Genomic DNA, 72,089 nt, shown 5'->3' on the forward strand with positions numbered 1-72,089 from the left:
AATGCATATAAGGGCTGGCACCTCCTAGTGGCAGATGTTCTGTGCAGCTTCTCCATAAAAGAAGGCACACAGTAACGGATGAATGTCTGTAGGGAGAACTCAATGGAGAGGTGCTCAGTAACTGAACAATCTGGGGATAGTTATGGACTCATGACTGGTATGTCATGGAGCCAGTCCTCCATCATTACAGTCCACTTTATCCCTCCTGCAGAGGGGTGGTTGATAAGGTCCCAGAAATGGAGTTGCTGGAGGGGCCAGGTAGTTGGTAAAGTCCCAGCAATGAAGTTACTGGAGGGGCCTGGGTAGGAGATGGGGGAGCTGATAAAGACACTCTCCCACCACAATTAACAGGAGAAAGCAAGGGAGGATTACCTTTACTGTACATGTTGTCTTCCAGGTAGTACCAGCCATCTAATAATAAAGCTCTGATTTGATTAAACCCATATGAATGCCTCCTCTCCTTTTGGCTTAATCGGACAATCACCACCCTGCATGTTAAGATGGGGAGTTGTTCCTCTGGCTGTCCAGAAGAGAGTGATTCTTGATGATTTGGGAGAAGGTGGACAGGCATAAAACTGCTGGGGCTCACCTACGCTAGCTCCCTCCTCTGAAGGGGGCATGTAAACGAGCCAGATCAGTGAATAGCAATGAGGTGCTGAGCAGCTTATGCAGCACCTTAGCAGCATAATTCTCACTGTGCAAACTTCAAAGTTGCTAATTTTGAAGTGTCAGCAAGCTGTGTAGCTATGGGCATGTCGAAGTACCTGCACTACTTCTAAGTTTCCTTATACACCCCCCCACTGCCATTGTGTCTGGGCAAGGAAAAAAGCCTCACCCCCCAAATGTGAGCTCACTGTAGCACCCTTCACCCCCTGGCCTGCCCTGACTGCTCCAAGCTCTCTGATCCCACTTCTGCACCACCCACCCTAACCCTCAGCACTCCCACACCCAAACTGCCCCCTATGTCTTCTAGCAACAGACAGAAAGACTTCACATGTTGTCTACCAACAAGCTCTATGCAATCTATGAATTGCTGTCAGATTTTATTAATACAAACAATCAAATTCTTGTGCATCCATTTGTTCAGGATCTTGATTCTTTTGCTGGTATTGCTATATATGAATTCTAAATTTTCTTTTTATAATGGATTCTAATACTTTCCCACCATTATAACATCAGTTATGAAGTGCTGCTAGCACCTGTGTTAGCAACCTACATTTTTAGTTTCACAAAATTCGTTTGGTTGTGGTATCTGAAAATAGCCAACTTCACCTTCAAGCCAACATAAAAAAAAAACAAATTTCACTGTATTTTAAGATCTCTGGATAAATGTGAGAGTGACTGGTTATGGTAGGTTGGCAAACTGTATCAGGTCATTTTAGGATTTAGTAATCAATGCAAAATTATTAATGTCAAAGTTCTTGCCATCATTTAGTTCTCTAGTTCTTTGTCCCAATATTTTGGTAGGAAATGTGTTGAAAGTGTCAAATTCTGTCTTTCAGCACATACCTGAAAAGGACATTCATTTTATTTTTATGGTATGTAGTGTCTCAAATCCAGATGTCTCTGAGAACAATGAAGTGTATGATTATAAAGAGTCTCATCAAGATTTTCTAACCAAGTCTTCTTTCCTTTCTATTTGTTCATTTTAAGAGAAAAAAGGAAAAAGGAGGCTTCATTTATGTGTACTCCTAGCTAATATCACCAGGGGTCAACTGCAGAAATGTTAGGTGTCAAGACATACTTACTCATACCTTTTGTGCATTTCTAAACTGAAGTAAAAAATATCTGTTTAACTGTAATTTCCTTAGTCTACGAAGTGAGAGTAGCAACATTTCTATGCATTTTACATTAAAATCAAGTCATAATTGTATATCTACAAAACATGTGTTTAATCACATGAGCAAGACTTGCAACAGAGTTCAAAGCTTTGGAACAGATGGATATATATTTTAATTCTTTATCTGACCTGCTGTTCAGGGTAAATCTCTTGATTTCATTTGCTTTATTCTGAGCCTTTGGGTATTCAGGACACATTTTATTAGAACACTTCTCCAGGAGCATTTTACCAATTTTACATACATATGCTACGTCAGTAGTACCCCCACACAAAGATATACATGCAATGACAGGTCACTGTGCCTTCCTGGGAACACCAAATTAGGTAACACTGCTGCAAAATACCATAAATATATATCTAAATGTTGATATTTATTCTCCCATAAGATATACCAAACCAATCACAAAAGTAAACTTCTATCTCACCACACTAGCTAACAAGAAGACATAAAAGCAGTTTCCTGAGGCTTTCCCTTTTTGGTATCACTGTGGATGTGATGATTAGTGGCTCTTTAAAATGGGTCCCATAAAATAACAGGTTCTTCTGACCCAAAAGGACCAGCCACACACCCAAGTCAATAATCAATTCCGATTTTATTGAAAATCTTGCTGTTGCCAGCTCTTTACAACTAAAATGGAAAGAAAGGTCAAACTGATTGAAGGAATTATATACAGACAATAATTCCAAAGTTAAGAACATAAGAATGGTCATACTGGATCAAACCAAAGATCCATCTAGCCCAGTATTCTGTCTTTTTATAGTGGCCAATGCCAGATGTCCCAGAGGAAATGAATGGAGCAGGTAATTATCAAGTGATCTCACCCTGTCACCCGTTTCCAGCCTCTGACAAACAGAGACTAGGGACACCATTCCTTAGTTATTCTGGCTAATGGTCGTTGAAGGACCTAACCTCCATGACTTTATCTAGTTCTTTTATGAACCCTGCTAAAGTCCTGGTCTTCACAACATCCTCTGGCAAGGAGTTCCACAGGCCTATGGACACGGTGTGAAGAAAAACTTCCTCTTGTTAGTTTTAACCCTGCTACTTATTAATTTCATTTGTGACCCCCTAGTTCTAATTTAATGCGAACAAGTAAAAAAACTTTTCCTTATTCACTTTTCCCACATCAGTTATGATCTTATAGACCCCTATCATATCCACCCGTAGAATTCCCTTTTTTTACCTGAACAGTCCCAATCTTTTAAAATCTTTCTTTATGTGGCACCTGTGCCAAACCCCTAATCATTTTTGTTTTCTTTTTCTGAATGTTTTCTAATACCAATATACCTTTTTTGAGATGAGGCAACCTCATCTGTGTACAGTATTTAAGATGTCAGCGTGGGATATATTTATATAGATGAAATAAGATATGCTCTATCTTATTCTCCATCCCTTTTTTAATGATTCCTAACATTCTGTTAGCTTTTTTGACTGCTGCAGCACTCAGAGTACATGTTTTCAGAGAACTATCCAAAGTGACTCCAAGATCTCTCCCTTGAGTTGTTATAGCTAAATTAGTCCCCTAATTTGGTGTGTAAAGTTGGGATGATTCTTCCATTGTGCATTACTTTACACTAATCAACATTAAGTTTCAATTGCCATTTTGTTGCCCAATCACTTAGTTTTGTGACATCTTTTTGAAGCACTTCACAGATTGCTTTGTTCTTAACTATCATGAGTAGTTTAGCAGCATCTGCAAATTTTGCCACCTCACTGTTTACTCCTTTTCCAGGTCATTTATAAATAGGTTGAATAGGATTGAGCCCAGAACAGACCCTGGGGGGACACCACTAGTTACCACTCTCCATTCTGAAAACTTATTTATTCCTACCCTTTCTTCCCTGTCTTTTAAGCAGCTCTCAATCCACAAGTGGACCTTCCTTTTTATTCCAATGACAACTCACTTTACTTAATATGCTCTCTGGGGAATCTGGCTTTGATCACTGTTGGAAAACAGGACACTAGACCTTTGGTCTGATCTAGTATGGCCACTCTTATGTTCTTATGTAACTTCTCGCTCAAATCAGGACTAACCTCAAGTAAATCATTCCAGCCTGGGCTTTGTCATTGCTGGCCTTAAAAACTGATAAGGATGGATATTCTGCCACCATTCCCAGTGTTTCACCATCCTCCTAGTGAAATAGTTGTACCTGTTGTCTAATCTAGATGTCCCCCAACTGAACTTGAGGCCATTGCTTCTTATTCTGTCACTGCCACCAATGAGAATAGCTACCTTCATCCCCTTTGGAACCACCCACCTTTGAGGAAGTGGAAGGCTTCTGTCTAGTTTCTCAACATTCTTCTCTTTTGCAAACTAAAGAATATGAATTCCCTCAGCTGCTCCTCATAAGTCATGTGTGCCAGCCTCCTAATAATTTTGTTGCACTCTACTGGACTCTCCCCATTTGTCCACATCCCTACTATAGTGGTGGCACAAAACTGGATAGAATACTCCAGATGCAACCTCACCAGTGCTGAATAGAGGGGAATAATCACTTCCCTCGATCTGCTGGCAATGCTCCTACTAATACAGCCCCATATAATGTTGGTGTTCTTGGCAACAAAATTGTGCTCTTGACTTCTATCCAGCTTCTCATTTACTGTAATTACCAGGTCCTTGTCTGAATAACTATTGCTTAGCCATTCGGTCCCCAACCTGTAATAGTACATGGATTCATTTTCTGTTATAAGTGCAGGATTCTGAACTCATCCTTGTACCTCAACAGAGTCCTTTCTTGCCAATCTTCCAATGTACGTAGGTCACTCTGGACACTATGCCTACCCTCCATCATATCTGCCTCTCACCCATCTTAGTGTCATCTTTAAACTTGCACCAGGTGCAATCCGTCTGATGCTCCAGATCATTAGTAAAGATGTTGAACAAAACCAGCCCCAGGACTGATCCCTGTTGTGCTTTGCTTGATACTGGCTGCCAACTGACTTCAACTAGATATTGATCACTACCCCTTAACCTTGATGATCTAGACAGCTTTCTGTCCACCTTATAGTCCATTCATACTTCTTTAACTTTCAATACTACCCAGCCAAAACTCTCTAAATGTTAAGTACAAAAGTAAGGAGTACAGAATTTGGCCATAAATATATTGGTGATGATACCAATCAATAGATGTTACAATCTGAAATTCAATATATTTGGAAACTGTATTTTGCCATGGAACAAGTTGTGATTTGGTCCTTATCAATCTTTGATATAATGTCTCTGGAGAGTGCTGACTGTTAACCATTTAACAATTCCTTGAATTTTTTTAGATAGTCTGTGTGCTGTGACCAACCTTGAGCCTAAATGAGATGAACTGAAGTAGAAATATGCAGACACAAAGCCAAGAATACACCAATGATCTGTTGATCTTTACAATTCTTCTGTCTCTAGATAACTTTGACTATTTCATACATGTCACAATACATGGGACTGCACCTGGGCTAAACTAAACAGAATTAGGAATTTTATTTCTCTGTTTGTTTTAGGCCAAGCAAGTGCTTAAGCTATATTGTCTTACATTCTTCTTCAACACTTTCACAGGACATTGACAGTTTGAAAGTATTGCCAGCATCAGCTATGAAAGGTATTGGTCTCAAATTCTTCATAGTCTTTTGCAGACACAGACTAATAATGCAATATACAGTGGGGGATATTTACTGTGTGTAGAATGTTCCTCAACATAAGGCTTGAAAACACAGCTGTACAGAAAGATTGGGACTTGATCATGGGACTACTGTCACTGCTGGGGATTTTGACTTTAATGGAATCAGGCTTATGTTCTACAACAAAATGCAAAATAACCCTTGGTGAACACATGAGAAATGAGCACAAGCAAAAATTGTGACATACAGTGTGTAACTGTGACTTAATATTGAATACGCTACCTTCGGCCCCTCCCCCCCGATTTAAAAGTAAGGGGTCATTTAATCCTTACACTATACATGGTAATCCCAGAAGAGCCTCATGGTAATTTGGTGTGATGAACATACATATGCAGGAACTTGGAGATATGCCATGATCTAAAAGTATGGTAGACAGCTTCTACAGCAGAAGAGAATGGGTCATACTCTCCCATCTAGGTTTTCTCACTGAAAGAGGATCACTCATACTGGTCCATCCCAGTCTAATGACAGGGGAGAGGAAAGTTAAATTATTTTAGGCTAAAACTGATGCTAACCTTTGGGATTAAGTAAAGACGGGATGTGTCACCATGAGCTGTGGCAAATATTTTATATCTAATAACTTTCAGGTCTAAGGCATGCTCTTTGCTGTGAGCTGTCATTTCTGACAAAAAGTATTCTGAAAATTCAGTCATGCCCTCTTGAAGCCCCAGTAGTGTCCAGAAAACCTGAAGCCACCCCAAAGAGACTACCATGCTCCCCGACTGGAAACCTTATTGACTGAAAAATGGCCCAAGTGTAGCTTTTCAGGTGACCCCATTTCACAGGCGTGCTGACAGTTGATGTAAGACGATGGTTATGGAGCAGTGCACCCATCTGTTTACTATATCGCTGCACCGTGTTTACTGAGGTCCTCTGCTGGACCACGGAGAGCTCCCAGCTCCTGGACTGAAGGGACAGCTCCTGAGGCTGGTAGGTCCCCGGGAAGAGACCCAGTACGGCAGCTCCCCTCTCCTGCCTCACAGCGCAGCTGCGCTTTGTTCCTAAGCTAACCCTCTTCATTCATAAAATCTAAAGCTGAGTCTCAGTCAGTTCTGGGAGGAGGGGGTTGTATGTATCAACTCACGTACGTCTCAGGCGCGCGATATTGTCTGGGACATCATTGTGCCTTATTGGTCGCCTGATCCTGCTGTTCTTTTGCTGGGCTGTGACAGACGCATCCTAAGACAATGGCATTGAGAATAATGGGGGTCGGTCTAGGGAAGGCGGAGATACTGGGTCTAATTGAACTGAGCTAAGCTCATCTCCTCACTGTTTACCCACAACAGTTAAACCGCACAGAACGGGATCCGGGTCCAAATCTGTCTCCCACCCACGGCTACCTCCACCCCTAGAAGCAGCCCTTCAATAAACTGTTCCCTCCCTGTCCTCAGCAGCAAAGACCGCTCTAGGCAAACATGTCACCCGCCACTAACTATGCGTAAAGGTGTGGGAACCCACCGAGGCTTTAAACTGGTTTCCTCCGGGCTTCATCTCTTACGCCCAGGACTGGTGTAATTGACAATGCAACGCATCTTTTTGCACGTCTCTGCACTTCCCCATGCCTATGTACAATTATGCTGCTTCCTCGCTGTTTCTTAGCTCGCCTTTATTCCTATTCCTGCAGCCATTAAATCTGTGAGCAAAGCTGGGCTGCTAACGCAGATCGGTTCTATTCTAATGCCAGCGCCTTACAATCGGGTGGTTTGTAATATCCAAGTGTCAGAAGATTCCCAGGGTAATCTGCCAGCCCTCTCCCCCTCCCGAAAATCATACTAATGCGCAGATTGTAGAAGGATTTGAGTCTGCAGCCGGGGAGAAAGGGATTAGGGCGAGAGCCCTGGAAGTTAAATTGTGCTGCATATAAAAAAATGGGCGGATTGGTCTGGAGCTGAGAGCTTGGTACCACCTTCCTTTCTAAAATAAAATCTCCCTGGCATGAAGTCACAGCCTATTTCACATCCGGTTTACCCTGGGACGTATTACTACTGTCTTGCTCCAGAGAAAGCTTTTGTTGTGTAGCCGCGGTCTGAATACTGGGACCAGAAATTTGGGTGGTAAATCTCCAGCACCGGAGCACCGGCAGGATCCATGATGGCTGAGAGCGAATGAATGAGAAGCGGAGCCGGGGGGAGCATCGCAGCTCCAGCCACCGAAAGCTCCTTACCTCCAGCTGCCTCGGTTTCCTGAGCGATTCTTTCGAGAAGACTTTGCCAGCGATTCTGCAAACCTGCGCCCAGAGGGGCTTCAGGTAAGAGCCGCTTTTTTATTGCGAACGGACCTTGGATGGCTCGGGGCTTTCGGAAATCACATCTCTGGCTAGAGATGCTCAATTTCCCCACAGCAGGTGCGTTTCAATCTCCACCCCCCCCCCGCCCCCCGCCGCCACATCCCCTGTTGAGGATCCGCAGCGATCGGGGGGCATTTTTACACAAATGCATCTGAAAATAGTCCCTTAGAAAAACATTTTCAAGGGCTGGGGGGATGGGGATTGCTTTACTCTGGGAGAGGTGGGGAAACAAAAGTTGAAATGCAGGAGGGAAAACATGTCTAAATCTGAGCCTCAGATCAAGGCAAATCTCTCATCGTGGGTCCAGAAAGACACTGAAATGCATCTTTTCCGATGGACGCTCCTAAAAGAACCAGATATATGTGGGTCTTTTCTCCCATTTTGAATAGGAAAACTGAAGAATCTTGAAAGTAATGTCTGGGGTGGGGGTGGGCTGGTTATGCTGGGGTGACTGGAATCACCTTTTGTTCCTTTTAACTGTAACATTTGCTTTTTAATCATCTAGAAGCTACTTCTCCAGAAATTACAACATCTCTCTGATTTTATTGAAGGGGTGGGGGTTCCCATCAGATCCAGGAAGATAGTTGAGGTTGATTCATTTTTTTGCTACACTGTGGACCTTTTGCAAAACCAAAACTTAACAGTAAGAAGTGCTTAGGACATTACAGATGTTACATTTATCATTATAGGGTACAGGATAACCATATAATTTAAAATAAAGATCTTTAGCGTTGTGTTCCTGTTATACCCAACTCATCTGTGTCACATCCCCGGGATTAGCTCAAACCCACTGAATATTTACCTCCAGATCATTTCACTATAAATATCCTTCCTAATTGTATTTCATTTCTCATCTGTCACTCTGTGATGGTATTTTATTGCTGGGAGTGGGCAATGGATTGGGGTAGGTATATTTAAAGGTATGACATGACGAGGTAGCATGCCTCATTTTCTCAGACATTTCAGATATTCCAGTTCATTCCTCATTTTGACTCTTCACGGGAAATGGAGGTTATAGATTTTTTTTTTTAATTCACAAATGCTGGCAAGTTAGTGGATTCCAGTACACAAATATATACATAGGGACTTGCAGTAGCAGCTAGGCAGCCATTTGAATGTTGAATAAATATCACAATTACCAGCAAAGTTTGTTTCCAGAGTTACTGGGAAAAATATGTATGCTTGGCTCACTTTTTACTTTAATTGGAGTCTGTTTGGAATAATAATTAAATAACTCAGGAGCTATTTGATAGGCAAGAAAAAATGCTCTTTATGTGGAAACATTTCCTACCTTCAGCCACTGAGAATGGCTAGAGATTTAGAAGACGGTATGTAGGCATTCAGCACATGGTTTGATTAATAAAGTGGGTCCTTTAGCCAGATGGAAATACTAGTGTGCATACTTAGCGGTAGGTCACAGACTGAGGCTCCAAACATTACATTTGTTACACAGTGATGCTTCAACAGACTAAAAACAGGAATATCTCTGAAGAAAGTTGTTTCCATAATACCAAGGTAAAGCGCTTATAGCCAAGGAAACAGCTCCCCTCAGTCATGAGCAGACATCCAGAATGGCACGTCTGCACTCAAGTAAGTAAAAGAGATTGAGAAATATGCAATTGTATTTGGCTATTCATAGATATTGTTGTCAATACAGAAGGATCCTGAGTAATGGCTTCAAACTTACTCCTATGCTAGGCATATTAATTCAGTAATGAGTATGTTTTACAAAAAGTTGAATTGTAATATAAACAAGAATCAAAACTGATTGCCACGTGTGTGTCCAGTAAAAGAAGGTAAAGAGGGGAATGGATGGGCTACCATTTCTTTGGTTTTACACTGAATGACGTGCCATAGCACTGTGAGGTCATCGACTGACATCAAATCATTTAGCTCAAGTTGCTTGAAACCTGTTGTGTTTTTCCAAATGACTGTAGTAATGCAAGGGTTGTTGATTATTATTTATTTTCCTTTCCAGCCTTCAGTTCACATCATGAAGAGCATCCCGGCACTTTGTGACTGTCTTTGGGCCTGGACCCTACTTTTGAATGCACTCTCTGGAACAAGGTGGGGAAGATATTTTAAAGGCTTTTTTTTTTTTTTTGTAAGAGAAATTTAGCCCCTTCACATTATTATAAAGACATAAGAAACTGTCACACAGACTGGGCTTTACTTAGAGTATTGAGGGAAGTTAATCTCTGTTCAAATCCCAGCTAAATATAAACAATGAACAGTGAATTAAAATCACAATTTGCGTAACATCTTTATGCTAAAACTGCGAAACTCTTCAGCAGAAACCATTTAATGTTATAGCTAAATTATCAATTAAATACACGTAAAATTATGTATTTTACTTTCTACTCACAGATAAAGTGTATGAGAGTTTATTTTATATTCCAGTTGTGACCGTGAATCTAATAGAAAGAAAAGTGTGCTTAAGACTGTGCTTTAGTTCAGCATTCTTGGCCTAATCCCACTTCCTCTCATATCAGTAGCAAAACTCCCATTGTATTCTGGATTGGATCCTAAATTGTTTAATTAAAAAATGTTCGTACTTGTTCCTGCAAACTCTTACTCATGAAAGTAGTTCTTACCAATGAAACTCACCATTGGTAAGTGGTGAAGAAGCCTTAAATGCCTAACAATTTACAGAATCAGGCCCCCAACAATGTTAAAAACTGTGTATAGAGTTAGCTTTAATCCTAGTACCATTCATGATCATCCTTTTATTTGAATGTTTAAACCTATGAGCTAAACTTTGTATACTCGAATAGAAATATGCAATCCAAAGTTCACGGTTAGGGAAAGCTTAAATATATATTTTATTGTATTTTGAAATATTAAAATCCTACCTAATTAATAAGTGTCATTAAAGGTATAGTCTTACCACTGTCAATGATCAGCCTTAAAATATCCTGTACATAGTTTTCTATAATTTCTTCTTTTTTGTCTTTTATTTAGCAACTCTAGAGAAATTTATCTCATGACTAATCAGGAAAGCTTAGATAGGTACAAGAAGATAAAAAGGTCTACTTTATATGATTATTTTTTCTAAACAATGGAGATGTAAACAGTGTCTGTATATAATTTGATATGTGTTGAATAGACAAAAAAGATTTTAAAAATACCGCTGTTAAAATCTGTCTAAAAGGTGAGACTTTAACATATTCATTAGGTATTAATTTTTATCTTTCATTTGCTAGGTTATTTTGTGAAATTACATCTCACTGGAACCATATTAATTGTGAGAGAACTATAGTCTTAAGGGAGAACTAAAATTCATTTGACTAGTTTTGAAAAATTATGTGAAGTGTCACTATTATAATGACCTGTAGATGGTGATAGTGTACAGTGTTTTATTGTACAGTGATTTAGGAAACCACAATCACATACAGTAACTTTGATATTTTTCTTCAAAAACGTACACACTCCCACATCAAATATATCTGTTTAGGAAGTCATTTTCTCCAAAGCAACTTCAATTGCCTTTATTTCTAGATTTGTGTCAATTCCTTGGCAAATATAGTATCCTCACTAAATAAATTTTTTCTTAAGTAACAAAGTCACATTTTTTTCAATCAGATGGGTCTGTTCACAGAAAATAAAAATCAGTGTTCATGCTATTTGACCAAAAAATTATTTCCTGAGTTTGGACAATCTAGAGTGGAAAAAAATCACCCTTACTTGGAATTTATAACATATTATCTGTTTCACTTGTGCCAACAGCTCATGTTATACTGAAACATCAAATAATTAAAAGCAAAACATCACCTACCACACTACCTTTTTTGAGAAAATAATAGGAATAATAACTAAATGTACTTAAAATTTCACACTCAGAAATAGAATTAATGGAATAATTATGTTTTGCCACAGCTTCTCAGACTACATTGCCATTTGTCCATCCCTCTTTTCTCCTACTTTACCCCAGGGAAACACATTCCTTTTTTCTTATCAGCCTTAGGAAAGTGTACTTTCTTTTACCTTAATCTTGATCACCTTCTGTTGTCCTTGAGATATGTATGCACAGCAGTTTGTTTACGACAATGAGTATTTAGGTAGAATTTAATCCAGAGAAGATTACACAGCTATCCATGTTGCATCTTGGGACAGATCCTCTAAAATATAATGCACTTTGTGGAAAAGTGTAATATATCAGTTTAATTTGTTAATTAACATGTAAGTAACATCTGAAAAAGGATATATGTAAATATTTTGGCACATACTTTAAATGATCAATTTTTAAAAGGAAACCTATTATACTAGAAATATTTGTTTATGGTAATTGAAAGAAAACATGAAAGAATTTATTAACTTTTCATTGAGAATATTTGTCATTTTATTCTGTTTATTAAAAACAGAACTACAGATACCTTTATTTTATAGATTCCCAGTTACAAAAGGAATTACATAGCCCTCTCAACAACACATGAAATAAAACAGTGATTAAAAGTTTGTAAATCTAGTTTCTGTTAGTTTTTTTTTCATTCTGTAGTTTGCTTTGTTCAAAACCTCTTTGGAAATGAGCATAACCATGTTTTTTTTTTTTTTTTGGTCCCATGGTCTCATGCAAACAGATTCCTCCTGCCTCCCATTTTTATGCACTCAGAATCTAAAAACAAGATTAAATTGATGAGGTTAAAGGAATATATATATATATATATATATATAGTAACTTGCTCCCACATTTCTTTCTTCTAATATAATCCCGGCCACTTAAGACAACTAGGTCTGGCAGAATGCTGAATCCCTTTTATTAATGTCTACATAGAAAACACGCTGGCTACAAGTGTACAGGTTGCACATCTCAAATCTGGTACTTTCTCATCTGACAACATCTGTGGTATAGCAAGACCATAGCAGGACCATAGACATTGACAGGTGAGAGATTAATTGGCTGGTGCAGGATCCCCAGCGGGGCTGGGAGGTGGAGCACCTTTTTACCCTATGGCAGCACAGGACTGGGAGCCAGAGCCCCCACTGGCCTCACAGAATAACGGTGCTGGGAGCTAGAGCCCCTGCTGGCCCTGCAGCAGCAGGGGCTGAGAGGCTGATGTGGTGCTGGGAGCCGGAGCTGGGGGCCAGAGCTTGGGGACAGGGACTGCCTGGAGCCCCATGGCAGCCTTGGGGAGCCTGGCCTGGGACCACAGTCCCAGAGAAGGTGGCAGCAGCCCCAGAGCACAGAGCTGTCTGCGTGCAGAAGCCCTACACCACTCCTTGTCCAGCAAATTCTCTTGTTCAGGACCCATCAGGTCCCAAGCAAGTTGAATAAGGGAGGCGTAACCTGTAATAGTTTTCAACAACATGATATCATCTAGCAAAAACTGTTCTGTATCTGACCCATATTGGTTACCTGATTCAGTAATATTTTCAACACTATGTACTGGAAAACAATTTGGGTTCAAGTCCAAATTTCACTGCCTGTTCAGGTGTTTAATGGGAGTTTCCCATGGTAATGAATGGAGTAAATTACATTCCATTATAGAAAGCATGTGGACAAATTGGAGAGAATCGTGCAGAGGACAACAATAATTATTAGGGGATTGGAAAACATGACTCATGAGGAAGACTGAAGAAACTTGGCTTCTTTAGTCTTCATAAGAGAAAATAAGGGGGGGAATTTGATAGTAGCCTTCAACCACCGGATAGGGAATTCCAAAGAGCCAGACTATTCTCAGTGGTTGCAGATGACAAAACAAAGAAAGCTTTGCCCATGGGCAAAGATAACTTATGCGCCACAATATCGGTTAGTCTATAAGGTGCCACAGGACTTCTTGTTGTTTTTGAAGATACAGACTAACATGGCTACCTCTCTGATACTAGTAATGCCATTGATTAAAATAGACTTCACCCTGATATACACCGGTGTTAGCGAGATTACAATAATCAAAGACTTTGATTCTGCCAACCTCCTTCAGACAAAACTTACCACTGACTTCAATAGAACTTCTGTCTGAACTAGTACTGCAGCATTAGGAACATAGGAGAGAAACTTATGGAGAATGAAGGTTCCTAGGTCAACACGTAGCTTGATTAAGCAATTATATGGAATAATTGTAGCTGTTCTTTTCATGATAATCTGTTCATGGAAAACAAAAGCAAAAACATACCAGCATGCTCTAGCTCTGATTCTCTAGTAAGCGCTGCACAGATGTCAGTTAAGCTGTACACATTTATGAAAGATATTTCTCTGTATTATACATTTTCTCTTTATTTTAGCAAATATGAATATTGAAATTCTGAACCCTTGATAATTATAAATCAAGCACATTAACATTTTCTTATAAGTACAAATGTCATTCTGGAATATAAACTGCAAAATTATCTATTAATGAGTAATAAGGTAGGCAATAAAGAACCCAAGCTCCACTTGCTTTCTATTTGTAGAAATGAACTGGTGTTAACCAAAGCTTTTATTGCAGATGTGTTCTTTAAAAATAAAATATTTAAGAGAAAGGTCCATGAAATGCACTATAATCTGGTATTATGGAAGAGATTTCATCTCCACAAATCAGTACAAGTAAGGTTAAGAAGATTTTGGAATTATTGTTTTGTAGAGTTGAAGATTTATAATGTCAACTGTTCTTTGATTTCAGCTATGGACAAACTTCATTACAAGATGAAATTAAAGACAACACTACAGTTTTTACTAGAATACTGGATCGCCTGCTGGATGGTTATGATAACCGCCTGAGACCAGGATTGGGAGGTGTGTGATATTGTCATTTTGAAGCAAATTAAGTTTAAATCGATTGTTTTTATATTCACATTTGTTTTGTAGATTCATACAAAAGTTTTAATGTAAAAGACACTTCAGTAAAACAGTCACCTGTATACACTCACACACCTGCACACATTTAAATTACGACAAAATATTTGGTTCTCAGCTCAACAAAACATTCCCTGAGTTTTGGATAAATGAAGAACAGAAAATTTGGCCCAGCATTTGGCTAACTTGGTTGACAGTAAACTCTTTCATACCTGGCTGCTCTGGGACCAGGAGGTTGCCAGATATTCAAATATTCTGGGTGAGAGAAAGGTATATCTAGCAATGCATAACACTAAAGGAGAACAAGATTAGACGATAAGAAACAAACAAAAATATATGCAGAGTATTTTGTCTACCAACAACAGTAGCAACGTCTGCTGTACACTTACACTCTATTTACTTTCACTACACTGTACTTATGGAAAACATAAATAAAATGTACTTATGGGTAAAATAATGGTTATCTGAGAGTTCTGGAAGATAGAATACCGGATATGAAAGAGTTTACTTTATTTTAAACCAAACAAAATGCCATTCTTACTCATATAAATATCTCAGCAAATTTTATAGGGTTTGGACTAGGTAAGGGTATTTACATTTGGCCAGCTAGGCTTTGTCTCTGGAGTTACAAAATGCCTATTATTTTTTCAGTTTAATGATCCAAATCTATAGAAAGGGAAAATAGTTAAACTGCCCTCATTTCCTGTACCACAGTGTTGTTAAGACTCTACGTGCTTCTTTATCAGGAAAAACACTGTATTTATAATTCACAAGCAGAATAGGAAAGCTGCATCCAAACTGATACTTGCTCATGTTCTACAATAGCACACTGATCCATCATTTGGTCTTATATGATGACTTTGCACAGAAAATGTTCCAAATAGAGACATAATTTATTCTCTGCAATGATTTTGAAAAGATGACTTTTGAGATTGTTTTCTTTTCCAGTCTCCAGAAAAAATACTAAATATGTCATATAGCTTGTCTTCCCTCATTTATTAGTTTTCAGTAGATTTCCAAAAAGAAGCTTTTAATATACAGAATATTTTTCTTTAAAAGACTTAATACATTATTCCCTAACCCTGAAGAAAGAATCAGACATTTAAATGTGTATTTAGTTTGTGTCTGTTAATTGTTACATTTTGCCACAGTCTTTGAAGATGAGGTCAAATTCATCCCCGGTCTGACTTCATTGACTTTTGCAGATGATAATTTTTTCTTTTACAAATTAATTTTTCTTCAAGAACTATACAGAGGAATGTATGGTTCTATATTATGGATCTCAAATGTAATTTTGAGGCTAATATCCAACAAAACAAATAATCGCTTTGTACTAATATTTTTCCTGGAGTCAACAGTTGACCCTTACACTCTCCAATATTGTAAGGAGTATGGGAGGTTGATGGGAGAAACTCTCTCGTCGTCCTTCCTCTGTGAGGATCATGAGGTAAGTCAATCATAAATAAGTTGACTCTAGCTACACAATTGCAATTGACTTTAATGTCTAGTGTAAAGCTGGCCTGAGAGACCAGCTTGGAAAGGATCTGGCCTAAAACCAGAATAGCGCAAAGATATCATAAAGCCTCCTACAAACTTTCATGCCCTCTCCTGAATGGGGTTGTGTGTTCCTTAGCTGTAGCCAAGGATTTAGACCATAGTATTTACTTACTCTGTTGATGTAATGCTCTTTAGTTGAGTGACTAGCTTAACTTGTCAATTCAGTTGTGTTTCTGAGAATGACCAAAGAACCCTGAAGACTATGACTCAGGAATACGTTTAAATACGTCCAAAATGTGCCGAAATTGTGAGCAATACATTGCATAATTCGAACACAAAGCAGTACAGTAATAGCTTCCACTGCATTGTATACTTACTGGAGAGCCAGATAAATTCTGGAGCACAGGCATCATGTGAGCTGTAGGGCTGCTATATTTTATATCAGAGTGTTTTTCAGTATGTTTTGCTTTATTCCTAAGTCCCATCATGTATTAGGAACTTTCCTTTATTAGATCATTTCTGGGAACTCCCTTAAATGGAAAATCTAGACAGCATATAAATTGATTTAACATAAGATATGGTTATTATGATCACAACCTTGGTAAGGCCAACACAGAGGTCACAGCAATGAGTGTAGATACCTTAGAAGAATTAAAAATATTGGAGCAGATGACCAATGACATTAGATCAGGGTAACCGAATATGCACATAATAGAAAGAAAGATGGCAGCTTGGATATGATTTTGAAAAAGATTTATATTTTGTACCAGCAACTTCCAGGTTGTAAGTAATGGTGGTACAAAATAAAGAAACAGAAGGTGGGACAGTTAATATTTATATTGGACTTACTTCTGCTGCTGAGAGAGACAAGTTTTTGAGCCAAACAGTCAGTGCTTTTCTAATAGAAAAAAAAAAGGTGCTGGAACTCAAGTCTGATTCCTCGCATAGGTTAGAGTGTTCAATTGTACTGCTGCAGTCCAGCGCTGCTGCAGGGTGGCAGGGGCTCTTGCTGCAATCCCCATGTTGCTGCGGGACAGTGGGGGCTCCAGCCCAGTCCCTGCACTGCTGCAGAGCTGGTGTTGACAATTTTTCTTGTATTCTAATTGAAAAAGGGGGCCAGAACTCTGTTCCGGTGTTTTTTACCTGAAGAAAAAAAAAAACTGCACATAGTCATTTAGATGTCTGGGTGTCTGACATCTGCACATAAATAGCATTTGTTGTTTTCATCCATAAGCATGGGCATAAAACTACATTTCCAGTTATTTGTGGCTCTAAAAAAACTTCACTCACAAGAGGAAAGTTGGAGGGAGAGGCATTGTTCAAAATAAGCCTCATGAATATTTCTGAATGTAAGAGGGTGATAATTTAGTGGAGAGATTGGGTAAGGAAGTGCATGAAAGAGTAACAGACTGCAAAAACGGAAAATCAGATTAGACATTAGGGAAATAATAAAAGGAAAATCAGTTAGATAATAGAATCATTTACTAGCGGAAACAGCTGAGGCCCTTTACTACAGGAGTTCAGAAGTACACTAAATGCAACAATTAGATTCCTCTGATTGTTTCAGCTGTGTTGTGTGAAACAAATCAAAGGTGCAAATATAACAGTGGAAAGGAGGGAGCATGTGGAACGGAAGGGAGCCTTTAGTGGCCAGCAATACATCTGCCTGACCAGCAAAATTTTGAGGTTCTGTGGTAATTTGATTGGAGTGAATGGAGTCTGTGGGGATAAAAACAGGGAGTAGCTGCTGTAAATGCCACTAGGGAAACGTCAGATTATCCATGAGGAATGACTGCCCCATTAACTTTTGATTTGGGGCTACTGAACACGGGGGGGTTAAGAGTTTTAGACTTGACAGCAGCAATGGAAAAGGGAAAATGATGTGCAGAGGGCCAGACACTCATACCAGGTTTTCCTATAAGGTATTACAGTGCTCCTTCAATACCCTCCTACATTCCTTCCCTACCACTTGGGGCATTCATTGAGATCTGTTGCATTTCAACCTGGCACAAGTGTGGAAGTAACATGTCATCCTTCATAATGTCTTCCATGGAATAATACAATGTAGGTGGATCGTACAAAACAATCCTGCAGGAGAAGGGAAGGAAGAAATATGGGCTTGACTGATATCCCTTAATGGATTCTGATCTTTGTAGTTATTCCTCAAACACACATTAAAGATCCCATGTGGATCACTGTTATATGCATGCTGCTCTATCGTTACTTTAATCTACACCTCATAATGCAGACAAATTAGTTTGTGCATGCTTCATAAAATCGGTAAAATTATTTTGTGACTACTGTTTTAAGGATCTAATAAGGGCTATTGGGTAAGGTAGATAAGGTGCTTCAGGTTCCTGAAGACTAGCTGGATTTAATTACAATAAATCCATATATGTGGACATGAATGATGAAAAGCCATGTGTGTCTGAGAACTCACCTATCCTGGAACAAGTTATTTTCACAATGTACATGATGTTTACAGTTTAATCGTGACAGTAAACTTTCCATATATGGTTGGATAACAGTGTTATCCAAATATACATATTAGAGATTAGGGCACTTATAGTAAGTGCATTTGGAATGAGATTTGAATTCACCCACAGTTTTGGTATAGGCCATATCTGTGTCTGAGACCCTGAGGTCTTTACTGTGAGCTTTGTCCACAGATATAACGGCCAGTGCAATCTTCTAGTCTGAACTCATTGCAACAGAACTTCATGCATCCACTCCTGCAATTGATCTGTAATGTCTGGGTGAGATTCTAAAGTCCTCAGATCATGATTTGAAGACTTTATGTTTTAGGAAAGTCCATCATTTATTCCAGTTTAGAGCAGCATGTGACTGTTACAGCAGAGTTAAGGGGGAAAACAAAACAAAATTAAAAAACAAAACAAAACCCCAGGATCTCTGCCAGTCTGATTTGATGGACAATTCCTTCCCAAATCCAAATACGGCAATCAGTTAGACCCCAAACATGTTGGCTAGATTCACCAGTCTGACACCTGGGAAAGAATTCATTATAGTAACTCAGAACTTCTCCATCTATCTCAACTCTGGCCACTGGAGATAATTTACTATCCTGACATTCTTCTTAACTTTGAGGAGTCCAGTTAAACTTATTTGATGAAACTAAACTGGACCCTCTGATCCTACTTACTTCTTTCTCAGATAATCTCATACAGTCTGTATCTTTCAACAAAAGACATGGTCAGAAATAGTCTGTTCTTTGATCCTCCTAATGTTCTAAAATATCTCAGAGGGTCTGATCTATCAATGCTTTTATATTTTAGTTTCAGTCACAACTTTCATTTTGAAGGGCATGCAGTGTGCCAACGATTTGTTTGGATGCTGCAGAATGTATGTTAATTAATCTTCCACTTCCTAAGAATTATCTTGCAATTATGCATTCTGTGGAGAATTGCAAAAGTTATATTACTGTTAGAAATATCCAAGTTATGTAATTCTCAAAGTAAGTGCCATTGCCACTGCCGTTGCCATTGTGTGAGCGGGAGAGAGAGAGTGAGACAGGAAGAAAATTTTTCCTCCTGTTATTTGCATACACATTCTTTTTTCATTTACTTATTGGTTTATTCCCAGAAAGTAATAAGATACCTGATAAGTTAAAACACAGTATTTTACTTCCATATTTACTTATGTTTGAGCCAGAAACTTAGTTTACTTCATTATTTTTAGGATTCAGATTAGTTTAACTTCAATATCATTAATAAAACAACTGCTCCCTCTGCGGTTATATTATACTGGATGATATTTGTTTATATTTTGGGGGCCAAACCATCAGCTAGTATACACTGGTTTACACATGATGTGGTTCTGGTCCAACGCATATTTATATGCATTATGCCATCAGATAGAGAGGCCCTTTTGAGTGTTCTGATATCTAAGACTAACACTGGAATGTATAGAAAATAATGAATGAGAGTTGATTTTAATAGTTTGCTGAGCAATAGCCATCTGATCCCTGATTCTCTGGTGTGTTAAATTTATTTTGCACTGTTTCCTTGGTGCAAATGTGATTTTAACAAGTCAAATCTTTGAAGAATCCATTTTTATAATAGCACTCAATGGCATTTGAGTGAGCCTACCAGTTTCTACTCTACCTCACCCCCATTCCTGGAAGTTGCACCTATGGGCAGGAGAATGGGAAATGTCAGAATATCTAGCAATCCATTTGATTTCTAGCAATCCATTTGAATCCATCTAGCAATCCATTTGATTTGATGCTAGGTCAGTTCCTGATCATAACTAAAGGTATAGTGCTGGGAAACTTTTCTGTGATATTTTTGCACTCCATGGAATGTGAATCTTCTTTTTCTGCAAGGTGTTTTACCTTCGGCTCGTAAGCTTTTTGCAAGTGGCAAATACTGGCAGAGGAACGTTCTTCTTCCAAGTTGAATACCTCTTGTAATAACCATATATATATTCCAGTGATTGAGGTTAAATTCCCATTATGCACTTCTGTAAGATTAAGCCATGAGTCACATAGATGTCAAGGATTCCTTACATTTATGTAAGAAAATTAAGTTGCTTGAAGACCACATGGATGAGGGCACAACTCCTTTTCACTGCATGGTTAATGAGGTCAGTTCACCATCCAAATGCTTTTGTCAATGGAGTCATTGTAGTATTTACATAGTCATAGAAAGGTGTGTGTGTTACTCTGTATCTGCACAAAACAAAAAGCAGTAATGTAGCACTTTAAGGACTAACAAAATAATTTATTAGGTGATGAGCTTTCGTGGGGCAGACCCACTTCCTCAGATCTATCAAAATGTAATCATTGTGATATAATCCAGTGTGATGGATCTGAAGAAGTGGGTCTGCCCCATGAAAGCTCATCACCTAATACATTATTTTGTTAGTCTTTAAAGTGCTACCTGACTGCTTTTGTTTACTATTTATATGTTTCTCAGTCTTGAACATAAAAGTATTAGAATTCAAAAGACAAGGAAATTCAGCAACAACTGTAATATTATTCTTTGTGTGACTAAGAGTAGCTCCAGGACACTTCTCTCCTTCATTTCTTTAAAGAAATGCCTGAGATTGCCTTAACTACTATTTACATTCTACACAGACTTGCTAAAATGATACAATAACTTTGTTGATTATATTGGCTGTGATGTTGGATTACATCACATTGGATTACATCACAATAATTACATTTTGATGAGTAACCATTTAAAATTGTATTTGATTTTAAATTTGTAGAAATTTTGGATATTTCAATTAATATAAATAAAATTAATATATACAGTTATGGCTTTCTCTTCATAACTTTTGGTTCAATATATACAGATTTTGTTTTGTTAATGCTAGTCTTTTTATAGTTGAAAATGAGTTTATTTTTGCTTCTGTCCTCTCCCAGGTGCAATAAGTTGAAATCAGTTTAAATCTTGAGACATCTTTTAAATTAATCATTTCACAATTATATTGTTTTACAACTTGGAAGGCATATGTGTATAATGTAAAATGTGTGTGGTATCTATATAATATATTCCAATGTGTCAGTGATAAGGATGTGGGTGGCCATACTCAGTTGCTGGAGTAGGAATAGTGCCCAGTGGTTAGAGTGAGAGTCCACAGTGAAGAATTAGTGCCCAGGATTAGGACCAGGTTAAGTGGAGGGGAGGGGTGGGCGGAAAGAAAAGGGGACAGTTACCAGAGTTCGAAACTCCATTTTAGAGAGAGAGAGAGAGAGGCTATGTCTATACTAAGGAAATAAGTGGATTTTAGGGAAATAAGTGGTATTTGTGTAGCTAGAATCGACTTATCATAATCAACGTATTTCCCTAGTGAAGACCTAGACACTCTAGTCTTGCAGTGATCTTCCTTCCAGGGACCAAATGCTGACCCCAAAGAGACTGATTTTGCCACATGTTCACCAGACATGCATAACTGAACTCTGGAAGATCAACCCTGACTGGGTCGATCTGCTTAGACAAGTAGACAAGCTGAGAGAGAGCGAGAGAGAGAGAGAGAGTGAGAGAGCTTTATGTAAATTTGTTCCACTATATATTTGTTCTTATGATCCAAAGGGCATCTGGCAGCAGGGATGTTGAATGGATTCAAACAGCACTGACAGTGACTGTCAATGACAACTTAAACAGAAATCTAAAACATTTATAAAACAGTTGTTTAATATCTGAGGCATGTACAGAACACAAAGGTGTGATATAATAGTTTAATTGGCATTTGTCTGGAATGATCTGCATGGCTCACACTTGCCTATTGCACTCACCACTAATGCACCACCTCAAACCCCAACTGATAAAAATACCTTTTTATCATGTCACACAATACTATATTTGCTCTGCATTTTTCTCTCTGTCTCTATGTATTATACCAATATATCACATGTGCATGTAAACAAAAGACAAACTGAAGGTTAAGTAATGGAGAACTTTATTAGAAATTCCCAGAAATATTAGACACATAATGGCTGCATCTACACTACAGTGACCTTTTGAAAGAAGATTTTCCAGAAGATCTGTTCCAAAAAAAAACTTTCAAAGAAGCATGTCCACACACAAAAAATCAGATCAAAAGATCGATCTGTTCTTTTGATAGAGAGTGTCTACACAGCACCTGCTCTTTCAAAAAAATGGGCCAGTGATTGAAAAATCTGGTGCCAGGAGGACTGCTCTTCCAAAAAAAAAAAAAGAGCCCATGGAGTATCTACACACAGTTTCTTTCAAAAGTAGTGGAAGAGAGCTTCCAGAAGAAGAGCCACATTCTTTCAATTTAGGATGGAAAGAGAGCATTTTATGTGTAGATGCTTCATATGTTCTTTTAAAAAAGAAAGGGCCAGATTTTCCAAAAGAACTTTCTAGTGCAGAGGCAGCCAATAAGTTTTGAGTCCAACATTGACTACTGAATACTCTTTATAGTGTTAAAACAAACAGGTACATTAGTCTAAAGTTCATATAAAGATATAATTAGCAGTAGAACTATGATCTGCCTGCACGCTATTTTAAAAACTGGCATAAAAACTCAAGTCTCAAAAAGCTATATTGTGACACTGCAGTAAAAATGGTTGTTGGAAATATTAACTGTGAAATTACATCTATAAGAAGTAAATTATCAAGCCACATTTTAGACCAGTTTTAGAATAGCTAATCTAAATCAATAAATTTTCTATTCGAGTGAGAGTGTGTGGTGGTTAGAGCTAATGAAAGCTGTTGATAGACACTTACAGTCCTAATTTCCTGCTTCATCAGAGCGTGTAACTGAAGTGAAGACTGACATTTTCGTCACCAGCTTTGGGCCTGTTTCCGATCATGATATGGTAAGTGTCAGTCTATATTTTTACAGCAATAATCTTTAGAGAGTGTCTGCAATAACCTTATATCTACCTTTTTCCTTACTTATGTATATTTTGATTCCAAAATCATTTCAGCTTTTGCACTTATCCATTACTGTTAGCTATGACTGCATTTAAGATCCCTTAAATTAGAAGCCTCTGTGACTTTAATAATGGGTTATGACAGATATTACAAGTGCGTCATAGTACAGAATTCTCCTCATATATAATCCTTGAGAGAATGATCACTCTCTCCAAATTGGCACACAGCTGATCCAATTTTCAGAAAAGATCATTGCTTTAAAATACGATAAACGCTTCAGCCTACAATGTGAGGCTCAGAACATAAAGCCCATGTTTTAAAATTAAATGCTGCTGATCAACTGGAAGTGAATTTTGTAGATATTGGCTGGTCAAAGAAGATTAATGATGAGAATCTGAATCACTCCTTTAAGGTGTGGATATCAAAGCCTAATTGCTACTTAATCATAAGGGATTCACATGTTCAGAAACCTCTAGCAAAGCTGCTGTTAGCATTGGACATAAACTTGAAAAATGATTTGAAAATATGGGTAAATTCCTTTACATTGTTGCATCAAGTAGAACCCTTTCTCATATTACATGTAAAGGGGTGCTACTGAAAAACCTGATCTGGGGCATGGCAACTAATTCCTCCTTGATCCCTACTATCTGTATAAAAATGCAAACTAGAAATATGCTAATTAATTAGGCTTCCCCCACTTCCCGACACCTCATTTAAACTAATCAGCTACCTAACACCAATGTCAAGAGAACTGGAAGAGAAAAATACAACAGGAGAAATTAATCCTTGAAAGTAACTAATTCTTTTGTGTGTGTTTAAGTTTCTGGGTTTATAAAGAAAGCCAGTTTCCAAAGTTATATCTGGCACTTTTCACAAAACTAGCTGAGGTTCCAGCTGACTAACATAGCATTAATTCGTTGGACTACAGACAAAGTGTTTCTCCACAAATTAGTTACTTTTCATGTGCTGCTTTTTGATTCTTTGCCCAAAGCCATCATTCTAATGTTACTTGAAGTTGATGATGTCATGAACACATTGGCAACTGATTTTGAAAACAGAAAGTGATACTACTTTTGGGATGATATTAAAACAGACCATTATGTCACTGTGTTGGGCTCCTTAGACTAGTCAATTAATTGTCCCTTTAGATGGTTAGTCCTTTCCAATGGAAGGTAATTAGTAAGAATGGGTGAATCAAGTGTCCCATGTTCTCACTGCACACTCACAAGATGGGAAAGAGCTGCTTTCCAGTGGAGAATGGGGAATACTTGCACAAAAGCTGATTGCACTGAGTGGATTGCAATAAAGCTGAAGTAATAACTCAGAGCAAATAATGTGTTTGAGTTTTGCCTTTCTCCTGCTTGCTTATAAACTGCAAAGAGATTGTGAAATTCTTTTATTTATTTGTTATTTGAAATTATAAATAAATCACTTCAATGGCAGTTTCTTGGACTGCAGCTTGTTTATACCTTGCTGTTATTTACACTTTGCTTCTCTGTTGATAAGTTAAGTAAGTCATTTCAGGTTCTTTCTTTCCCCTGATTGATATAACCAACCAATGCAATTGGACCCACATATTGTAAATAAAAGTTTGCAATTTGAAATTAATCTTCAGTAAATAGGCTTTTAAATAAAAAATGTAGCAGTTTAAATTTTTAAAAGTGCTTTAGGGGACCTACATTTTGAGTGCTCATTCTGAGACATCATAAGGGAGCCTGGCTTTCAGAAGCTAAAGTTAGTGCATTCTGAAAATTGGGATCTTTTAAAATGCCTCAAGTTCAGCATCTCAAATCTCTAGGCACATTTAAAAATCTTGGCTGTTTTTTGCAGCTTGGTTCAGATATTCACAGGAAGCAGTCATTAAAGGATAATGAACATGGTTGAACCAAAAATCATTTTAATATTTGAACTAATATTTATGAACATAATTTCTCTCTTTGCTTGGATGGACTATTATCTGACCATGGGCAGCCAGTTTCATAGTAAAATTCCACCAGCACATGCCACTCTGAACAATGCATCTGGGGAGTTTTCCCATGGCACAGACTGAAGATGAAGACACCTTCTAGACTCACTGATGTATAAAAGGGTACATCATGGATGAACTTTCAATCTTATTTAGACTTGGTTGGTTCAGGTGGATACATGTTAAAGCTGACTTGAGGATACTGACACACATCTATCTTTATGTCACACTTAAGATTTGGGTAGAAATATACAGGAAAGTCTCAGGGTATGTGAACTCAGAGTATGCGACCCCACTCTTATGTGTCTGACTCTGATTCCTATAGTAAACCCTGCACTGCGATTTCCAGTTGCTCTTAACTCCCTCCCCCCTCCGTGGCTCAACACACCTGGCTCTGCATGGCCCCAGCTCAGCATCCACTGGCGCATAGCTCCTACTCACTCCCAACCCCCACATCTGGCTCTAGCTCACCACCCCTCCGGTGCGACTCCGGTTCAACCTCCCTGGTCCTGGTTCCACACCCTGCCAGCGCACCACCTGCACACAGCTCTGGCTCACCCTGTACGCCCACGTCTTGCTCTGGCTCTGGCTTACCAACCCTCACGCATGGCTCCAGCTCACCCCCCAGCCCTCGTCCCAGTTTAAACTGCCCACGCTGGTTCAAACCCCTCACATGCAGCTCCAGTTCCATCCTCCCTCCCCCGTTTAAGCTGCACACACGCGGTTCTGGTTCAAGCTGCTTGCCTCCGCCAAGCGCGGCTCTGGTTCAACACCCCACCCTCCGGTTCAACCCCGCTGCTAGCTCACTACTTGCGCCTGGCTCTAGTTCCGGCTTAACTCCTTGCCCCGCTGTGGCCCAACTTACCAGCTGAACATGGCTGCAGCTCACCACCCCTGCACACAGCTCTGGCTCATCTTCACCCCCCTGCAGCCCTAACCAACCCCAGTCTTAACCCCCCCACACACAGCCCCAACTGACTGCCAGGCTTAACCCTCCCCAACTGCCCCCTCCAACCCAGGGCTTACCTTTCTGCTACTTTCCTGGCTGCAGAACATGTGTTCTGCTGGGGAAAAAGCTGGACCCCCACTTACGTGAAATCCGGATTTACATGAGGGACGCAGAACAGAACCCTCTTGTACTCTGAGACCGTACTGTAACCTCTTTACTTGGGCAGCCATAGGAACTAGGCTATGAAGGATTATGGAATGTTCCAGAATATGGGTGTTCACCATAATGAAGGCTAAACAAAGTCTATTGCTAAAGGTTTTGTATGTACAAACAACTATAGAGCACAGTACACGTGTCATGTGTCATAAGATACATCCTTAATGCATTGTATTTAAACAATGATTTTGTTTTATTTTCATATGTAGGTAATTAAGCAGAAAACGACTGACTATATAGTACAGTCCTCTGACATTTCTCGTGTTCACAACTTAAATTTGTGCTAAACAGTATAGTGTGTATATATTATATATACATATACATACACACATACATGTTTTGTGGTACTTTATTTAAGCTCTTTTTTTATCGTTATGATGTTCCAGCCACGTTCAGGTCTGAATCACGAGTGTTTCTGGATTACAGACATCTGGGTTACAGAGGTTCAAGCGTACTAGGACATAAGGCCATCTATTTTCAAAATTAAGCATAGGTGCATAGTAAAACAAAGACTGTATCAATTATCTGAATTACAGTCACACAAGGAGCACTAAATATTAAAACTGGATATTTCCTAAAATAATTTTAAATGCTCTTGATTTTCGCAACGTTAGTCTTGGGCAATGACATACACTGATCTATTAATACAATGAATTTTAGAGTAGAGGCTTTGTGTTTGCGAAGCAATATCACAGAGACAGGTGCATTTTTATATTTAAAGAAGTGTTGCTCTTCTCTATTCTCTATTGCTCATCTCCCTTTCAGCAGCTCCATAATTTCTATGTTGCCTGTTGAGAACAACCCTACTGCTCTCTCTTAAAATTACTGAAAACTAAATTTCTCTACTAAGTAAAATGAGCACGGAGAGAGATGGAGCACGTGGCATTTTGTTTCTATCACCCCACTCAATTTCATTCTTTGGGTCTGTCTTTCCTCACATCATCCATGTTTTTTGCTGTGACGCTGCTAAGGGCAGAGATTCTATCTTCCTGTATATTCCTACAGCAACTAGGACAATGGGGCCACTGGGTGCTCCGGCAATATAAGTGAAATATTACAGTACAAACAAACCAACCAACAAATAATAATGAATAAAACTCGGAAAGAGGCAACAGATAGGGCTTGGCAAACCCAGAAAATGTTGAGAAATTTAAAGTCATTTTCTGGGCTTTACAATCGCCACCTCCCCCTCCTGCAGCGATAACACTAAAATATGTGCCAATTGTATGATTTATTGTGTGACTACAGAGGGTTAATTTATTTTTCTCTCATTACATTCCCACTAATGAATCCTAGCTATAAATGGTGTGGTCAGATCTTTGCCTGATTTGTCTAACTGCCTATTTACCAGAATCACAGCAAGGAGTTTGGGGAATTCTAGTTTCCAGCTCTGCTAAATAATGTTCCAAGCCACAGGATTCACAGCCATTCAGGTCAGAAGATCTGACCATGCAATATTAAAAATGACTTTCTTATAGCTTTCATCTAGCAGAAATAGTGCTTGGGCACTGGTGTGTTAGCTCACCCAAATGTGGTTGGAGCACAACCAAAACATATTCTTTTGTACATTCCAGTGAATGCTGTGGGAAAAAGTTTTGTGGGTAATGGAGCCTATAGTCAGGAGGGGTAGAGAATCTGAAGACCCATAAACACTTACACTCTCTTTTCCTGCCTCTGCTATCAAATCACTTGGTCACTCTCCCTATCTTCTCTCAACTTCAGGTCCCCCTGCAATAATATACAGTGACCGACTGAGCTCCCTAGTGTTCTCTTTCAAAACTTCCATATCATCCCACTGTCTTCCCTTTCTGCAGTATCAGATGTGGGTAAAAATTGCTTTGTGCTGCGAGGCTGTCATTTCCCATGTGTATGTTTCACTCTATTTCTGTGTAGAAGTAAGTTTGGGGTAGAGCTTAGAGATAATATGATGAAAGCCAAAAAATCTCCCGTCACCTGCAGACCATGAGTTCTCCCTCACATCTGCTTTGATATAAACATGAGGGTGAAGACCTGAACCCATCAAAGCCAATGGCAAAAGTCCGATTGACTTAAGTGGTTCCTCATGTAGAACCACTTAATTAGAATCATGTGAGTAGTCCAATTCAAGCCAAATAATCCTGCCCTCACCAGTGGGATAAAGTAGGAGTCACTAGGTGATTGAAAACAATAGCAACATTAATGTGGTTAGAGTTGAGCACATGCTAAAATGGATTGACTAAACCATTTACCTATGTGCAATGAATTTTATTATGAATATTATAACGAGATAACAGAAGCACAAAGACAGTCTGTGCTTTACCTTTGCAGTCTAAATAGCCCATGATGCAGCTGATAGCTTACCAATTAGAAAAAATCTCCCAGTGGTTTCTGTACTATGAAATATGAACATTTATTAAAAATAATGGACTATTTAAAAGTGACCTGATGCACTACATTCTTGGGTGGAACTAAAGAGCTTCCATTTTTCTTTCCATCATGCCTGTTTTTCCTGACTGTATTCTTGGATAGATGCAGTTCTCACTTACTTGTAATATATATAATATATTCAGTGATGGCAGGGCCATTTTCCTTCACTGTTCATCACTAGTCCTTTGTCAAGAAGTCTATGGCTACGTCTACACTGGCCCTTCCTTTTTCAAGGAAGAAGGGTGCTTTCGAAAGGGGGGCTTCATTTTGAAGGAAATTCATCTGCATGGCTGTTTGGCTTTCGTAAACAGCACCTCCAGAATGGTGAGTGGCAGCCTTTATGCAAATGATATTTTGAATATGCAAACCAGCACCTCACTTGCATTTTCAATTGGCCATTTTTGCATGCCCCTTTTGAAAGGGAGAGGCCAGTGTAGGCACAGCCTGAAGGAAGACTCAGTCTTGAACCAAAAACAATAGACGATTGTGCAGTATAATTTTAAATTACCATGCTTTTAATAACTTCATAAGCATCACAGCATTGTAGCAGTTACAGGCCACAGAAATATTTAAATTCACATAGCTTAGCTTCATGTCAGTAAAAGATTATTTCTTATAAATTATTTTAACATGCTTCATCCAGTCTAATTTTAATTTTTTTCTGTCACTCACTTTGGGATGCTCTTCCAAAGATATTTACATTTTTCTATACTACCATGTTTTGCAATTTCATCTGATTGCTTCTGGGTATACTGCATTGTACCATAATAAAAAAATATTTCATTCCTTAATGAGCAATGGTTAGTGTCATGTATGGATGCTTTCACTGATATAAATCAAGAGTTATATCCCACTTTTAACTATTGTAGGTGAGGTGAGAATCAGGCATTGTGTCCCTTCGCCCTTCTCCTAAATCATTGCCAGGCAAGCTACAAGTTTGATCCAAATCTTCCTTTGACTTCCTTCAGGACACTTTCATTGTAAATCAGTCTCATTATAATTTTGAGTGATCTCTTGAACAGCACACAGCTTATCTACGTAGTACTAGAACTGAAGGAATATTCCAGGTGCAGTCTCACAAAGGTTTATTTTGTAGTGAGAGACAAATACCTTCCAACTCTACACACCATGCTTCACTATATGCAGTCAAAATACCATATCTACTGTAAATTCACATCTACCACTGTTAAGGTCTCTTTCGATAGCAATAATTTCTAAAGTTCTTCCTAATATTCTTAGTATAAATTAGTACCAATACTGTAACCAACTTAATCACTATCTTGAGATATAATGTTCTCATAATCTTGCTCTTACAAAAATGCCAAAGTTCAACTGTCAAAAATGTGAATTGCAAAATATGACATCTTGAGAGCTTTCCCATTGTCTGAATTCTCTAGGAATATACAATAGATGTATTTTTCCGTCAAAGTTGGAGAGATGAGAGACTAAAATTCAAAGGACCCATGACAGTCCTCCGGCTAAATAATTTAATGGCCAGCAAGATCTGGACACCTGATACTTTTTTCCACAATGGAAAGAAATCAGTGGCTCACAACATGACAATGCCTAACAAACTACTACGAATTACAGAGGATGGGACACTGCTATATACAATGAGGTAAGCATAAGAATACGTTGTGGGGTTTTCATTTCATTTGGAATTAATAATTTTTAAATGTACTCTTAAATGGTATGAGCTATGATCTCAAATTAGGTACACAGTTTCTTCTTACAATAACTTAAAGCAATGTTAGGGTTTGGTTGTCCCAGGAAAATAGAATGTTCCTGGAATGGGATTGCTTCTTATAAAACCAAAGAGAAAAGACAGTCACCAAATCAAATACTGTATAGTCCTCAAAATTGACAAAACCGAATGAATGTTGTGAAAGAGAATGAGCCAAGATGATGCAGAAAAATAGTATGAATGTGAAATAAGATTGTTTCTCAATAAACTTTATAGAAAAGACACAAAACGTAGAAATTTGGAGTAGTGCTCTGTTTTTGCACTGCTAAATCAACGCTGAAGATTTGAAAATTTAAAGAAAATGTTTTTGGAAATCAAATGACTAAGCCCTTTTTTGTTAAAGTATAGCAAATGTTAAGCGTTTACAGGGATGAAGAAAATACAATTGGAAAAAATTTAACAATCCCTTTTTAAAAAAAATCTGAAATAAAAATTAACTTTATGAAATAAGACCATATTTTTGAAAAATACAATCATTACATCAATCATGTACATTTTCCTTTTATTTGGGGAAAAAAAAGCTTAATTAAGGACCTGAATTACACCACATAAATCTGTTCATATTTTATAAGGAACGTCTGACTCAGTTGGGTTGCCACCTTCACCTATACCCCCTTTGACAAATTGGTACTAGGTATTCTAAAAAACTATTATTAAAATGTGCATAAGTTCATCTGCAGAAGTACATTTTTATTTTTTGATCAACGTAACAGTCAAGTATGATTTCATACGTGAGTGTTCAAACTTTCTGTGCAGTTTCAAAAATCATTGACCGTGGACAAACAAATAATAATAAAATAAATAAAATAATTTTGAAAACTTTATTTAGAAGTCTGTTTTCAAAACTACACTGCCAGTTCATTCTAATTCAAATTCAGATTCCCTGCAGTGTTTGCATCCATCTTTCAACTGAGGTTCATTATCAAACTGAGGCAAACATCTATAAAGAGAAGGCCTCATCTAATGCCCATTGAATTAAGCAGAAAGCATTTCATTCATGCTGGTGGGCTACATATCAGGTCCATATTGTAAACCTCTTAGAAATGAAATGAAGGCTTATTTTGCAACATCTGATGCCTGCGGCTGATGTTATTAGATAACTGGATAATTGGCTAACTGTAAAGCTACTGAAAAGGGAATGAAACGAGCTCATAACATTTTTGTCCTAATGCTGTCATTACTCAGGCAAAACTTCCACTATTATCAGTGAGAGTTTTGCCTGAGTAAAGAACGGAGGAACAAATTATACAATATTAGAAGACATGTTGAAGATGCCACAGTCAAGCAACATCTAGAGCTGAGCAAAGATTTACAGCACAACTGACAATGAGTCACATTTTTTAAAAAAGTCATTTGCTTGCAAACAATCTTTTAGAAGTGTGTGAAATATGATAGTAATTCTTTGGCTTTCTCTTTTCAATCACTTAACAAATATATTTTACAATTATATTTATTAACTATTCCTTTTTATAATTGTCCATACTTTTATTAATTGCATGAAGATATAACCTTTTCTTTGGCTTATGAATCCATTGTAGACTAACTGTGAGAGCAGAATGTCCAATGCATTTAGAAGACTTTCCAATGGACGCACATGCTTGCCCATTAAAATTTGGAAGCTGTAAGTTATTTTTAACTCATTGTCACCCTTTTAAGGCCACTTCATAAATATTTCATATCAGATCAGAGCAGAAGATTATTTAAAATGATAAAAGCTTTTATTTCTTCAATCTTGTATTTTTAAATGAACATTTTTCATGTAACTAACTATAATTTAGCATCTTGTCTAAGCATTAGACAAAGAGAAGTGGCTATGCTCCAAAGATGTAGACAATAGCAGTGCAGAATGGCACACAGACACACATTTAAGCTTTAATGCAACTGAATTTTATTTTGAAAATGCATGAGATTAGCATTATAGATCCATGTATGGATGAACTGATTCAGAAGAAAAGAGAACTCCATATTCCTCACCCCTAGCGAGTACATTTTTGAAACCAAATACAAATCAGTTCTTTTCTATGACACTCAGATGTTCCTAGCACTTTTTTAAATATTGGAACTAAAGCAAGGTATATAAATATAGTAAGAAAAACATCATATGGGAAACTACTTGAAATTAAAGCCTTAAAAATCCCATGAGAAGTCCCATTCTTTCAAGATTTTTAGCTACAATTAGCAGATTTATGGACTGAAAATTGAACTTCATTTGTATCACCAAAGTTTTGCTGCTGCCTTCAGTGAAGCCAGGATATGAATAAAGAAGTTGAATTTAGGTTGGAAGCCTGGCTGAGACCAAACTCTTGACACTTTTGAGAGTCATCCATCACAAATATTCCCACTTTGCAGATCAATGTTATTTTAAAATAATTTAAAAGTACATCTATCAAAAAGCTGAATTCTGAGAAAGTGCTTGGATCAGAAAAAATAACCTGGCTGGGGAGGGAAGGTAGTTTTCTCCAGTTTATTTTGAAAAAAGAAGACAAAATGAGTGAATACTTAATAGGATACAAAAGTTCCCTCAATGTCTATTTCTCTTTCCAGTAGAATTGAGTCATTTCACTGATAATGGATAATTATTCATTCTCTTCACTCCTCACTGGGTACCAGACAATGTGACAATTTACTTTGAACAGAATGACCCTATATTTACCCAAGACACGATTGAATTATTACCTAAAGACAGCTACCGATCTTCTATATAAAATTTTGTGTAGTGCTGGAAATCTGAGAATAAAAAGCTTAGATCTGAAGAAGCGGGTCTGCCACATGAAAGCTCATCCCCTAATAAATTATTTTGTTAGTCTTTAAAGTGCTACATCTCTGCTTTTTTGTTTTGTAGAGAATGGTAAGCAATTCTATAGTGAAATGTGAAGCCTTTTTATCCCTTTCTTTTGCTAAATAATGTTGCAAGTCAGTTTGAACACCTATAAGCAGCTTCCAGAGACAGCAGGCAGCAGGTATAATATATATATTCAACACAGTTCAAAGACAAGAGTCTCAGGGCTTGTCTATGTGAGCAGTTAGTGTTTAGTAAGCTGGCATTTAATTTTTTTCCTACACTAGCCTGTAATGCACTTTGTGCTGACCTTCCTGCTGAGCAATAAAAGTTAATTAGTGTGCTTTGATCTACTCTAATTTCAGAGCATCATATATCAAATCAGTCTTGTGTTCTGCAGGGTCCACATGGACTGTTTGTGAATGTCATGCCACTATAAGTTATATTTGTACCCCAGCTTTCCATATATAGACTGATCATATATACTAGGCCAGATGCCTTTCTGTGCTTGGATAGATTTGTAATCCATTTGCCACTTGGTCTCATGAAACAGTGTGAAGGAAGAGGGATTGTTTATAGATTGAGGGTGCTTCCAGAACCTAGAGTTCAAATGATGTTGACAAGTGGAGGCCATTAGCTGGAGTAGGTTTATTTGCCCTTAGTGGCCAAACCAAGTTGCATGTAGGTATAGAGGAGTGTGGCTGATGACTCTCATAATAGTCTGGGGAAACTAGAGAAATGCAAGCGGTCCCTGGCATGCCCATGAATGAGAGAATACTGATTTTATGTCCTATTCCCCATGCCTACCCCTCCCTTTGGTGTTCCCTGTATAAAGCAAGACTTTCTTGGGATTTTCAGTGCCAGGAATGGGATGGGGAAGAGGTGGAGTTCATCCACTCAGATGTAAAAGGCAGGGAAATAAAACGTTTTTCTTTTAAATTAGATGCCTATACCAGAGCAGAGGTTGTTTATGAATGGACAAGGGAACCAGCGAGGTCTGTGGTTGTGGCTGAAGATGGCTCACGATTGAACCAATATGATCTTCTGGGGCAAACTGTGGACTCTGGAATTGTTCAGTCCAGTACAGGTGTGTAATAAAGCATTGTCTTCTTGGGGGTGAGAAAAGTTTGCATTGATAAGATGCTTTAAATTTCCACAATGGAAATTAGAAAGTAAGGGATACAGATTGTAATGTAAAGTGATTCAAAATAGGAGAGTATGGAAAAGTAAAATGGCAGCGTGTTTTGGTACATTAACTACCTTTGTATTTGAACTGATGGTTAAAATGTTTTATTAATATGAAGCTTACGGTAGTGTCATATGGCATCTAACCAGAAGAAATGTAGTGGTGTACATCAAAAAGAAATATTCATCTCATTCCTACCATATCTCTATCTTGTCACAGTGATAGTTTCCTGCTTTTAATAGAGAAAAATTACAAGTAGTAATGAGAAATGACAATATCTTGTTAATAAAATATTGTTTCATTATAAATCACCATATAAGGAGCTTATATGCCAGATAGTATACACTACGCAATATTGCCGGATAAGGACAGAAAGCAAACCTGTTTGTTGTTTTAAAAATATCATAAGAACTGAAGCACAGTTGCAGTTAGAATTAACACAAGTTCAGGAATTACAGTAAGGTAGGTTTAAAATGGACTCATAATATTAAAACAAGAAAGACTAAATCTCAAATATAAGCAGTCTGATCAGATGTTGAAATCACATATTTGATCACCCAAACAGATAATTAAAGTGCAAATATCTTATTTTACAAGTATCAATGCTGATTGGAAATTCCAAATGAGTGCTATAGGAGTCCTAGTAAAGTCATCAACTTTTATTTGTTCACTCATGGAATGTAAGACTGAAGAAAAATAGGTTGTTAGTTATGAAACTGGATCAGGCATTAGAAAATCTAAGTTCAAGTCACAGTTCTGCCAGGGACATTACTGTATAACTTTAGGGAAGTCATTAAATATTTCTCTATGATTCAGTTCTAAATTTATTGTTGTGTCTACAAAGCTCTGAGATCCCATAGTGGACTTATTACAGATAAGTGCAAAACATTATTTTTGGTGCTACTCACAGATAATTGAATCTTATGTTGATTTCCAATGCTATGTTATTGGTTGTCAGGTATAAACAGTGCACACTCACCGTCACAGCATCATAGGCTATGGTTCCTTGGCAAGATGAAAAATTTTGCTTTTTCACTGCTCAGCAGTAATTTCAAATAGTTTTAATTTATTAATTTTGGCTTATTCTTAAAAGCAGTATTAAGCTAAAAATTGGGTATCAACAAGCTATAAGACTGCTGACCAGACTGAATGGTCAGTGGACCATAAAGAGGTACTCCATTAAGAGTAGTACCCACATTATATTGAAAGTGACAGAACCAGTGACTCAATTATAGTAGTACATGTACACCAGAATAAATAAAGAGCTTTTTAAATGTCATTTACAAAATCAATGAACATTAAAAAAGAGTGAGCCCTTTGATACAGACTTACTCAGCTTGGGGAATTTACAAACAGATTTAGCAACTGTATTTGAGAACCAAAAAAGTATCTGCTAGAACACTTTCAGGCCCTCTCTAGAAAATTAAAGAGAGAATGTAAAATTTAATTCTTTGCTTAAGAACTATTTTGTCAGTTCCATCAGGAATGAGGCCGCTTAAGCAGAAGTAATGAGAGTTCAAGTGTGCAATAATATAAAAACAAAATTAAAAGAGGTATTTAAAATGAATTAATACTAGTTATTTGTTGTTTGTCATTCAAGACATACATAGTACTTCACTGGCAAATAAAAAGACAATGGGCAAAATCTTAGTCCAGTAGAAGTCAGTGCAAATTTTGTCATTGACTTGTACAGGGCCAGACTGGCACACAAAATGCCTGTAGTAAGAGCCAATAAAAGTGATGAACACTAAGTATCATATCCTCAAGAGTTGTGGACTGAGGCATGTGGCTACAGGAAGAGACTGGGAGTGCTCCAAGCTGGTCTCCATAGGCTCTCCTGCAGTCTTCTGCCCTAAGCTTCACTCAGCCAGGCAGATGAAGGGCTGGCTAGGGGCATGTTCCCATACCAAGCCAGGACTGCCCAAGCCTCCCCCACAGGGATCCATATCGGAAGGGCTGAAGCTCCTTCTCCCCACCCCGCGATTCATAGTGGATACTGGTTGGTTGCTTGCTGTTCCAATTCCCATCAGTGAGTGAGGGGAAATGGCAGAGTCTGCTCTGCTGCATTTCTCTCCCTGTGGCTGGGGAGGGCAGGGGCAGACAAATTGGGCACTTTCCTCTTGCTCCCTGACAATGACGGGAAGGGGTAGACAAAGCATCATCCTAGTATGAATCTTGGGGGGTGGGGAGCTGATGCTTCCCCCCCCCACAGACATCCCTGCACATGCACCCCAACCTCCTTGTTTGAGGCCCTCCAAAACCCCAGCCCTGATTCTTGCAACCCCTTCCCTGACTCCTGCACCCCTCCACACAGAGACCAAACAGCTGCCCCGAACCCTGTCTGACACCCCAGCTCTGACTCCCACACTCCCACAAATCCCCTACTCTCTGCCCTGCCCCCCAATCCCTCAGCCTTTACCCCTGTACTGCCAATTCAAACCATGATTTGTACCACTGCAACTTAACAGGTTTTCCTGCCTATGGTGCGTGGTGGTTGTTGTGCATCTCCACTGGCTAAAATCTCTGGGAAAGAAAAGCCTAATTAAGTCAGTTTTCCCCCTTATGAACTATTTTGAACAAAATCATTTTTTCCTCTGACTAAATGAAGGTGAGAGGCTACATACAGAGCCAAAAACTTGGAAAGATACTTAAACCATGTAGTTAATACTAGATAAAGTACATGATATGGCAGAGATATGTACCTTATAAATACTCAAGACACATAATAAGAATTCTAATGCCACCACCATCATTGTTCTTGGAGAAATTTCACAGGGAAAATGTTTTGGGAGGAAGGGCACTTAGGACTTGTGTGGGAACTTCAAAGTGCCCATGACTACACTGCTTGCCGAGGCTTTGAAGATAGCAACTTCAAAGTTTGCGTGGCAAGAATTAGCCTAATGAAGTGCTGCATATGCAGCTCAGCACCTCATTGCTATGCACTGAGCAGGCTCATTTACATGCCCCCTTTGAAGGAGCAGGGCTAGAGTAGACAAGCCCCTGGTGAGGTAGTTTTCCTAATATCCAACCTACACCTGTCCTCTATAACTTCACATCATTGCTCCTTGTTCTAACATCCGTCACTATTCAGAACAGCCTCTCTCCATCCTCTTTACAACCCCTTCTTCAGGAAGTTGAAGGCTGCTATCAAATCACCCCTCGCTCTTCTCTTCTTTAAACTGAATAAGGTCAAGTCCCTCAGTCTCTCCTTGTAGGTCATGAGCTCCAGCCCCCTAATCATTTTCATTGCTGTCTGCTGGACCCATTCCAATGCATCCATGTCCTTTCTATGCTGGGGGGCCAGATGAGGCCTCACCAGTGCCAAATAGGGGGGAATAATAACTTCTCTAGATCTGCTGGAAGTATTCCTCCTAATGCACCCCAATATGGCATTAGCCTTCTTGGCTACAAGGGCATGCTGTTGACTCATATCCAGCTTCTCATCCATTGTGATCTCCAGGTCCTTTTCTGCTGCACTGCTACTTAGCCAGTCAGTTCCCAGCCTGTAACAGTGCTTAGGATTCTTTCATCCCAAGTGCAGGACTCTGTACTTCTCCTTATTGAACCTCATCAGATTTCTTTTGGCCCAATCCTCCAATTTATTTAGATCACTCTGGACCCTTTCCCTACCCTCCAACATCTCTAACTCTCCCACTAGCTTAGTACCATCTGCATATTTGCTGAGGGTGCAATCCATCCCCTCATCCAGGCCGTTAATAAAGATGTTGAACAATAGGGACCCTAGAACTGACCGCTAGGGTACTCCACTTGAAACTGACCTCCAACCAGACACTGAGCCGTTGATGACTACCCATTGGGCCCAGCCATCTAGCCAGCTTTCTAGCCATCTTACAGTCCATGTATCCAATCCGTACTTCCTTAACTTATGGGTAAGAATGTTGAAATATAAACCGGGGAGTTGTTGAAGTAATTAGACGCAGAACATACATCTGGATATTCCCTGCTGTCCAAATGGTTCAAGTATCAATGTGTAAAACAGGTTTAATAAGCAGCATTTCACAGTCTTGGCCACTTTTAAAGTTATATGAGATTAATTCTCTATTAACACAATGGCAAAAGAGTGAAGTCTCTTGATCCACCCGTGGAGTGTCCAGGTTACCAAGGCGTTCTGCCAACAATAACTTGAAAGAACGCAGCACTTTTGTTGACAGTGTTTTGCAGAATACCTCTCTCGACAGATCTGTTGACAGAAATCCAGTCTGAACATCCTGGGGTGGGGCCCTCTGTCAACAAAAAAGGGCTCCAGGGCACAGGGCAGGTGTCCTAGCCGACACTCTGTCCACGGCAGCCAGTGCTCTATGCACCCTGCCTCTGCCCATTCTTAAAGCTGCAGGGAGCCCTGGAAACCCTGTGGCAGGAAACGAAGAGTGTGGGAGCACTGGGCCTGCAAGCTGCTTAACCTTATGCACTTGGAGCCACTCCATACAGTGGAACCTGAAGCAACGGCCAAAAGCCAGCCACACCGCGACTCCCCACAGCCCTCTGTGGATCAACTGGAGGGGTACTAGGACCCACCCCAGGGCAAGAATCGTCGACTGGGCCAAGATCCAGGATTTGCTGGACATGTAAGCCGAGAAACAGACCCTACTTGACCCTGACGCAAAGCAGAGGTATGCCCCATCCTGTACCCAGCTGGCCACCACCTTGGCATCATGTGGCCACCCCGCCCACATAATGGAGCAGGTGTGGGTGAAAGTTAAATAACTGCAGCAGGGTTATACCTGAGCCCATGACACCAGGTGGAGACTAGGGCAGGACTCATGACCTGTCCCTACTACAGGGAGCTGCACCATCTCTTGGGGGTAGGAGACACCTCTCCTCTGCCTACCCCCACTGGCACCCTGGAGGAGCCCCCCACACTCACAGCTGGCCCCTGAGGAGGAGGAGGAGCAGCACTCTAGGACACAACCCCCACTGGTTCTGAAGGTGGACACAGGGTCTGAAGCCAGCGGGGCTACCTTGGTCATCACCCTGGACTTGAGCCCCGCCAGCCAGGCCAGCTCCAGTGTGTCCCCAGAGCTGGGCAAGGGTCCTTCCTGTAAGTATACCACACATCACACACTCCAGTGCATGGGAGGCAGGAGCAGACAAAGTGTAATGTGAGCGCACCAGGCTGGCTCGGGTGGGACTTCGCACTGCAGTCCCAGCGTGTAGAACCCCATGCAAGGTAGCATGTTGTATCCGGACCCAGGAATGGGTACCAGCCTGCAGCCAGTCTTGCAGGAGGCCAGATGAGCCCCTGGGGAGGGGGAAGTACTAGTCCCTGCCATGGCTGGAAGCCATCTAGCCACATGGGCACCAGCCTGACCCCAGACACACCAAGGAGTGCAGCTCCCAGCATGTGGGCATGCCTACAGGTGAAAGTCAGCACCCACTGCTGCAGGTCACGGGGTGGCAAGCTGCATGGAGGTGGGTGCTCTGGGGACTGCCAGACTGCATCTGAATCATCTGCCACCACTCCCCTGTCCCTGCTCCAGTGCCCTGCCCCCAACATCCATCCCCAAAGGCTTTCTTGAGTTTTGGCAATAAAAGAGGGCCATGCCTGCTCCTCCTGCCATGCCTGTCCCCCACTTCCCAGGCCCCCCATGCTCCTTCTGCCAACCCAGACCCTGCCATAGCCCCACTACCTCCATGCCTCCCTGTCCCAATCCAACCCCGGCGGAGACCCTGAACCCACAGTGAGAGGGGATCCCAAGGATGCCCCTGCTCAGGGTCCCACTCCTCCATTGGGTTGTGGTCCCCACACTCCCTCCATGGATTGATGCCACCCCTCTCCCAAGCCCCTCAAGCCCTCTAGCTCTGTTCTGACACCACCTACCCCATGCCTCATGCCCCCCCACTAGACATAGTTCACTGTTTTTGCAATTTGCAATTTTTTTTATTGCAAGGTATATTTTCAAACTGGTTATCTTTGGTTAAGTAAAGAAGCTGTTTGCTTACCATCTCTCTGTTCCTCTTTATTGGGGAGTGGTCAGGAATGGTGAGATGGTGAAGGGAAAGGTTGTGGGGGGGCAGGGGGAGGGCTGTGGGTTTGGATTTGCCATAAATTCCATGCATGAAAAAATGGCTGCCTTCTGCACACATGCCTCCTATTTTCCACAGGACATTGTAGCACTATGACCATTCTACAAGTTGTAGGCGTTTTTATTGGACCAATACACCTGATTCTTTTCTTCTTTTCTGCCTCATAGCCACAACTTCTCTGTCCTCATTTTCAGATTTAGAACAGGGTCGTGGTTATGTCCAAACTATTTACAGAAAGGGTTTGTATATGTCAGACTTTGCATAACTAAAATCTCCAGTTAGTATTATGACTGTTGCATGTTGGCAAGGGAGTAATACGCCCTAAGCATATTTTCATCTTGCATGTAGCTGTCACTACAACACTGCTTTAGCAAATGTTATTTATAAATAAGTATTATTTTTGCTTCTGGTGTGTTTAATGAAACAAGAGTCACTAAACCTGTTTTCATTTTGGAGATGCATGTGAAATTATTGTCAATGCCCAACAACCAATGCATTACTTTTTGATGTACCAAGCATTTAAAATGTCTAATTTTCTACAAGGTTTGTGGGGAGAAACAAAACAAAACAAAACAAAACAAAACAAAACAAAACAGATGCTTAATAGACTCTAACAAATTTCCATTTACATGGAAATTATTTTGACACCTTGAAAATATTGTTTTGCAGTGAAAATCAACAGTATTTGTGCTCATGAACAGCTATATTCTTATTACTTTATGCTACATGCATTTGCTAAGAGGATGCTTTTCTAAATGAGATTTTATTTCTAGCTACTTATACTGTTTAAATATTAAATGAAAACTAGTGTGGTTTAAAGACAAGAAACTGGATGATTTCTGAATGCAACTATAAGAAAATATAAGATTATGGCTAATAATTAGTTCCTAACTCTGACCACTTGTCCCTTCATATTACAGCACACACCTAGCTTTATGTACCATTTTTAACCCTGGAGACTGTCAAAAAAGTAAACACAAAATACAGAATAATAGGCCTTGGAATAGCTGCTATTGACTACAATGTCCCCAACAGAGTTGTGTTTATTTATACCAGGCAAATATCTGAATTTGGTTTAGGAACTGGATTGGCCCATTCCCTGCACTTGAATTTAGGGTTTTGGCTTGGCCCGTTTTTGAAAACTCAGCCAGCAGCAAAATTTCAAAGATAGTATGACATCTCTGGAGTGTAGAGGAATTTGGATATGGCAATCTGGTTCAAGCACAACTGTTTTAACAGTCATGTAATAAGTAAAATGAAAAAAATGCCCATTTATAAAACATATATCAGTTATCAAAAGGACCACTAACGTTTCAAAGCAGAGTTTTTGAAACATGTTAAAAATGAAATAAAACAATAAAAATAAGACTGTGTACTATTCAAGACAATAGTCTATCAGATAGCTTATAAATTAACGGGATTTAAGGACATGCTTAAACCATGTACTTAAATGTTTTTTTTGGAATCAGGTGCTAAAACTGGTGAAATATATTTTTGCTAATTATAAGCAGTCTTTTTTCTATAAAAATTGACCTATAGGGAAGCATATGGCTGAATTATAGACTTCTAAAATCACAGCATATTTTGGGAACGTCTGACAACGTCACTGGACTGTAGTTGCAGTGGATGCCCCTGTACATTTCAGGAAAATGAAGTCTGCAATATGTTAAACACCAGATGTTAAGAGAATAGCAAAAGAGCAGCACACTTCCCTATATTAAATCAACCTCTCTCAAACGGTTGCTGTTTTTTAATAATTGACTATAGTCCATTTATAATTTAAATACAATTAGAGTTAATGAAAAGGATTTTATTTTGTATCAGCGTAGCAGGCATTACTGCCAGTCTGTGCGCTCATCTGCAACGTGTCACATAGTCTGCGTCTACGCTACAGTCCCCTGTCAAAAGGGGAATGCACATGAGGAAAATCAGAAATGCAAATGAAGCACCAATTTACATGCAGCATGCCTCATTTGCATATTCACATTTACCAAAGGAAGCCTTTCAAAAGGAAAATAGCAGCGTGGAGCGGGTTCTTTCAAAATAAAACTCCATTTTTGAAAGCACTTTTTGTCCTCAAAAAAATTAGGAAGAAGGGTGGTTTTGAAAATGGGGTTTTATTTCAAAAGAACACCATCTACACTGCTGTTTTTCTTTCAAAAGACGTTCTTTTGAAAATGTGAATATGCAAATAAAGAATGAGGTATGTAAATAAGCCATTCATTTGCATTTACAATTTGCCTCATTTGTATTCCCCGTTGGAAAGGGACTGTGGTGTAGATGCAACTTTAAAGTGTCACATTTGGCTAGCTTCAAGCAGCTTCAGCATTTACCAAGCCACCAGTAATCCCAGGCTTTGAATCTTGTTTTCAGTTTTCACACATCAAAAATAATTGGATAATTTAAGCAGCTCACCTAAATATTGAGAGCACTATAATGTGGTAACTGTCTGTCCTTCTTAGCTTGCATTCCACAAGCAATAAATTAATGCTAACATATCCTGGTGATATTTCTATATTTGATTATATTAAAATGTCTCACTCCTGTCATATTTCACATTAATTCTTCTTTACCAGCTTTGCTAGTGAGATTGGCACTCTTCAAAAAAAAAAAAAAAACCCAGACACAGCCAAAAAAGATAAGTGGATGATAAAAGAAGAGGGTGAAGTCACACCAGTCCTCTGAATTAGTTTTTATTTGAATAAAATGTTCCTGCCAGTTCTATTTTGGAGTTTACTTTCTCTTCATATATCCTTTCCTTTACCTCTGCTCATCATTAATTCTCTTCCCTCCTCCTCACTGCCATTGTCTTTTATAGTATTTTCAAACGTCTTAGAAGTATTGTCACATACTATTTATAAGCTTCTCGCAGGGTGATATGTTGGGCATGAATGTTCCCATGAATGTTCTTCTGGAATCTGAATGAGAGAAAAAGAGCATTTGACATGCTTACTGCATAAGCAGTTAATGTCTAGACACAGCTTTTCAATCCAATTTAGAACTTTACCAATGCTGTAGCCAGTTGTTTATATTTCAAAAAAGAATCACAGTAATTTCATGTATCACCTCTTATTTAGGCAAAGGGTTTCATTCATTTTCAAAGCTACATGTATCTCTTCTAAGCTAGCATTTATTGTATTGTAATCTATTGTAATGTAAAGTCATAATAATAGGTTTTCCAATCTTTTGGGGATATTGCTTTTCAATATATTGTATTTTCAGTAATAATCTGTAAGAATGGTAAAATTGAAGTATTACTATCTTCAGGCAACTGAACATTATAAAACCCTTTGTATGGTGACAAGTTCCACAGGAATATTGTTTTTAAATTGTTTTGCAACATTCAGAAGAGATAGTTATGGACAGGACTCTGTCCTAATTCACCCGTCAGCCATTTGCAGAGAGTAATTACAATTGAAAGATAATTGCCTTATTAGAATTAGAATACAACTGGAACAGGTAAAAAACAGGTAATGGCAATGCAAATGTAACTAAGTCTCCTGTGCTTAACCTGATCTGGATGAAAGATTTCTAAGCATCAGTCTCCAGGCTCTATTTAAAATTTGGCCATTGTGAAACTGGAGCCTTAAAATTGGATAATCACCATAATCAATACCCTTGTACACAAAGGACTCTGAATCAGTTAACATTAAGTGTTATTCACTACCAGCTGGGCTGAATTTGAGATGGAAGGCCTCTGTGACATCAATTCATTATTAAAATAATTCTTCATACTGAAACTAAACTTCTCAAACAATTTTTATACTCATAGATAGAAATGATAAACAAATTATTACTGTTGCACAAACTCAGACTCAAGATTTTAACCTATGCATTTGGCCAGGGTTCTCACTGTATGTTATTTTTATTGGTTTCTAGGGGAGTATGTTGTTATGACTACCCATTTCCATTTGAAGAGAAAGATTGGTTACTTTGTCATTCAGACATATCTGCCATGCATCATGACTGTGATTCTGTCCCAGGTGTCCTTCTGGCTCAACAGAGAATCTGTTCCAGCAAGAACTGTATTTGGTAAGTGAAACCAGAAAAAACTTGCCAGGGTCATATATGCTACATATAGAAAAGCACCATTAATTTAATATATGGTGTGACATGGGAGAACCAGAAAGTAATGTGCTTCAGTTTGAAAATATTGCAAGAGATGATTTTTATAAGATCCAAGCTCTTTAACTGATAGGAAAGAATCAATGGTACAATGGAAAAACAAAAAGAAAAGATGAAGTTCTTATGTTAATGTGGCTTCAGGTCTGAACATCTTGGGTAATTTTGGTTTATATAAAATATAACAAGTAGTATTCAAAGGGCTTATCTTATGTACTATACTTGAACGGCTGTACTCTGGGTGTTCCAGCTGGAGGAAGGGCTGAACTGTGGAGGGGTTCTCTGGAGTATTTTCCTCACCACTCACATAACAGTGTGCTGGGGGAGATGTAAGCCTTAGAGTGCCAGGGGGTGCAGAACCTCATGTGCCCTCAAATGTGACATGCCAGACCTTGCACGCACCTCCCTCATACACCCTCTCTCCCAGACCCTGCTCCAGCACCCTCCATGGTCTGAAAAATTCCTTACTCCAGAGATTCAAGTGCATTACTATATGTAAATATGTACATCTAGGAACAATAACTGTAAGCCAGACTTATAGGATGGGGAACTCTATCCAGGGTAGCAGTAACTCTGACTAAGATTTGGCAATCACAGTTGATAATCAGGTGAAAATGAGCTTCTGGTGTGATATCAGGGCCTAAAGGGCTTATGTGCTGCTGGGATACATAAACAAGAGAATCTTGAATAGGAGTAGAGAGGTTATTTTGTGTCAGTATTTAACACTGGTGCAGCCACTGCTTTAATGTTGTGTCTGTTCTGGTGAAGGATATTAATAAAGTTCAAAGAAGAACCACAAAAATGATGAAGGAATTAGAAAACATACCTTTTACTGATAGACTTCAACAGCTCACTCTAGATAGTTTAGCAAACAAAGAAGTTAAGGGCTGACTTCATTTGAGTTTGTAAGAAGTCATGGGGGAAAACATTTTTAATAAGGAGCTCTTCAGACTAACAGAGAAAACATCTAACATGTCCAATGGCTGGAAGTTGAAACTAGACAAATTCAGACTGGAAGTAAGTGACAAATTTTTAACAGTGATGGTAATTAACTATGGACAAAAATTACCAAGTGCAAATTTACCAAGTGAATTCCCTATCACTGATGATTTTAGCTTGTTTTTCTAGCAAAAGAAATTGTCATGGAAGTTTTTACAGCCTGTGTTATGCAAGAGCTCATAGTAGGTTATCATAACAGTCCCTTCTAGCCATAGACTCTTTGAATTATGTAATGTGCAGACAAAGTTTAGATGTTAGGTGTCAGGCAAGCAGAAAGTGTTCATTGCCTGTTTCTCATAAAGCAAAAAGGCTAATACAGCCTTTGCCTTGGATTTTCAAAGCGAATTATCAAATTTCACCCGACTTTCTTGTCTCAGCCGAAACTCTGAACTTTAATAACTTTGTTGGTTGATTTAATCTGCAAGCTGTTCAGATAATTATGTGGCCCAATGTGGCTAAAGAAATCAATGGTAAAATTCCAATTCACATCTCTCTGAAAGGATTCAGGCAGGGATGAATGCAAGGGTCTGTGAAAGATAACATAGTTCACACCTGCTTTTTAATTAGAAAGAAACCACTAGAATATTCCTTGAAGTTTTTGTTTAAACTATATCTCAAATCAAGACAGATAGGTGGATGGGCGGCCAGGATGGGTGAAATTATGTCTTTTCCTGGATTAACTTTTGTTCATACCAGAAACAAACTTTTGACCTCCAAAGAGTCTTCTTCAGATCTTCCACACTATTGCAAGCAGGGAGATCAATCAACTTAACAACAAACACTTGATTAAGGAAAAAGGTCCATGAGGTTTGCTCCAGCTTCTTTAGCGTTGCTCAAGCTATAACTGGCCAATCGAGAATGCCTCTGGCTGGAGCAGAAGTGCATAAATACAGCAAACCTCATTTCTGCACTTACTGTTCCTCTTCAGCACAGTGCAAGAGCATGACACAGAAGGGAATTCAAAGGCTATGTGGAAGTTAATATTTTAATGTTGGCAGAAGAAAGCTGGAGGTTTATGACAAAAATCAGAGGTGAATCCAGCTCTCAGGTACATTACTGAGTGTCCAGAGAGGTTAAAGTTCTCTTCAACTGTCATTTGAATGGTGCTGTTCTTGATATCTTATTTGTGGCCATCTATCCTTGTGCACAGAGACTGTCCAGTTTGGCCAAAGTGCGTGGCAGAAGGGCATTTCTAGAGCATGACGACATATATCATATTAGTAGATGTGCAAGAGAATGAGCCCCTAATAAACTGACGAATGTGGTTAGGTCCTATGATGGTGTCACTTGAGGGGATATGTGGACAGAGTTGGCAGTGGTGGTTGTTGCAGGGATTGGTTTCTGGGCTAGTGTTTCTGTTGTGTGACATAGTTACTTGTGAATATTTGTTTCAGGCGTGTACACTATTGGTAAATGAGGACAAGCGTGCCTCTCAACGTTTGTGAGGGTGAAGAATTGTCATCTAGAATGGTTTGTAGATCCTTGACAGAGCTAGGCAGGTACCCAGAAATCACTTATGACAGGGCAGACCTCCTCCCGCCAAAAAAAAGCAAAAGAATCCCACTGGTCATTACCGAAAGCCCCCCAGCTAAAACTCCAGCACGTCATGAAGGATCTACAATCCATAGTTATTCGTTTAAGGTTGCTATAGTGCTATATTTACCATAATACAAAGATATTAATTGTTTGCTGATTAACCTCTTTGGGATTGCACAAAGTAGCAGACATATTTTGGAAATTTGTTCCTCTACCATAGCCCAAAATAGATTAGGTTGCATGCTATGATATTGCTTTTATCTGCACTGATGTTTCGTACAGGTTTCTGTGCCATCACACAGTGATGCTTTGGCAATAGAAAAAAGGGGTTAAGTAAGACCCATCACAAAGTAATTTACACTTTTAGTAACAGAGCTTCATACTTGCTGGAAGAACATTTTTGATGTAACTAGCCATGGAGTTTTTATTTACATGTAGGAGGTTTATATTGCTATCACCTTGCCTACAGATTTCTTCAAGTGCAAGCTTAACATTTACATCAAATCACTTGTTCACAAGTTACCTTGACAACTGCAGATCCATGTACTAAATTACTGTTTCAATTTATAGCCACTGTACTGAGCACTAATGAAAATATGCAGAGATCTGAAAGGGCCAGAAAACAAAAACACTGATAATTACTTGATTGTGGTCAATGCCAACAATACCCCTTACCCAATACACTCTGGATATGGCTACTCTAGAGAGTTTTGTCAACAAAACCCTGTTTTTTGTCAACAAAACTAGTGGAGCATCCACATGCAAAATGCATTTTGTTGACAGTATGTTTACAAAAGTGCACTTTCACCAACAACCTACTGCCTCTGTCAGATGAGGAAAAGTGCCTTTGTCAGCAAATTCTGTCAAGAAAAAAGTGGCGTGGATGCTCCAGGGGGCAGGGTGAAGGGGGCGGGACGGGTGCTTCTGTGAACAGACAAGGCTTCCAGTTCACCAGGCATCCCTGTTTGCTGAGGTTCCAATCTTGTTCTGTGGTGAGAGGGCAGGGCAGTCCAGCTGTTCTCTGCTGACAGAGCAGATCACTCTTTTGATCCTCTTTAGCGTATGGCCTCACTCTGTCGACAGATGATTTGTTGGAAAATTTCTTCCAATAGAAACGTCTGTTGACAGATACTACTAGTGTAACCATAGCCTCTGTGGCTGTTGGAGCAGCAGTGTCTCCTAATGTACAAAGCTCACTTCCACATATAAAAAGATCAAGATAAAGAACAAGAAAGAAGGATACCTCAAAAATTATTATTGTCACTGTAGAACCTGAAATTTAATATTCTGTGCTTGGGAAATATATTTTCTTGTAACAGAAACAGTGAACATATTTTTCCTATTTTATTTGTGAATTCATGTTGGTAAGTAAAAGACAATATATATCAACAAAAACATGCTGATGTTTTTGCTTTACAGGTGTGACAACTGTCCTCACGATGACCACCCTGAGCATCAGTGCACGAAATTCTCTGCCAAAGGTGGCCTATGCCACTGCTATGGATTGGTTTATAGCAGTTTGCTATGCATTTGTGTTTTCAGCACTCATTGAATTTGCAACAGTGAACTACTTCACAAAGAGAGGTTACGCGTGGGATGGCAAAAGTGTTGTTCCTGAAAAGGTGACTGCTTTAGTAATAGATTTTATTTTACATGCATTCATATCTATTCATGACATGTGTGTTAGATTTAGTCTACACATTTTTCAATGTGACAAGTAATATGCTGAAGGAGGCTTCATATATGGATATACTGGACACTTCTTGTACATGATTTACTGTTAACACTAGCTACGTCTACGTGAGAGGTTTTTTCCAGCAAAACTGGGCTTTTGTTGGGAGAAACTGTGGAGCATCTACATGCAAAATGCACTTTGTCGACAGTTTGTTGACAAAACCCAGCACATCTGCCAAAAGCATTATACCTCTCCCCATTCAGGTATAATGCCTCCCTCAACAGTGTTCTGTCAACAAAACATCTGTGTAGATGCCCCAGGGCCCTTTTGTCAACAGACAGGGTTTCTGGTTCACCCGTTCTGTTTACAGAGCTGCCGGTCAGCCATTCTGTCGAAAGTAGGCTGGGCAGTCTGGCTGCCTTCTGTTAACAGAGTGGATTGCTCTTTTCAGCCGCTTCTATTTCGAAGCTGTTGACAGAGGTTTTGCTGGGAAATCCCTTCCAACAGTGACTTCTGTCGACAGAGGCTTCTCATCTAGACATAGCTTATGGGTGTGTCTACACAGAAGCATTATTTTGAAGTAAGCTAGTCTGGAAGGCTTTGTCTACACTACAGTTATCTGTCAGCAGAAGTTACTGTTGGAAGAGATCTTCTGACATACCCTCTGTTGACAGATCATGTCCATGCACAAAAGTGGATTGAAAGAGCATCTGCTTTGTTGACAGAGAGCAGTCAGACTGCCTGGCTACTCTCTCTTGACAGAAGGGCCAACAGGAAGCTCAGCAAACAGGCTGCCTAGGAACGGGAAGCCCTGTCTGTCAACAAAAGCATCTTCATGGCTTTTTGTCAACAGGAAACTATCAATGAAGGCATTATTCCTGAATACAGAGAGAGGAACAAAGCTACCAGCAGATGTGCCAGGTTTTGTCAACAGCCTGTCAATAATACACATTTTGTGTGTATATGCTCCATAGGTTTTTCTGATAGACTCCGGGTTTTGTAAGAAAAACCCTCTCATGTAGACATAGCTATTTTCAAATGCATTTTGTGTGCAGTGGTGTTATTTTGAAATAAGCTGTTCTGGAAAATCTCTTTGGCTGTCACCTATTTTGAAATAGAGCATCTACACACAATAGAGGCTATATCAAAATAGAGTCACGCTGTGGTTTTATTTAAAAATTGGCTCTATTCCCTGTCTACACAGCCCCTATTTTGAAATAGGAGCTATTCTTCATGGAATGAGGTTTACCTATTTTGAAATAAGCCAACCACTATTTCAAAATTATTTTGAGATAGCAGTGGTATTGCGTAGACACTAGCAAAGTTATTTCGAAATAACAACTGTCATTTCAAACTAACTTTACTGTGTGGATATACCCTGTGGCTTCATCTACACTACAGTCCCCTTTCAAAAGGGGAATGTGAATGACACAAATTGAAAATGTAAATAAAGTGCCAATTTACATGTGTAACACTTCATTTGCATAATTGCTTTTTCGAAAAAGGGCCTTTCAAAAGGAAAACAGCAGTGTGGATGGTGCTTTTGAGATAAAACCCCATTTTCAAAAGCACCCTTCTTCCTAATTTTTTTCTCCATCCCTAGAGTTTTTTAAGTCCCAGCTTGACAAAGTCATGATGGGGATGCTTTAGGCAGGGGGCTGGACTCAATGACCTCCTATTCTATGACGCTATGAAGTCACATATTATAAAGCATATCCCTACCTATCCTATGGAAATCAGAATCCATTTGTGGGACTTTCATCTTATGAATCAATAAACAACAACAAGAAAATGAAACCTTTTCATCAATATTCTTCAGGCCCAGCACCCTTTATTAACAAAACTGAAAAAAATATGAGTGGATGATGGCAGGCACACATGGACCATGTTTAGTAAAGGACCTATTTCATGTGATGTACAGTTTACTAAAACAAGGGGGATAGATGTGACCACGATGACTGTGGAGGCATTTTCCTTTGGACATGATCACAGAAGTAGGCACTCACATTATGCTACCTAGGCTGCAATCTCTAGATGAAAGAATCTTCCCTGAATGACAATTCAGCTTTCACTCAGGAGTCTCCACCTCTGATTTTAGTCAGGCAATTGCAGAAAAACAAGTGCCACTCTACATTGATCTGATGATGGCCTTTGGTATGGTCAATGGACAAGAGCTTTTTTATGCACCTGAAGAGACTGGGTTGCTTCTCTGTATTTTTGAACATCATTCTATCCTTACTTACATTGAGGTTTAAGGGCACTGGTAGTATGTGAAAACAAATAATCAAATGCCTTTGACATTAACAGTGGCATGAAACAGGGATGCAGCTAGCTCTTGTGCACTTTAACAGCTACCTTTCGTTCCTGTCTCTTGTTATGTTTGAGGACACCAATGATGGCATTTATCTTTGAATCCTACTTGATGGAAGCTTGTTCCATATTGTAAGGTTTAAAGAAAAAAAAAGTTTGAGAGATTTTCGGTTTGCTGATAATGCTACCTTGTTAGCCTATAAAGATTCTTCCCTGCAAAATCTTTTGGGCAGATTTTATACATGAGCAACAGATTGACAATTAATTTCACAAAAACTGTGATGACGTCCTGAAGATTTACCCAGTCTGGAGTATAAACCCCTTGGTACAGTCCACAGTTTTTGCTCCTTGATCCTATTTTAACCCAATTCATGTTTTCATAGGCAGCATCTGTGCTAGTAAGTTATTTTGGAAAATCAGGCCCTTTTTCAACAGAACACACAGAGCATCCACGCACCAAACTCGCTGTTTCGATCCCAGATTGAAAGAACGTGGCTCTTCTTCTAGAAGCTGTCTTCTGCTCCTGGATCTGGAAAAGTACCTCCTTTTGAAAGCATCTTCTGGAAAAAAAAATCAAAAAAGGGTGTGTAAATGGTCCCTGGACCCATTTTTCAAAAGAGCAATTGTCATGGTGTCAGATTTTTCAGTCCCTTGTTTGTTCTTTCAAAAGAATGGCAGCTCTGTGGATGCTCTCTATTAAAAGATTGGAACTGATTTTCTGATCCCCTTTTTTGTGTGTGGATGCACTCTTTTGGAAGTTTTTTTTTTTTTTTGGAAGAGATCTTCTGGTAGAACTTCTTTTGAAAGATTGCTGTAGTATAGATGTGGCCATACACATTGACTATTATCCCATTTGTTTATTCTGACATGTTTGTGATACATTTCCAGTGCTTGCCACCAAAGCATTGGCTGCAAAATATGTATCATGTCATTAATTATGTTACTGAAGATTTCTCCTTAAAAATGTCTCTTATGGCAACATTTCCTTGATTTAAATCTTCTAATCTGCATTGAAGAGAAACTTACTTGAGAAGAGATAATGAGCACTGGAAGAAATCTAGCCTTTTTATATGAAATTTAAATATTAACAAAAGACTTTAGAATGAACCATGTGTTTTGAATGTTTACATATGAAAACTGAAGATAATGTTGCAAAATTTAAATCTTTGAAACATGATTAGTAGAGCTGAGTAAGTTGTTTTTTGGGACGGATCCATGAACATCCTTTAAAATTTGAAAGGGTATTTTGATTTTATAGATTGTGGTCATATTTGTCTTTTTTACTACTGAAGCTTCAGTAGAGTGAATATTTGGGGAAAAAAACAACGTTAAGCTTCAGTTCTTGAATAAGTGCCAAAAAATCATATTGTGTAGTTGAATGCAGTATTAGTAATTCATGCTCTAGTTGAATGCAGTATTAGTAATTCATGCTATTTTGGTCAGTTGCATAAGTCAAATGATCAGACAGAATACCATATTATTTTTGTACTAATAACTAGCTGAAGCTACTGATGGGCAAATGATCGAAGGACTCCTTGATTATGACTCAAGATCAGAGTATTCTTCACAGATGAATTAACTGTTTTTCAGTTATTTATTCCAGCTGTTAGGTGAAAATAGTTCAGAACATTCATTCTGAATAGAATTAGAAGGCATTTCCTCAACCTCAAGGATTTGTGTTGCCTTACAGTTGTGGAGAAACAAAACCTTAGACAAGGATTTGGATTAACTTCTTAGGAATCTTATATTAATTTCTCATGGATGGAAAATGAGAAGTCCCTCTCTTTTCTTCTCCCTGCCCTCCTTTCCTTTCGCTCTCTCTCTCTCTCTCTCTCTCTCTCTCTCTCTCTCTCTCTCTCTATATATATATATATATATATATATATATATATAATTTTTTCTCTTCTCCCCTTATTGGAGGGAGAGTAAATACAATTATGTAATAAAGTATACAGAATTCTATTAGCTTCTAGAAATAAAACAATTTGTGAAAGTCTTTTTTTATTTTTTCGTTTTTTATTAAATTGATGCCTTCTTTTTTCTGTCCCAGGAGCACATTTTTGTCATCAGTGTCAAACACAGTTTAGAGTCTTTCTGAGACATAGGAGCTGTTTCCATAGTCAGCAACAACTGAAACTGAGTCTGTGCTTACAAAAGCTCATGCTCAAAACTTTTCTGTTAGTCTATAAGGTGCCACAGGACCCTTTGTTGCTGAAACACTATAGTACTTCCCCCATGCTGCCTTTTCTTTCCACCCAACCTATGTTCCAACTTGTTCCTCAACAGTAATAATATGGCAGGGCAGTGACAGGTCCTGCTGTGAGGGCAGAGGACTAGACTCAATGACCTCTCAAGGTCCCTTCCAGCTCTATGAGATATGTATATCTCCAAGTTAGAGGCTATGGTGGGGAAGTGGGACTGTCTACAGCTTTATGCAATCTGAGTTTACAATATAACAGGTAAAAGGCTTTTAGACTACAGTAATTTAAATGTTCAGATTAGGCACAATGCCTGATCAAGAAACAGGATCACAGCCCATATATTTAATATAGCTCAGTCACTTTCCATTGTATTACAAACACTTTTAAAAATATCAGTACTTTAGGATGATCTGTAAATTTCAGTGAAATATGTTCCTTTTAAACAGGTATTCTCTCAGTGAAAGGAAGATGAAAACAATGTTAGTAAATTGTGTTAGAACTCCTGCAAGATTATTTGTTTTGGTATCTGAGGCTATGTCTACACTAAAGTGCTACTTTGAATGACAAATCTGGAATAATTTTATGATTGTGAGATACTTGGTATCTGTCAAGATCAATTCATTGGTTCTAACCATTTGATTCAGAAGACAACAAACTATGTTTAGTTTGCTACTGATTGATTAATATTGCAGAGGTTACTAAATGTTGCTTTGCTTCACTATCAGAAATAGCCTATCCTAAGTTTGTTGTTATTGTATATGTTTTGGGGAATTAAATTGTTTGCTTTATTTCTGGGAAAAGTAATTTTAATTTAGAGATTGTATCTTGTTCCTGTGTACAGTGTTTTATGTAAATCACCCATGCACACCTTACATCAGGTTTGCCCAGTGTGATGTATAATTGCAATATGCAAGTAATAACACTTTATATTATGGTTTAGTAGCACACTATTACCCATTGACAAATGAATAAGAATAAAAATTATGTTTTTGTTTTCCCAGCCAAAGAAACTGAAGGATCCTCTCATTAAGAAAAATAACACATATACAGCAGCAGCAACAAGCTACACCCCTAATATTGCCAGAGATCCGGGGCTGGCTACCATTGCTAAAAGTGCAACAATAGAGCCCAAAGAAGTTAAACCAGAAACAAAACCAGCAGAACCCAAGAAAACTTTTAACAGTGTCAGCAAAATTGATCGACTATCAAGAATAGCTTTCCCGCTGCTTTTTGGGATCTTTAATTTAGTCTATTGGGCAACATATTTAAACAGGGAGCCTCAGCTTAAAGCCCCAACTCCACATCAATAATCCTGCTAACTCATGTAGTTTTGTTTGGTCTTTTGCACTGGGAATTGCTTACAGTTTGATGCACAGTAATTCCCATTTGCTTCATTGCCTCTGTCTTAAAGAAAATGAAGGTTTCCTTATTTTAATAAAGTATATTTTGAAAAAAGTAACCCTAGATACTAGGGCCATAACAAAGTGATACACTATGTTTCTGAAGAAAGGAGAGGAAAAGGTCAGTAATGAAAACTAATTCTAAATCATTTGTAGATAAATTTTACTGAATATCCCAGCAAAGATATTATACATTTAAGTGAAATATTTTATGCAAAATTATTGTGGGGAAAATATGATGTTCACAAAGCACATACTGTGGTGCGTGTACCATTTGCAGAGCACTGTTTACGTAATAGTTTTTTCAAGGTTTCAGCTCTTTTTCCCTTCCTCCCCAATTCCCACTCACTGGTTTTACAATGTTAAATGTTAAATGTTCTTTTAAGACAAGGAAGTCTGCATACTCTAGGGCCAGTTTATCATGGTATAGCACATATGATTCAATGGTAATGAATGCTTTAATCTGCTGTCTTTAAGCAGTCTTGTTCTAAGCATTAATTTGTTAATAGACTAGACATTAAATCAGTTGCACAATTAAGAGCAGAATTCAAATGCCCTTTACCCCATGTGTAATCAAGCTCACACCTGGATGCTTTTACAGGTAGCTTTTATTTATTAATGTGTTTTAGAAAGGAAAAAAGTTTTGCAAGCTCTAGATATGTTGAATGTATTCTTTTATAAAACAGTACATTAAAAGCTTTAGATTAAAATTTATGGATAGCAAAAAGACAAAATATAGTATTTAAATAATATATGTAAATATGCAGCATGAGATTGTACTTTTTTACTTTTTTAAAGTTGTGTTCTTAAAATATTGTGTAGGTTCATCTATCTTAGCTCTTAATATGTTGTTAAATGATAAAGGAAACATATTTAGAGCCTGCATTTAAAAAGTCAGAGTTACTGGAAGGAAAGAAAGAAAGAAAAAAGCAAGCTTGGAGTTAATTTCAGTTGTATACTGGTTAAGTGTACAGTAGTTTTCAATTTGATAATGCCATCTAATGTATACTATTAGATAAATGACTGGTCTGCTCAGGTCATGCATAAATACTAAAATGGAATATATTTAATAGATAAAACAGGTAAAATATGTGTTAAGACAGAAAACTCATCTGTATATTACTGCTATATTTGCTGATACATAACTGTTACAATAAGTGATGTAATATATGTAGCATTCAATACAAAATCATACACAAAAGAATGTACAGGAAACTAGATTTTATTGAGTAAAGTACATTTCATTTTTACTGTAGCAATATATTTGTAGGAACAATATGTAAGGGCTTTAAATACAAGATGTCCATTTTGCAAGTATCGTATTCCCTTTAAAACAATTCTAGTTAGTTTCATTACTGCCGAAAACTTCTTAGAACTAAAAATTTCAGATAAGGATTTTTCAAAGAAATTGAGAGACTGATGGATTTTTGCTAGCATTAATTCAGAATCCACTAAACATAATATTCAGTGAAATTAAAAACAATGCTAAATGAACCTTCAGTAAAATAGCTAAGGAGACAGTTATGTTTCATAGTTACATTTCAGGCAATGTTTTATTAACACCATGTCAATAAATCAAGAGGTTACAACTAACAATCTACAAAAAAAAAGGTGTTTTATTTAGAAATATTTTTAAAGAATGCTTCACTAACATTTACTCCTGACTAAATTTGATGAAGTAATCTGATTGGAGTTTATTAAAGGGGATGTTTAATCTTCTGGTTAATGTGTAGATATATGTATAGAAAAATAAAATATGGCTTTTTGACTTCTGTGTACTTGTTTATCTTGTTATTTTTGGCGTTAATCTAGAGTGTTCATTTAGGGTATTTTACCTTCCTAGCTATTCACCTTTTGGTCTGCATTTTGCACATTAGATGAGAATATTACTTAATTAGTTGGCTTTTTGCTATGCAATGACCTTATATCACCTCTTAGTTTGTTAGTCCATGTGAATAGTATTATAATGTATAAATTTGATTGCACAGTTTATCAAACACAAAGTATTCGCTATGTAGCTTTTTTACAGTGCTTTGCTAAACCATGTAATAATAGTAAGTCTTCCTTGAAAATAATAATACACTCTTATAGAGGACAGTTTCTGTTTACTCCTGGGATAATTTTAAAAGAAGACATTGAATGTTTATTGCACATTAGTGCAGTAATGTGGCAATAAAACCTAAATCTAATAGAGGTTGTTTATGGCAGAAGCATGTATTTGCTTTACAGAGTTTAGCAAAAGCTCTTTATTTTATGTCAGACTGTAATTCTATAATAATAATAATAAAGATAAAATGTTCAATAATGAAAGTGAATGTTTTACTTATTTTGAGTGTTTTAGTTACTTCTTTTTTCTGTATGTTGTGTGAGAAACTGCTATACATTCACCCTGTGTCTACACGTGCCCCTTCCTTTTGAAAGGGTCATGTTAATGAGCGGGTTCTAAAGATGCTAATGAGGCATTGCAATTCGAAAGTGCGGCTTCCCCCACGCTGCCTTTTCCTTCCACCCAACCTATGTTCGATCAGAAGAAGGGCTTTTGAAAATGGGGGGGGGATCCTTTCAGAACGTCCTGACTCCATGGGCAGCGCGCTATTCAAAAAGCCGCACTTTCGAATTGCCGTGGCTGCCATTATGCTAATGAGGCGCTGCATATTCATTGCAGTGCCTCATTAGCATCTTTCAAACCTGCTCATTAACATGCCCCTTTCGAAGGGAAGGGGCACGTGTAGACCCAGCCTCAAAGATCTCAGTTTCTTTGTATTCAGAAATGAAAGATGTAATGGATGTAAGTGTCTGCACAATGTTTTTCCAGTGATGTAAGCAATATCAGAATAGTTTCTGAAATATGATTTTACATATAAAATATTAATCCAAAAAGCAATAAAATGCACTAGCCAAACAAGTGATTTAGGTTCACTAATATGGTGCTGGTTGTGATACAAAGTCCAAATAGAATAGGACAGTGTCACAATTAATTTTTTTAAATATTTACTTTATGTGAATATGCACAGAATAACCAGGTAACTGATAAGAGGAATCAAAACAAAACAGATGCTGGTGGTTTGACTCATCATAGTCTGGTAAAACAAAATCAGACAAAAACAAACAAAAATGCAGATCCAAATGGAGACTTTAGCTACATCTACACTATGAAAAAGTTGAATTTATTAAAGTCAACTTTGTAACCACTAGATTTTATAAAGTCAAAGATGAGTGTCCGCACCTGCTCACAAATTCGACTTTGTGCATCCCCATTCAATCACTACGGTTCAACTGTTGCAGCAGTGAATTGTGGGAACCTATCCCATAGTTCCTTCAGCCCCCTTGCTTTCTGAGTGTTTTTGCCAGTGTGTTACGGGAAAAAATGCCCCACAAGTGGTTGTGGGTGTGTGATGTCATCTTCCCAGACTGCATTTCCCTCATTTCCCCGCCATTTGAAACAAATGACCATTTTTCAGAAGTCTCATCCTTATTACAGAAAGATAGCTTTTACAAAAGAGATTTTTCAAGAGATTTCACATTGACATTACATACAAGTTGAGAGAGGCTGAAGGAGCCAGGTTTGAACTCGAGAGAGAGAGAAAAAAAATCTGTGAGGTGTTTCTTCAGAAGTCTCTTACCCTAATGAAAAGACACCAAACAGGTGGTCTTCAGAAGCTGAAGCCCATGATACCCAAATGCAAAATAGTGGGTCCAAGTAAGCCTTTATATTATTGTCAAGGGAAGAAGGAAAAGTATGGAATCCCAGAGGTCATTGGTGTATGGTGGTTAGTGTTACTCAAAACAAGAAGATAAGGAAAGACGGAGGGTGTTGGTTTCTAGTGATTCTGGTCTCTTCCCCTGGTGAAAATACACCAAACAGGATTCATGTGGCAAGGGAAAAAACTTCATATTATTTGCAGAGAAAGAGGGAAAAGTATGAAATCCCAGAGGGCATTGGCATCTATTGGTTAGTGTGTCTCAAAAGAGGAATCATAGAATAAAAGAAGAAAAACAGAGTGTTGGTTTCCAGTGAAAGTAAATGAAAGAGGATCCATGAGATTAGGGAAAGACTTCACTTTATTCTTAAGGAAAGAAGATACAATGAAAAAGTGGTTATGTACAGGTCATGTATCTGGCTGAAGGAGATAGGTCTGAAGGAGAGAGGGAGAGAGAAAAATCTGTGAGTTGCCACCACATGGAAGTGAAGAAAGCTCTAGGGAGGCCATTGCACTGATGTTTCCAACATGAGGTAAGGAGACTATTAGAAGTATTAGCTCCAGACTCATTGGCTGTGTGTACACTAGCCCAAAACGTCAAAATGGCCATGCAAATGGACATTTTGAAGTTTACTAATGAAGCGCTGAAATACGTATTCAGTGCCTCATTAGAATACTGGCAGCCGCGGCACTTCGAAATTGCTGCAGCTCGCCGCCATGCGGCTCATCCAGATGGGGCTCCTTTTCGAAAGGACCCCAGCAACTTCGAAATCCCCTTGTTCCTGTCTGCTGTTAGGAATAAAAGGATTTGGAAGTTGGTGGGGTCCTTTAGAAAAGGAGCCCCATCTGGAAGAGCCATGCGGCGGCGAGCCGCAGCAATTTCAAAGTGCTGCGGCTGCTGGTATTCTAATGAGGTGCTGAATATGTATTTAAGCGCTTCATTAGTAAACTTCAAAATGGCAATTTGCATGGCCATTTCAAAGTTTTGGGCTAGTGTAGGCATAGCCATTATGAATCCCCAGACTACACAGAAGACAAGGAGAGAACCCCAGTCGGCATTGCTGTCTAGTGGCTGCTGGAAGGAGCCATTACCCTGTCAGAAGTAGTAGTGGCTCAAGAAGAGAAGGAAAAGTTAAGGAAGCATTAGATGATAGAAAAGTTGAGGAAAGAATGAAGGGATTCCCTTGCTCCTTCTGGGAAAGAAGACCTAGTGCCAGCAACTGCCTGTGTGTAAGAGAGAAGGGAGAGAGAGAGAGCCCACAAGCTCCTTTCTGTCATAGGAAACCCTCTCCTAAGCCACATGATTTGAGTAGGGAGAGTACTCTATGTTTCTCAGTCACATTCTACATCCATCCCAATGAGGGTAAGCCCTCTCAAGCAGTGAAGCCCCACACAGGACAGAACTTGGCACTATCTGCAGAAATAGTCTGGGCTGCCCAGCCACCATGTGGTGGGGTGGGGTGGGGGCTAGCCATGTGGTAGCAGGAGGAAGCTAGCCCACCTGGTGCTGGGTGCCTTCTGAAGGGCAGTCCTATAAAATGTGAAGCAGAGAAAACAAGTGTCTCACAGGAAAGAAGCCTTCACCCTGCACACAGCAAGGCACTTCACTGTATCACGGTCAGCTGAGCTCAGCCACCATGTGGTGTGGTGGGGCAGAGGCTAGCCACATGGTGGCAGGAGGAGGAGGCTAGCCCACCAGCCACATGGCACCTTGGGGTGGGGGGCTGACCCATACAGCTGTGAAGCACAGAAAACGAGTGACCCATCGAAATGGTTCAGTCAGCGAGTGCTCTCAGAACTCATTTGGTGGCAAGGTTATTGTTCTTTAAAAATCAAGCTACATTCCTGCCTACAAAATCCTCCCCTGAGGCACACGTACGCCATGTGACTCCCCAGTCACACACTCTGTCATCCCAATGATTCTTGAGCCTAGCTGCAAGGTAACACTAGGGCGCTCCCATAACTGACTAAAGGAGGTGAAATATATTGAGTCTGGTAAGGCTATGATCTGAAGAAGCGGGTCTGTCCTACGAAAGCTCCTCACCTAATAAATTATTTTGTTAGTCTTTGAAGTGCTACTTGACTGCTTTTTTGATGTGGTACAAAGGTTATTTTTTAAAGTCACTCTTCTTTAAAAAGGGACAGAATGAAGCACAGTCCCAGCAGTGACTGCTTAAAAATGTAAGTACCTGATGTACCTGATTCTGTATAGGACATTGTAGCAAATCCAGGCCAAGTCCCAAAAACTTTGCTGAAGTCCTCATTCGTATTTACATGAGAAAAACTCAAGTTTGTTGATGTTTCCTTAAATTCCTCATTCAGGGGAAGCAAAGTTTTCAAGCTTTTCTCACCGTGGGAGAGAAAGATAAATCCATGGATTCCCTGATATCCACGTGGATCTCAAGGGATCTACAGTAGCAAAAAGAAACCTACATTTTGTACTGCTTGGCCCTGGAAAGATAGCTCTCTTGGGCTTATCAAACTATGCTAGCCTCTGGACCCCTGTAAGGAGAGTCCTCAATATTGAGCAGAAAGCAGACCAAGTTAATGTAGCATCTGATTATACTTATTTATTCTCTCTCCAGTGTATTTAGCATTAGAGAAATCCCCAACTCAGTTTTCCACCCTCTCTTTCCCAACTCCATGGAGCTGGAATCCCATGGAACCCTTACATAGGACTTAATGCAGAGCTGAAGACATAATATTGGAATATACCACATATGGGCAATGGCTTTCTTCCATGTGCAGATGAAGAAGAGAACACAGGACCGTCACTTTTTACTTTGTCTTTATTCAGACAGGGTATTCTGCTTGTTCCAACCATATACGTGGATCACCTTAAGGGACATATAATACGTCAAAAAGTAGCACAGAGTTACAGAACCACAGGATGACAGTCACTGGAATAAACTCTACATATGAACAGCCCTTCCCAGAGGCTGAACTCCTTTCTTGCTCTCCTTCCACACACCACCAACATGAGGTTATGAAACAGATTAGCAACCACAAAATCAGACATACATACTCAATGGAATAAAAGTGTAAATAGAAACTTCTTTCAGTTTGTCTTTTGGATCTGAATGACTGTCCAACTAAACTTGTGTGACTGTGAAAATTTAGTGTGACTGGGAAAAGTTTTCCCAGGGGATGGAAAAATATCTAAGCTGTTAATTAAAACAATAAAATCTTCAATATTTCTTCAGTTTTTCTATAACAGGTTAGCAGCAAAATCCATCTGCTCTACATAAATAAAAATGTGTTTGTAGTCCTAGTGCATGATTTTGTAAGTGAAGACTGTTATCAGCCTGTCAAGCTGTTACTGTCATGTTACATCAATTATAAACTATGTGGTATGTGACAAGAGAGCTAAAAGCCTCCAAATGACAAGATTCTACAAGCCCATTTTTGTTTATCTATGGATTCATCTGAACAGACAGAATTATTTCACCAAAGTTGATAAACTCATTTGCTTTAGGGCTTTTGAAAATATTCTGACTGGATTTTGCACTCATAGCACAGCTGTCTCTTGCACACATTTCACCAAAGGACTAGAGTCATTTTACCTCAAAAATCTTCTGAAGACACACAAAGGGCACTGGTTTTAATGTATTATCAAGATAAAAGAGACATGTTTAGTGAACTCTGGCTTTCTAAAACCAAACAGATTTTGAATCACTTCTATACAAATAGAAATGGTGCATTCCTGTCAGGCCCCCTCATATGCTAAGTATGATTCAAAGTTAACCAGAGGCTGAGCAGGTCTATTTGTGAAAGGCCAAAATATTTGAGTTTGTCTAAAGGACATTTTTCTTGATGTTTGCCTACATTATGCCTCTTTTGCTCCCTAAAAGAGGCTTAGACTTGATTTTATTGGTCATTCAGATGTAATGCAGCCTCCTATTCTATCTTACTGAACAAAATGCAGCAGATACATATAATTAGTGTGAAATTTATAAAAACACAATGAAAAAATCCTTGTCAAAAGTTCTATGATACTATTTCTCTACTGTCAGTGACTAAAGTACATTACTGCCACATAAATGAGATGTTATCTATCTGATGCACTCTCAATTGCAATAAAGCCTGTTAATGTTAATTTACTACAGAGTTAAGTTAAATTCCACACCAAAATGAAATAAATGAGAAACTGCTATGTTCAACCAATGCTCAGTAAATGCTAATAGAAAAAATTAATAGTCTAGCTCCTCAGGTGGTATAATTCCATTGCAACATTGACTTAAATGAAGCTATGACAATTTATACCAACTGCAGAAGTGATCAAGACAAATTGATGCTTAAACTGTCTCTTCTTGTGAAGAACTTTACCAAGTCGGAAAATAGACATGAAGAAAGGATTCCTCAGAAACTCCACTAGCATAAATGCAGAAGGATTATGGGAGAAGAAGAGGAAAGAGGTTGTGATCTCAAATGACCAATGATGGGTATCCTTGGAATTCAAGGAAAGGAGCCCCATTCATCTAGGCTGTTTCTACACATGCCACTTTCAGAGAAAGTGGCATGCTAATAAACAGCCCAAACATGCTAATGAGGCACATATGCAAATTCCCCATAGCTCATTAGCATAAGGTCATGTGATTTGGAGTCCGGAAGACTCTCTTCCAGACTCCAAAATGGCGTGTAGAAGTGCAGCCCCCTGGGGTCTTCCAGAAGGAAGTCCTCTTTTCAGAGGCCCCTTCTTCCTGAAAATTTTCCTTCAAAAGAGTGGGGGCTGTCTGGATTGTCTCTTTCAAAAGAGCAGATCAATCTTTTGAGCTGCTTTTTTGAGTGTGGATGCACTCTTTTCAAAGAAGTTCTTTCCGAAGAGATCTTCTGGATGGCCTTCTTTCTGAAGATCTCTGTATTGTAGATGTAGCCAGGAGGAAAGAGACTGTGAAAAGATTCACTGAATATGAAAGTCAAAGTGAAACAGCCCAGAGCCATACACAACTGAATTAAGCCAGACTAATTTCCATGAATGAAACAGACAAATTCTCCATAGTTCTACTGGTTCACCTGCTCATTTTTTCCTGACTGTGACCTTGTGGTGTTCCATTAGGGTCAGGATCTCAACAGTCTAAATTTAATGTTGTTTTATTGAGTTTCATAGAGGTATGCCAATTTACACTGAGGATGTGGCCTTTGACACATGACACTTGCACTGGTTACATTTACCACAGTACTTGTAAGCATCCCCTTTCTAAGTAACAGAAACACAGTACATACCTTAAGTAACTCTGCACTAACTGTTAAGATTTCAATGGCCTCCCCTGTGCAGTATTTCTAAATACAACACAAACAAAATGAAAATCACAATTTTCAGAAGTGAGTACATGGAGTACTAAAGCGAGTACTAAAACCCAGGACTAGTCACTTCCTGTAAAAGGGCTACATATTTCCAGCTCCCATACATTCCTTTTGATATTGCCAGGGAACTCCATGAGTTCAGTCACTTTGCATGACTTAGTTATGCAAACTAGTGGTTCTCTGTACATCAGTGAATTTCAGCTCTCTTCAGGCAACACACCTTAGGAAAGAGCACCAGCTATCGGATGCCACTTTGTTTGAGAAAGATGAGTTAGGTTGCCCATATACTTCCTTCACAATGTGTTTTACCATTCTTTTTATGCTGCATGAATTTCCCACACTGCCTTGGTGGAGCTAGGACAAGGTGGTACTCTCAGATTATTTAAGTAGCACACTGTTCAGTTTTTAACAGGTTGTCTTAAGGAAATCTGTGTGTTTGATTAAACATCTCTGGTAATTAAACAGTCATTTGAACATCTCATTCTTATGAACTGACTACAGCCCATTTTAGTCTTACAATAGTTTTTCCCTACGTACATATTGACAGAAAATATAACACAAGTCTAAGGGTTTGTCTATGCAGAACAGAAATAAGTTCTCTGTGGCTGTGATTTTTAAAGTGCACTGTATTTCATTTTAATTGTTTCAGGTGGACCCTGCTGGTGTTTACTAAAAATTCCTCAGTGCATTTTAATAGTATTTTTGAAGTTGTTCTCCACTGAAGTGCACCAACAAACTTTTAGTTGCTCAAACCAGATCAATTAATGTGCAACACTTCAGTGCGCTTTTGAAATCACACCTCCATAGTGTGAATTACTGCTTTATGTAGACAAGTGTTAAGACTCAAGCTTTCTAATTAAAAACAAAATTTATTAAGAGAGAAAATATGGTACAAACAAAGGCAGCAGTGTAGATAACTTTTAATTTGCTGCTCCAAAACTCACCTATCTATGATTATTACTATAACCCCCCCCAAAAAAAATACCTTACAGGGTAAGGTTTTCAGAATTTCTCCACACTGGTCTACTCTCCTGAAAGTCAGTTGTTAAAACTTATGTTGATTTTATGGGAGCAAATTTTGTCCAGTGTTGAGTGTTCTTGAAAATCTCACCAATATTTCTTGAAAGTCCTTACTTTCCATTCCATCACAAAAGCAGTTTCTCCACTCCTGATGTTCACATCTCCACATTAGCAACTGACAATGGACCACTTCCCCCTGACTGAACTGACTTGATTTCTCTTCTCTTGTTGTTCACAATTCCACATTAACTGCTGAAAATTGGCCATTTCCACCCTGACTGAACAGGCCTTGTCAGCTCTGGCCCTCCCTTTTACTGAGGCCTCCCTCTTTAAATCCTCCTCTCACCTCCGCCCCCACACTCATGCATCTATTGAAGCAGGTCTTTGCCAACGAAAAGTTATGCTCCAAAACATCTCTTAGTCTATAAGGTGCCACAGGGCTTCTCCTTGTTTTTGAAGATACAGACTAACTCGGCTACCTCTCTGATACTTACTCTCCAATTATTTTTTGGTCATCCAGCCTGGTAGTTTCTCATCATCTTGGCCCTCTGGGGCTGTGTCTACACTACAGCAATCTTTCGAAAGTTGATCTTCTGAAAGATGTCTTCCAGAAAATCTTTTTTCAAAGGTGCCACAGGACTTCCTGTTGTTCACACCAAAAAAGGAGATTGAAAGATCAGTCCACTCTTTTGATACAAAGCGTCCACACACCCCTGCTTTTTCGAACGAATGGGCCAGGGATTGAGAAATCCAGTGCCGGCAGGACTACTTTTTTCAAAAAAAGCACCCGCAGAGCAGCTACACATGCTTTTTTTTCCTAAATGAGCAGATCCGGCAACAGAAGAGGGCTTCCGGAAGAAGAGCTGCATTCCTTCGATTTCAGATCAAAAGAGCACATTTTGTGTGTGGATGGTCCAACATGTGTTCTTACAAAATAGGGCCTGATTTTCTGAAAGAACCTTGCTACTGTAGATATTTATAGTTCTTTTTATTGGATTCTGTGCTTTCTTCTCTCACTTACTGTGTTGCAAGTGACTGTAGTTTGAGAAAAAGGCTAGTGGAATGGAAAGTGTAACAAAATGTTCTTCCCAAGGTGGGTCTGCTTCTTCTTGGCTCTAGTGTAGGCAGGTGCTTGTGGAGTATTAAGACTTGTTAGATTGTTTTGACAATGTGGTCTTACCTCTTCAAATCTGACACGTATGCTGCTTTGAGGTTATTAACACCGATGTCATGTGTTAGTATTCTGAGGATATATTTAATTGACTGTGTTCTCAGATATCATTGGAATTGTGCTGATTTAGACCACTTAAGAAATTGATTCATTCTCTTTCAAGAGTGTTCATGTTAAAAAAAAAATTAGAAACCCAAGAAATACAGTGTTCAAGGTACATTTCCATGCTTAGTTTCACAAACTCACACTGCTCTGGTAGAGCCAGGACAATGTAAGATTCTCCGATTATTTTAGTAAGTGTTGCACAGTTCAACTTTAACAGTTTGTCTTAAGGAAATCTGAGTGTTTGGTTAGACCTCTTTGTTAATTAAAAATACACAATACTTCTCAATATGAATGTCTCACTGTTATGAATGAAGCAAAGCCCATGTGTGCTTTAAATCTGTTAATGTTTTTTCTTATGTGCATAGTGACAAAAATCATAACCCAAGTTTGCTGGAGGTGTGAATAGAAAGTAAACCTGTAACAGAGTACATTTTGAAGGAAGTTTACTACAGAAAATCTACTATCTATGCATTCTACTGCAGCATTACAACAATTTGGTATCCGACTTGGCCTCCAGGACTTTCAGTTGCTACTTTAATTATGGAAACATGAGCAACTGCTACATGCTCTTGCAGTGACTGTATTCTGTATTGTGATTCTGGGTTTGCTGAATATTAACAGTCCACATTTGTCCATGTTAATTTATGTTTCAGGTTTAGTGGATGCACATTTATATTAGGATGCATTCCAAGTAAGGCTGTACAGCTGTTCCAGGTTTCCACAGATATAACTGAGAAAAAGAATTTGGTCCATTTCTATGAGTAAGAACAGTTTGAAGATCTTAACCATAACTCCATGGTTGTAGACAGAAGTCCTTGAGTGCATCCCCCCAACAACTTCGAACGGATGAGCTTGTAGACCCTCCTAATATGCATGAGGTACACAATGCCATTAAGCAGATGAAGAACAACAAAGTAGCAGGTCTAGATGGGATTCCCAATGAAATCTTTAAAGATAGTGGACCAGAGCTAATTTGGCAGCTTTACCTGCTCATCCTTAAAATCTGGATAAAGAAGGAGCTACCTGGTAAAATGAGGGACACCCTGATTGTCAACCTCTTCCAAAAATGGGATAAAGCAGACTGTGGAAACTATCATGATATCTCTTTCCTTGCCACTGCAGGCAAAGTTATGGCTTGAATCCTTTCAACTTGCCTTCTGCCCTTGTACAAAGAAATTTTGCTAGAGTCACAGAGTGATTTCTGACCATGTTGCAGAATTGCATAGATCTTTATGGCACAGTAGCTGCAGGAAAACTGTTGGGAGCAAAATTCACCACTATATATGGCTTTTATTGATCTGACTAAAGCCTTTTATTCAGGGAATCACTGTGCCCTCTGGACTGTACTTTTGAAAATTGGATGTCCTGATATATATTATATATATATATAAATTGTCCAGCTTCATGAAAACATGAAAATGACTGTTCTGAGTTGTATTGGCTCCCATAATGAGTCTTTCAAAATATAAACAGAAGTCAAAAAGGGCTGCATCATTGCCCCAACCACGTTTGTGGTTTTTATTGCCATCATTCTTTACCTAATTGCTGGGAAGCTCCCAGATATAACTGAAATTTCTGTAATTGATGGAAAGCTGTTCAGGCTTAGCAGGCTGAAAGCTAAGAGTAAGATTTCCACTACATCTATTGTGGAACTTGGTTATGCTGATGACAATACAGTTTTTGACCACTCTGAAAAAAGATCTTCAAACAATCCTGAAGTATCCTTTAACGATGCTTACGTATGTCTTAGTCTTACTGTCAACATCAAGAAGCTCCATCAACCCTCTCCACATGAGGTACCACCCACTTCATCTGTTTAAACCAATGGAGAAGAACTGGAGAATGTCGACCATTTCCTCTACCTTGGAAGCCATCTCTCATCCAAGGCAGATATTGATGCAGAGATCCAATACTGTCAGAACGGTACCAGTACATCCATTACTTGTTTATGGCACAGGGTTTTTGAAGATCACAATATTTTAACAGACATTGAGATTCCTGTTTCTCAGTCTGTTTTTCTTCCTCCGTTGTTGTATGGGTCTGAAACCTGGACAACCTACAGACATCACTTGGAAGTCCTCTTATAGGCACCACCAAAGCTGATTCCACAAGATCTGGAAGATCAAATGGGAAGACAGAGACATCAACATTAGTGTTCAGGAAAAGGCTAAGACCAACAGTATCAAGGTTATGATCTTCCATCAGCAACTCCACTGAACTGGTCATGTTGTCTGGATGTGAGACCATCACCTCCCAAAAGAGGTCCTATTTTCTGTCGGCTGAAATAAGGGTACCATAATGTAGGAGGACAATGGAAGCATCATATGGACTTGCAATATTGACACTGACACTTGGGGGACACTCGCTCAGGATCACTCAAAATTGAGAGAACTCCTATGCAATGGTCTGCTGCATTTTAAATTGCCCACCAACAAATTGAGGAAGACAAGGGGTTCAGGAGGAGGAAGAGACTGGCTTTCACTCATGGTCAATAGCCTCCTGCCATACCTGGAAAGATCTGTCCTCACTGTAATAGAACTTGTGGTTCAAGGACAGGCCCTATCAGACCCCTGAGGATACACAACTTCCATGGAAGATGGTCATACTTAACAACCAGTGATTACCATCATCATATATTAATTCTCTCTGGCTGGAACTGGAGGAGGAAACATTAGCACTCTCAAAAGAAACCTTTGTTTCATATGATGTCAGCAAAATTTTGCATAGGGAAAAGAAGGTACAGATCACAGTTATCTTAACATAACTGAGATCATGTGGCCCTTTGAATACCACACTGAACTGAGACTCAGGGAGCCTGCATTTTGCTGTGGGCCTGCTTTAAAATGAGAAAATTGTAGTGACTTTTTGAGATCTACTGATGAAAAGTATTTTTTAAGCACAGGACATTATCATTATCTCTTACTTAATATCCCCAGTGCCCCCATCACGGAGTTAGGATGTATTCTGTTAAGAACTGGCCAACTGAGATCGACAAAGACATAATCCATGAACACAAAAATAGTATCTGAAGGTTGAAAAGCAGTAATGAAGATTGGTATGTCTGCATAAATTAGAAGCCTCAGTTCTCAGGTGTTTCATATAGTTGGCTACCAGTCAAACCAATGTAGATTGTAGTAAGATGAAAGCATTACGACATAGGTTGTAAAGAGGAATTTAAAACAAGATAACACAGTGGCTTAACAATTTGGGGGAGTTCTTCAAAGGTATAGAAGGGAAGCATGGGAGAAAGAGTGGCAGTGTCTGAGACTGGGGTCTAGTGTAAGAAGTTTAGGTGCTTTGAAATGAAGGTAAATGCCAAACCTGGTGTGGTTTGCCTACTGTTATAGATGTGTTCTGAACAAAGAGGAAGTTTCCATTATTTTGATCTGCCTTTGCATGTATTAGTTTCAAACTGTAGTTTATTACAGTTTGAAAAGAAGAAGAAGCTCAGAAATGTCTCAGTTTGCTATACTCATGCTGGTATTCCCGAGTCTGCAGCTTCTGATAACCAAAAGTTTCCATCTATATCACACTTTCTGCGCTGCCACTGGCCACTGTAATTCAGTAGGTCAGGAGACACTCTTGTAAAGACATGGTAAGATGCGGAAAATCAATTTTAGAGCCCAAAAGGCAAAACTACAGATGCAGAAAATCACTAAATACAACCATTTGCCCTATGGAACTGGAGCCTTCAGAAGGGGATACCATGACAGAATTGCACCACAAGTGTGAAGTAAAATCCTATCCTATTCACAGAGAACAAGGTTTCCCTTTGACTGGTTGTAATTAGTGTCAGGAAATGCTGGCATGTAGCTATGTGTAAACCACTTTTAAAAACAGAGTTCTTTTTATGACTACGTAATACAGAATGGCTGCGTCTACACGTGCACGCTACTTCGAAGTAGCGGCAGTAACTTCGAAATAGCGCCCGTCACGTCTACACGTGTTGGGCGCTATTTCGAAGTTGAAATCGACGTTAGGCGGCGAGACGTCGAAGTCGCTAACCCCATGAGCGGATGGGAATAGCGCCCTACTTCGACGTTCAACATCGAAGTAGGGACGTGTAGACGATCCGCGTCCCGCAACATCGAAATAGCGGGGTCCTCCATGGCGGCCATCAGCTGGGGGGTTGAGAGATACTCTCTCTCCAGCCCTTGCGGGGCTCTGTGGTCACCGTGGGCAGCAGCCCTTAGCCCAGGGCTTCTGGCTGCTGCTGCTGCAGCTGGGGGTCCGTGCTGCATATACAGGGTCTGCAACTAGTTGTTGGCTCTGTGTATCTTGCACTGTTTAATGAAAGTGTGTCTGGGAGGGGCCCTTTAAGAGAGCGACTTGCTGTTGAGTCCGCCCCGTGACCCTGTCTGCAACTGTGCCTGGCTCCCTTATTTCGATGTGTGCTACTTTGGCGTGTAGACGTTCCCTCGCTGTGCCTATTTCGATGTTGGGCTGAGCAACGTCGAAGTTGAACATCGACGTTGCCAGCCCTGGAGGACGTGTAGACGTTATTCATCGAAATAGCCTATTTCGATGTCGCAACATCGAAATAAGCTATTTCGAAGTTGGGTGCACGTGTAGACGTAGCCAATATGTGCTAAAGTTGGGCGAGGCTGAAAGTGCTTTAGAAGATAGGGTTATAATTTAATGATCTGGACAAACTGGAGAACTGCTTAGAGGTAACTAGGAAGAAGGTCAATAAGGACAAATGCAAAGTACTCCACTTAGAAAGGAACAATCAATGTCACGTACAAAACTGGAAATGATGGTCTAGGAAGGAGTACTGCAGAAAAGGATCTAGGTCGCGGACTGGACTGTGGCTTGCCTGGATCTGGACCATAAGGGCTGGGGGTTCCATCCCCAGCATCTGCCCCATGAGTGGGCAGTGGGCCCCAAGCTTCAAAGGCTGGATCTGGCAAGCCATGGTCAGATCTGGCTCATGAGCTCTGATAGGGTGCATGGTGGGGGCAGGAAGTGGTGTCACTCACTGCCACTTCTCTTTCCCTTCCACTAGCTGGGGGAACAGTAAAGTAGCACTGCCTGCAGAGAGGCTTCCCACACAGCTTTCATTGGTTGGAACTCCAGCCAATCAGAGCAGCACATGGAGGTGCCTAACAGTGGTGAAACAAAAAGCTCCCTGGAGAGGCTTTTCTTCACTGTTTCTGTTTCCCCAGCTGGGGGAGGGAGTGGCAGTAGCTGCAGCAGTCTGCAGAGGTAAGCGCTCCTAGCCTGCTCCAACTGCCTCCTTTGCTCAGACTCTCCCACCCTGAGCCTGCACCCATCCCACCCAGACCTCCACACTCAGTTTGTTCCTGCATGCCCTCCTGCCCAGACCCCTCACCTCCAGCCCATTCCTAATTCCACCCACTGATGCCCCAGCCCACATATGCACCTTACCTCTCACCCACACCCTCACCCTCTTGTTCCTGCACCCTGACTCCCACCCAGAACCCAAACACCCACCTCCATACCTCTGACGCATCCTCCCTCTGGCCCAGCCCCAACACCTGTTCTCCAGCTGCCCCCTCCCACATACTGAACCCTAAACCATCCATCTTTAGTCCCATTCCAGGCCCACAGAAGAGTTAAATTGGCTTGGGAGAAGCCCTGAACCTCACCCCCGCTCTTCTCCACCTCCTGTCTTAGGTGCTGGAGTGTGAGGGGAGTGAGGTGTCTCAGTCAGGGACTTTTTTTGTATTTCTTCACAATTTTGTGTGGCCCCGGATTGACTTTTCTTTTGGGCAGTGGCCCCAACCTAAAAAACATTCCCCACCCCAATCTAGGTGTCATAGTACACCACAAGCTAAATATGAGAAAGTAGTATCACACAGTTGCAAAAAAA

The 72,089-nt window shown here is 39.2% G+C and overlaps 1 protein-coding gene across 1 annotated transcript; it reads left to right on the top strand.

Moving 5' to 3' along the window:
* Positions 1 to 9,784: 9,784 nt before the first annotated feature.
* Positions 9,785 to 55,034, top strand: GABRA1 (gamma-aminobutyric acid type A receptor subunit alpha1). Its single transcript, XM_075009407.1, has 9 exons — positions 9,785 to 9,858; positions 14,388 to 14,500; positions 23,296 to 23,363; positions 30,356 to 30,576; positions 32,241 to 32,323; positions 34,425 to 34,568; positions 44,592 to 44,744; positions 48,789 to 48,991; positions 54,557 to 55,034. The coding sequence occupies exons 1-9, from the start codon at positions 9,785 to 9,787 to the stop codon at positions 54,863 to 54,865; spliced, it is 1,368 nt and encodes a 455-aa protein (XP_074865508.1). The 3' UTR covers positions 54,866 to 55,034.
* Positions 55,035 to 72,089: the final 17,055 nt, after the last annotated feature.

The sequence above is a fragment of the Carettochelys insculpta genome, chromosome 15 (genome assembly GCF_033958435.1).
Source record: "Carettochelys insculpta isolate YL-2023 chromosome 15, ASM3395843v1, whole genome shotgun sequence".
NCBI lineage: Eukaryota > Metazoa > Chordata > Testudines > Carettochelyidae > Carettochelys > Carettochelys insculpta.

Coding starts and splice junctions, on each gene's coding strand:
- GABRA1 (XM_075009407.1), top strand. CDS start 9,785: ATGAAGAGCATCCCGGCACTTTGTGACTGTCTTTGGGCCTGGACCCTA. Junction 32,324..34,424: donor CCCATTAAAATTTGGAAGCT/GTAAGTTATTTT, acceptor CTTTTAAATTAG/ATGCCTATACCAGAGCAGAG. Junction 34,569..44,591: donor AATTGTTCAGTCCAGTACAG/GTGTGTAATAAA, acceptor ATTGGTTTCTAG/GGGAGTATGTTGTTATGACT.